The 66,690-nt window shown below is 46.3% G+C and overlaps 1 protein-coding gene across 1 annotated transcript; it reads left to right on the plus strand.

The window, feature by feature from the left end:
• The first annotated feature begins 412 nt into the window (after positions 1-412).
• pard6a (par-6 family cell polarity regulator alpha) lies at positions 413-42,991 on the plus strand. Its single transcript, XM_068739162.1, has 6 exons — positions 413-481; positions 11,711-11,933; positions 19,741-20,030; positions 20,292-20,417; positions 20,955-21,154; positions 42,673-42,991. The coding sequence occupies exons 1-6, from the start codon at positions 413-415 to the stop codon at positions 42,989-42,991; spliced, it is 1,227 nt and encodes a 408-aa protein (XP_068595263.1).
• Positions 42,992-66,690: the final 23,699 nt, after the last annotated feature.

Consider the following 66,690-nt stretch of genomic DNA (forward strand, 5'->3'; position numbering starts at 1 on the left):
ACGTTGAATTAAGGCGTCATTTTATAGTAATTTATTTTAATGGTTTTAGAATTATTTTTCTCCCCGTCCATCCGGTGTTGTGGTCTGGCTGCTCCGCCCCGCCCCTCCACCGTATCCTCCCATCTCATCAGGTTGGAGGAGGAGATGGAGGACCAGTTTCACAGGCGCCTCCACTCCCACACTCGATGCACCGGATTCCAGCTGTCGTGAGCCCGTGTGTGTGTGTGTGTGTGTGTGCGCTCCGACACAGAACGGCACTCGTCCCTGCTGTGTCGCAGGAATAAGAACTGAGAGTTGACCCCCCCTCCCCCGGTCTGCTTCGTGTGTGTTTTTTAAATAGCCTGTGGACAGTGGAGGAAACAACAAGCTTCATTCCGGTCGATGGTTTTATCTGCAGCCAAACGGGAGCACAATGTCATGGCAGCAGAACAACCGGACGCCCTTAAAACCCACCGACGTCGCGGTGGAGGTCAAGAGCAAAGTGAGTGCACGCTGTCCCCCCCCAGCCTAATGTGTAACCGTGTAATCTCATGAGCGCGACAACAAACGTTAGACCACCTGGGTTAGACCGCCTGTCTTAGACCGCCTGGGTTAGACCGCCTGGGTTAGACCGCCTGGGTTAGACCGCCTGTCTTAGACTTCCTGGGTTAGACCGCCTGATTTAGACTGCCTGTCTTAGACCGCCTGGGTTAGACCGCCTGGGTTAGACCGCCTGGTTTAGACCGCCTGTCTTAGACTTCCTGGGTTAGACCGCCTGGTTTAGACTGCCTGTCTTAGACCGCCTGTCTTAGACCGCCTGGTTTAGACCGCCTGGTTTAGACCGCCTGTCTTAGACTTCCTGGGTTAGACCGCCTGGTTTAGACCGCCTGTCTTAGACTGCCTGATTTAGACAGCCTGGCTTAGACCGCCTGTCTTAGACTTCCTGGGTTAGACCGCCTGTCTTAGACTGCCTGATTTAGACTGCCTGATTTAGACAGTCTGGCTTAGACCGCCTGTCTTAGACCGCCTGGTTTAGACCGCCTGTCTTAGACCGCCTGGGTTAGACCGCCTGGGTTAGACCGCCTGGTTTAGACCGCCTGGTTTAGACCGCCAGTCTTAGACCGCCTGTCTTAGACCGCCTGGTTTAGACCGCCTGGTTTCGACCGCCTGGTTTCGACCGCCTGGCTTAGACCGCCTGTCTTAGACCGCCTGGCTTAGCCCGCCAGTATTAGACCGCCTGGTTTTGACCGCCTGGTTTCGACCGCCTGTCTTAGACTGCCTGGCTTAGACCGCCTGACTTAGACTTCCTGATTTAGACCGCCTGGTTTAGACCGCCTGATTTAGACCGCCAGTCTTAGACCGCCTGGTTTAGACCACCTGGTTTCGACCCCCTGGCTTAGACCACCTGTCATAGACCGCCTGTCTTAGACTGCCTGGGTTAAACCGCCTGGTTTAGACCGCCTGTCTTAGACCACCTGGGTTAGACCGCCTGGGTTAGACCGCCTGGTTTAGACCGCCTGTCTTAGACTGCCTGGGTTAGACCGCCTGTCTTAGACCGCCTGGTTTAGACCGCCTGGTTTAGACCGCCTGTCTTAGACTTCCTAGGTTAGACCGCCTGGTTTAGACTGCCTGTCTTAGACCGCCGGGGTTTGACCGCCTGGTTTAGACCGCCTGGTTTAGACCGCCTGTCTTAGACTTCCTGGGTTAGACCGCCTGTCTTAGACTGCCTGGTTTAGACCACCTGTCTTAGACCGCCTGGTTTAGACCGCCTGTTTTAGACCGCCTGGCTTAGACCGCCTGGCTTAGACCGCCTGTCTTAGACCGCCTGGTTTAGACCGCCTGTTTTAGACCGCCTGGGTTAGACCGCCTGGTTTAGACTGCCTGGTTTAGACCACCTGTCTTAGACTTCCTGGGTTAGACCGCCTGTCTTAGACTGCCTGGTTTAGACCACCTGTCTTAGACCGCCTGGTTTAGACCACCTGTCTTAGACCGCCTGTTTTAGACCGCCTGTTTTAGACCGCCTGGCTTAGACCGCCTGGCTTAGACCGCCTGTCTTAGACCGCCTGGTTTAGACCGCCTGTTTTAGACCGCCTGGTTTAGACCACCTGGCTTAGACCGCCTGTCTTAGACTTCCTGATTTAGACCGCCTGGTTTAGACCGCCTGTCTTAGACCGCCTGGTTTAGACTGCCTGTCTTAGACCGCCTGGTTTAGACCGCCTGATTTAGACCGCCTGGTTTAGACTGCCAGTCTTAGACCGCCTGGTTTAGACCACCTGGTTTCGACCCCCTGGCTTAGACCACCTGTCATAGACCGCCTGTCTTAGACTGCCTGGGTTAGACCGCCTGGTTTAGACCGCCTGTCTTAGACCACCTGCGTTAGACCGCCTGGGTTAGACCGCCTGGTTTAGACCGCCTGTCTTAGACTGCCTGGGTTAGACCGCCTGGCTTAGACCGCCTGTCTTAGACCGCCTGGTTTAGACCGCCTGGTTTAGACCGCCTGTCTTAGACTTCCTAGGTTAGACCGCCTGGTTTAGACTGCCTGTCTTAGACCGCCGGGGTTTGACCGCCTGGTTTAGACCGCCTGTCTTAGACTTCCTGGGTTAGACCGCCTGTCTTAGACTGCCTGGTTTAGACCACCTGTCTTAGACCGCCTGGTTTAGACCACCTGTCTTAGACCGCCTGGTTTAGACCGCCTGTTATAGACCGCCTGGCTTAGACCGCCTGGCTTAGACCGCCTGTCTTAGACCGCCTGGTTTAGACCGCCTGTTTTAGACCGCCTGGGTTAGACCGCCTGGTTTAGACTGCCTGGTTTAGACCGCCTGTCTTAGACTTCCTGGGTTAGACCGCCTGTCTTAGACTGCCTGGTTTAGACCACCTGTCTTAGACCGCCTGGTTTAGACCACCTGTCTTAGACCGCCTGTTTTAGACCGCCTGTTTTAGACCGCCTGGCTTAGACCGCCTGTCTTAGACCGCCTGTCTTAGACCGCCTGGTTTAGACCGCCTGTTTTAGACCGCCTGGTTTAGACCACCTGGCTTAGACCGCCTGTCTTAGACTTCCTGGGTTAGACCGCCTGTCTTAGACTGCCTGGTTTAGACCACCTGTCTTAGACCGCCTGGTTTAGACCACCTGTCTTAGACCGCCTATTTTAGACCGCCTGGCTTAGACCGCCTGGCTTAGACCGCCTGTTTTAGACCGCCAGTCTTAGACCACCTGGTTTCGACCCCCTGGCTTAGACCGCCTGGTTTAGACCGCCAGTCTTAGACCGCCTGGTTTAGACCACCTGGTTTCGACCCCCTGGCTTAGACCATCAGTCTTAGACCGCCTGGTTTAGACCGCCAGTCTTAGACTGCCTGGTTTAGACCGCCTGGCTTAGACTTCCTGGGTTAGACCGCCTGTCTTAGACTGCCTGGTTTAGACCACCTGTCTTAGACCGCCTGGTTTAGACCGCCTGTTTTAGACCGCCTGGCTTAGACCGCCTGGCTTAGACCGCCTGTCTTAGACCGCCTGGTTTAGACCGCCTGTTTTAGACCGCCTGGGTTAGACCGCCTGGTTTAGACTGCCTGGTTTAGACCGCCTGTCTTAGACTTCCTGGGTTAGACCGCCTGTCTTAGACTGCCTGGTTTAGACCACCTGTCTTAGACCGCCTGGTTTAGACCACCTGTCTTAGACCGCCTGTTTTAGACCGCCTGTTTTAGACCGCCTGGCTTAGACCGCCTGGCTTAGACCGCCTGTCTTAGACCGCCTGGTTTAGACCGCCTGTTTTAGACCGCCTGGTTTAGACCACCTGGCTTAGACCGCCTGTCTTAGACTTCCTGATTTAGACCGCCTGGTTTAGACCGCCTGTCTTAGACCGCCTGGTTTAGACTGCCTGTCTTAGACCGCCTGGTTTAGACCGCCTGATTTAGACCGCCTGGTTTAGACTGCCAGTCTTAGACCGCCTGGTTTAGACCACCTGGTTTCGACCCCCTGGCTTAGACCACCTGTCATAGACCGCCTGTCTTAGACTGCCTGGGTTAGACCGCCTGGTTTAGACCGCCTGTCTTAGACCACCTGGGTTAGACCGCCTGGGTTAGACCGCCTGGTTTAGACCGCCTGTCTTAGACTGCCTGGGTTAGACCGCCTGGCTTAGACCGCCTGTCTTAGACCGCCTGGTTTAGACCGCCTGGTTTAGACCGCCTGTCTTAGACTTCCTAGGTTAGACCGCCTGGTTTAGACTGCCTGTCTTAGACCGCCGGGGTTTGACCGCCTGGTTTAGACCGCCTGTCTTAGACTTCCTGGGTTAGACCGCCTGTCTTAGACTGCCTGGTTTAGACCACCTGTCTTAGACCGCCTGGTTTAGACCATCTGTCTTAGACCGCCTGGTTTAGACCGCCTGTTTTAGACCGCCTGGCTTAGACCGCCTGGCTTAGACCGCCTGTCTTAGACCGCCTGGTTTAGACCGCCTGTTTTAGACCGTCTGGGTTAGACCGCCTGGTTTAGACTGCCTGGTTTAGACCGCCTGTCTTAGACTTCCTGGGTTAGACCGCCTGTCTTAGACCGCCTGGTTTAGACCACCTGTCTTAGACCGCCTGTTTTAGACCGCCTGGCTTAGACCGCCTGGCTTAGACCGCCTGTTTTAGACCGCCAGTCTTAGACCACCTGGTTTCGACCCCCTGGCTTAGACCGCCTGGTTTAGACCGCCAGTCTTAGACCGCCTGGTTTAGACCACCTGTCTTAGACCGCCTGTTTTAGACCGCCTGTTTTAGACCGCCTGGCTTAGACCGCCTGTCTTAGACCGCCTGTCTTAGACCGCCTGGTTTAGACCGCCTGTTTTAGACCGCCTGGTTTAGACCGCCTGGTTTAGACCACCTGGCTTAGACCGCCTGTCTTAGACTTCCTGGGTTAGACCGCCTGTCTTAGACTGCCTGGTTTAGACCACCTGTCTTAGACCGCCTGGTTTAGACCACCTGTCTTAGACCGCCTGTTTTAGACCGCCTGGCTTAGACCGCCTGGCTTAGACCGCCTGTTTTAGACCGCCAGTCTTAGACCACCTGGTTTCAACCCCCTGGCTTAGACCGCCTGGTTTAGACCGCCAGTCTTAGACCGCCTGGTTTAGACCACCTGGTTTCGACCCCCTGGCTTAGACCATCAGTCTTAGACCGCCTGGTTTAGACCGCCAGTCTTAGACTGCCTGGTTTAGACCGCCTGGCTTAGACCGCCTGTTTTAGACCGCCAGTCTTAGACCACCTGGTTTCGACCCCCTGGCTTAGACAATACAATACAATATTAATCTGTCCCTTGGAGGGCAATTTGGCTTACAGCAGTTTGAACTGCTGCCGGTTGCAGCGTGCGCATGCGCCCGGGCAATGCGGATGAAGTGTCTTGCCTAAGGACACAACGACAGTGTACATGCGCCTGAGCCGGGGATCGAACCGCCAACCTCTCGGTCGTAGGACAACCCTCTCAACCACCGCGCCACTGTCGCCCCTGACCGCCTGGTTTAGACCGCCAGTTTTAGACCGCCTGGTTTAGATCGCCTGTCGCCCCCCTCTCGGCTTTGTTTCCGGGCCCGTCTCCTGCGTGCATGTCATTCAGGTGTAAGGGTTAGGGTTAGGGTTAGCAGGCTGTGGGCGGCGGGGCTCAAGGCTGGGCTTAGGGTTTAAACACCAGGTAAGAGGAGGTCTAATTGTGGGAATTGTGCTCTGATTTAGAATCTGGATGACTTTGGACTCATTATTATTCTGATAGTTATTGTAGAAGAACGACGTTTCCCTGATGGAAGTTACCTTCAGGATGCAGATCAGAACTTGAGACAAATTTGACTCATAACTGAATCAGTTTTAGCCCCTATCCTGATCTCAGGTCAGTCTGGATCATTTTGATTTCTCATCTCATATTAGTGAATTGTCTGTGATCCTATAAATGTAATAATTGTGGATGATCAGATCCAGGATATGACTTATGCCCTAAATGATTTCAGTAATCCTACAAACTATCAGATAAATGAACCAACACATCAATTTATAAAATGGTTCAGAAATGGTCAACCCTAACCCTAACCCATTTTGCCCTTGGATACAAGCGGTTGCTGTTCCATCCCATCCAGAGGAGTCAGATGCTGATTGAGATACCTCCTGGACACCTGCAGTGGTGGCACATTAGTAGAGGTCAATGTGAATTAGATGGAATCTGGAAAAATAGTAAATTGACACATGGCCAGCTTCCAAACATTGTGGAACTGTGGAAAACATGCCGAAAGTCATCTGACCTTTGTGCCTTTGCTGTGCCTTTGTGTCTGAGACATGGCAAAGACTGTTTATTTCCCCCAGAACAATCGCATGCTCGTGTTTTATGGAGCAACTACAATGCGATAGCATAGCTTTACAGATTAATGCATGAACCGTGTACCACAGAAAGTACATGCAACCAGGAAACATTTCTCTGATCTGCTGTGAGCGATTGGGAATGTGTCATAGCATCCCATTGTCCAATACTGCTGTTATTTATTTATCTGCAAAACAGTGTGCAGCCTCATGGGTAGCACGGCTAGTGCAGTTAGCAGGAGCTAACGTAGCTGACGTAGCATTGGCAGTTTCTCCCTTGTGCCGGTCTCAAGCCCGGATAAATGCAGAGAGTTGCATCAGGAATTGCATCTGACGTAAAAATTTGCCAAATTGAACATGCAAATCAAAGTAAATAAGAAAGTGATACCGGATCGGTCGAGGCCGGGTTAACAATGACCGCCAGCAGCGTTGTTAACCCACGAGCCGCTGCTTGAAATTGGATTACGGTGGGTTGAAGACAGAGATGCTGAAGAGGAGGAAGACGAGTGCATCAGCAGCGAGAGAAGAGGGAATGGAAGAGTTTAGGACTGAGAGAAGGGACTTTGAATGTTGGGACGATGATGGGAAAAGCTAGAGAGCTGGTGGACATGATGATGAGGAGGAGGAAGGTGGATGTGTGTCCAGGAGACCAGGAGGAAAGGAAGCAAGGCTAGAAGCTGAGGAGCAGGATTCAAGTTGTTTATAACGGAGGAGAGGAAAGAGGAATGGAGGAGGAGTTATCTTGAAGGAGGAGTTGGTGCGGAGTGTTCTAGAGGAGAAGGAGAAGTTCTTACGCTCCACATGTAGGAGGTGAGTTAGAGGAGAAGAAGAAGTTCTTACGCTCCACAGGTAGGAGGTGAGTTAGAGGAGAAGGAGAAGTTCTTACGCTCCACAGGTAGGAGGTGAGTTAGAGGAGAAGGAGAAGTTCTTACGCTCCACAGGTAGGAGGTGAGTTAGAGGAGAAGGAGAAGTTCTTACGCTCCACAGGTAGGAGGTGAGTTAGAGGAGAAGGAGAAGTTCTTACGCTCCACAGGTAGGAGGTGAGTTAGAGGAGAAGGAGAAGTTCTTACGCTCCACAGGTAGGAGGTGAGTTAGAGGAGAAGGAGAAGTTCTTACACTCCACAGGTAGGAGGTGAGTTAGAGGAGAAGGAGAAGTTCTTACGCTCCACAGGTAGGAGGTGAGTTAGGAGAAGGAGAAGTTCTTACGCTCCACAGGTAGGAGGTGAGTTAGAGGAGAAGGAGAAGTTCTTACGCTCCACAGGTAGGAGGTGAGTTAGAGGAGAAGGAGAAGTTCTTACGCTCCACAGGTAGGAGGTGAGTTGGTGACTGTGAGGTCGTGGTAGGAGAGAGAGGAGCCAGCCAGCATAGGCTGGTGGTTTGTAAGATGACTCTAGTGGTGAAGAATCAAGAATCAAAAATCAAGAATCAGGAAATGTTTATTGTCACTGCAACTCTCGCATGAAAGAACAAAAAACCGCACTGAGGTCCCAGCTTGAGGCTCACAACAAACAGTCACTAAAACAGACACACATTCATTCAACGCAAAACTTTTCCTGGAATATATACACAATTATTAATTGCACAAATCCCCGAATAGCAGCATCCAATATTAACAAAAAGAAGAGGAAGAGGACGAAGGCAGAGCAGAGCAGAGGACAAAGTGTTGGAGGCGGAAGAACGAAGAGAGCTGTGTGGCTTTCAGGGAAGAGGTGAGATGGGATAACGACATTGTTCAGAAACCCCTATGTTCCAACAATTTGGCTGGTGACCTGCATGACCCTCGGCCAATTGTGATTGTCCTCCGTGAAACACTTTTTATCAATTTGCATTCTCGTCAAACAGTGTGTTTAGCTAAACCCCGGCAGACATTGATGAAGATAACTGGTTCTCTGAAGCCTTTAATAAAGCTCAGCCTTGAGAACGCTAGAGAACATTTCCTTCCTGGTGAATCTCCAGAAATACCGGAAGAGCTTGTTCTCGGGAAGGATGTTCAGCATGTTAGAGTGATGAAGAGGAGAGACAGGAAGGATGTTCAGCATGTTAGAGTGATGAAGAGGAGAGACAGGAAGGATGTTCAGCATGTTAGAGTGATGAAGAGGAGAGACAGGAAGGATGTTCAGCATGTTAGAGTGATGAAGAGGAGAGACAGGAAGGATGTTCAGCATGTTAGAGTGATGAAGAGTAGAGACAGGAAGGATGTTCAGCATGTTAGAGTGATGAAGAGGAGAGACAGGAAGGATGTTCAGCATGTTAGAGTGATGAAGAGGAGAGACAGGAATGATGTTCAGCATGTTAGAGTGATGAAGAGTAGAGACAGGAAGGATGTTCAGCATGTTAGTGATGAAGAGTAGAGACAGGAAGGATGTTCAGCATGTTAGAGTGATGAAGAGTAGAGACAGGAAGGATGTTCAGCATGTTAGTGATGAAGAGTAGAGACAGAAAGGATGTTCAGCATGTTAGAGTGATGAAGAGTAGAGACAGGAAGGATGTTCAGCATGTTAGTGATGAAGAGTAGAGACAGAAAGGATGTTCAGCATGTTAGAGTGATGAAGAGTAGAGACAGGAAGGATGTTCAGCATGTTAGTGATGAAGAGTAGAGACAGGAAGGATGTTCAGCATGTTAGAGTGATGAAGAGTAGAGACAGGAAGGATGTTCAGCATGTTAGAGTGATGAAGAGTAGAGACAGGAAGGATGTTCAGCATGTTAGAGTGATGAAGAGGAGAGACAGGAAGGATGTTCAGCATGTTAGAGTGATGAAGAGGAGAGACAGGAATGATGTTCAGCATGTTAGAGTGATGAAGAGTAGAGACAGGAAGGATGTTCAGCATGTTAGAGTGATGAAGAGGAGAGACAGGAAGGATGTTCAGCATGTTAGAGTGATGAAGAGGAGAGACAGGAAGGATGTTCAGCATGTTAGAGTGATGAAGAGGAGAGACAGGAAGGATGTTCAGCATGTTAGAGTGATGAAGAGGAGAGACAGGAATGATGTTCAGCATGTTAGAGTGATGAAGAGTAGAGACAGGAAGGATGTTCAGCATGTTAGTGATGAAGAGTAGAGACAGGAAGGATGTTCAGCATGTTAGAGTGATGAAGAGTAGAGACAGGAAGGATGTTCAGCATGTTAGAGTGATGAAGAGGAGAGACAGGAAGGATGTTCAGCATGTTAGAGTGATGAAGAGGAGAGACAGGAAGGATGTTCAGCATGTTAGAGTGATGAAGAGTAGAGACAGGAAGGATGTTCAGCATGTTAGAGTGATGAAGAGGAGAGACAGGAAGGATGTTCAGCATGTTAGAGTGATGAAGAGGAGAGACAGGAATGATGTTCAGCATGTTAGAGTGATGAAGAGTAGAGACAGGAAGGATGTTCAGCATGTTAGTGATGAAGAGTAGAGACAGGAAGGATGTTCAGCATGTTAGAGTGATGAAGAGTAGAGACAGGAAGGATGTTCAGCATGTTAGTGATGAAGAGTAGAGACAGAAAGGATGTTCAGCATGTTAGAGTGATGAAGAGTAGAGACAGGAAGGATGTTCAGCATGTTAGTGATGAAGAGTAGAGACAGAAAGGATGTTCAGCATGTTAGAGTGATGAAGAGTAGAGACAGGAAGGATGTTCAGCATGTTAGTGATGAAGAGTAGAGACAGGAAGGATGTTCAGCATGTTAGTGATGAAGAGTAGAGACAGGAAGGATGTTCAGCATGTTAGAGTGATGAAGAGGAGAGACAGGAAGGATGTCCAGCATGTTAGAGTGATGAAGAGTAGAGACAGGAAGGATGTTCAGCAGGTTAGAGTGATGAAGAGTAGAGACAGGAAGGATGTTCAGCATGTTAGAGTGATGAAGAGTAGAGACAGGAAGGATGTTCAGCATGTTAGAGTGATGAAGAGTAGAGACAGGAAGGATGTTCAGCATGTTAGAGTGATGAAGAGTAGAGACAGGAAGGATGTTCAGCATGTTAGAGTGATGAAGAGTAGAGACAGGAAGGATGTTCAGCAGGTTAGAGTGATGAAGAGTAGAGACAGGAAGGATGTTCAGCATGTTAGAGTGATGAAGAGTAGAGACAGGAAGGATGTTCAGCATGTTAGAGTGATGAAGAGTAGAGACAGGAAGGATGTTCAGCATGTTAGAGTGATGAAGAGTAGAGACAGGAAGGATGTTCAGCATGTTAGAGTGATGAAGAGTAGAGACAGGAAGGATGTTCAGCATGTTAGTGATGAAGAGTAGAGACAGAAAGGATGTTCAGCATGTTAGAGTGATGAAGAGTAGAGACAGGAAGGATGTTCAGCATGTTAGAGCGATGAAGAGTAGAGACAGGAAGGATGTTCAGCATGTTAGTGATAAAGAGTAGAGACAGGAAGGATGTTCAGCATGTTAGTGATGAAGAGTAGAGACAGGAAGGATGTTCAGCATGTTAGAGTGATGAAGAGTAGATACAGGAAGGATGTTCAGCAGGTTAGAGTGATGAAGAGTAGAGACAGGAAGGATGTTCAGCAGGTTAGAGTGATGAAGAGTAGAGACAGGAAAGATGTTCGGCAGGTTAGAGTGATGAAGAGTAGAGACAGGAAGGATGTTCAGCATGTTAGAGTGATGAAGAGTAGAGACAGGAAGGATGTTCAGCATGTTAGTGATGAAGAGTAGAGACAGGAAGGATGTTCAGCATGTTAGTGATGAAGAGTAGAGACAGGAAGGATGTTCAGCATGTTAGAGTGATGAAGAGTAGATACAGGAAGGATGTTCAGCAGGTTAGAGTGATGAAGAGTAGAGACAGGAAAGATGTTCGGCAGGTTAGAGTGATGAAGAGTAGAGATGAAGGTCTTTAGAGGACCGAGTGGATGCAGTAATGTCTACATTGTGCGTGATGGCCGGAGCTCCAGACTCTGTGAATGAGATGGCGTTTTGGTTTTCGTTTATGTTCCTCTGTGTGCCTTAAGCCGTGGGCCTTCACACTATTTTATTATGTTAGCATAATGACAATAAAGAATCTTGAATCTTGAAACGTAAGCAGCGGATGAGAACAGCTGAAACCTCATTGGCAGCCCCAGACAATGACAACAGGAAATGAAGACTGATCCATCGCTTCTGTCATACAGCTGTTGCACTGTTCTAAACTTGTTTGTTCAGATGTTGCTTTATCACAATATACAATAAAGAAATGTTGGTTAAACTTAATTAATTCTGGGCCAATAGAATACTCTTCAAATCCACTATCAACTAACACACTGAGCTTGGATGTGTCTCTCCCTTAAGTGCTAAAATGAAGAGAACACTATTTCCATCGGGTAGAAAGTAACATCCGGCTTGTACCAGCGCTGGTGTCACAAGTGAGTGGGGTGTCAGGTTTCTTTTGTTTTTAGGGAGCATAAGATTTCTCATGGTGAAGCAAATATCAGTGACATTTATTCACATCTTTGTTTTTGTTCCTTATCTTCAGTTCGAGGCAGAATATCGTCGCTTTGCTCTAAAGAAGAATGGCCCGGGTGGCTTCCCGGAGTTCTACCAACTCATCCAAACCATCCATCACATTCCTGGTGTTGACATGCTATTAGATTATGCCGATGTCCAAGGAGACCTCCTTCCAATCAACAATGATGACAACTTCCACAAAGCTGTCAAGTCAGCCAATCCACTGCTCCGCATTATCATAACCAAGAAAGGTAAGGGGGGGGGGGGGGGGGGCGCGCATTTGTTGTCTCCTAGCCATTGATAGCTCAGTGCTCAGTGCTGGATGCTCTACCTACCTGTGTGCTCTTCTCATCAGACACGTATTGACTGCTTTGCTGCCTGAACGGACATGTGCTAGTTGTTCTTTACACACTGGCGCTCTGTCATTTGAACAATAAACACACACAGTCCGTGTCTTTTTCTCTCAACAGAAAGATGAATGGGTTTGTTCTGAGCCGTGTGTGTGTGTGTGGCAGTGCTGTATGATAAATACAGTAGTACCTCAGCTTACGAATGTCCCTACATCCGAAAGTTTCAGGTTACGAAGTATCTGAATGGGAAAATATTGCCTCTCGTTACGGAGGCGTTTCAGGCTACGAAGTCAAAAATAGCTGCTCGTAGCTGCTCTGCCATTGGCTATCGCCTAAAATCTGCCTGGCAACCCGTTGCGTATGCGTGTATCCCAGCACGCTATTCGTGTCCCCCTCGTGTCACCCGGAAAAAGTGTTGACAAGTCGGGCTATTGCTCATTATGATGACGTCTGCCTCGCACATTTCCGACGGATTGTCAAAAGCCGGCAAAAGCAGACGTCATTGGATCGGTTTTTCAAGAAACGCGAGGCAGAAAACACCGCAAAGGACCAGTAAACAAAGAGGACAAAAAGTAACAGCTAACAGGTAGATTAATATTTAAAACAAATATCATAATGTAGCGTCCGTCGGACGCTGGAATAAGCACACGACGGGTAACTCTCTGTGTGTGTGGGTGCCGCGAGGAGGAGGAGGAGAACGGGAGAGCTGCGTCCCGCAGCTCTCCCGTTCTCCTCCTCCTCCTCGCGGCACCCCCACACACACACCGCCCCTCCTCCCTGGATGCCTTTGCGGACTCTCTGCAGCGTAGGAATAATGAACACTCCTAAAACATGAACCGTTACAATACTTTTGCGGGGCTTGGAACGGATTAGTGCATTTACATTCAAAATGCGTCTCTACTTACGAAGTTTTCACGTTACGAAGCTACTCCCAGAACGGATTAAATTCGTAAGCTGAGGTACCACTGTAGCTGCTTTCATGGTACACCCTGAAATGTTTGGTCTGTATGCTACGTGTTTGTGTCTTCCCTGTGACACACCTGTCGACTTGGCTGAGCCTTTATCTGTCCGCTGATGGCTTTATACAACAAACACTGCAGAAAGACTGCAGGTCAAGGTTGTATGACGAATGGCTGTGACTCCACTGCAGACTTCATGGAGACATAACAGACTGTGAAGCTGCTTGTTGTGTTTCTGATAAGTCAGAGTAATAAGATATAGCACTAGTTACAACTAAAATCTAAAAGTGACCAAGTATGAATGGGTATCATTCAGGGTTTTGCTGATGCTAATGCAAAATATACTGCAGTGCGCTGCCTTTTGCTGTGCATAATGCATGATGTAAGGATACTAATCTGCTTCTCAACAGGCCTCTATTGTTCCAAATCAAAGATGAATGCTAATATAATCAGATTAACATGGTGGTACTGGAGGAGATAAGGAAAGGAGTGCTCAAGAAAGCAAAGTGTAAGGCAGGGAGATGGATGGATGAGAGAACAAGAACAAATCAATACACACTTTGGTTACAATTAGGGCCACTAATTTTATGTTTTAAGTTCAATAGCCAAAAGATAAAATAATTCACAATAACAGACACCGGGAATCACAGCAGAGTTTAATCTCCGTCATTCATATATACCCGTAAAGTCACGTGTAAGGGTTAGTCCATGAGTTGCACGACTAAGATCATACTCACACAATCACTGCTGTAAAATATTGTTTACGTACTACATGTACTACAGTGGAGAGACTCCTCCAGAGAATTCATGCAGCAGTGTACAGCAACAGAGTCCATCTCCACCTCTTATCAGGCTACTTCTGACACACCAGGATAGGGGTTATAGCATTTCTAACAGTCCTTTGCCCCCCATCTGTTGAAGTCTCTGATGTTGCCAAGAATGTATGGTGGTCTATAATATAATATATTATATAATATCACCGTATAGTAGAGCCATATGGACAGACACCTACTACTAAACCACTGTCCAGAACAAAGGGTCATGCTGTCCCATTGTTAATCTGCTACGTGTGTGTGTGTGTGTGAGGGACAGCGTGCTAACAGCCCATCTGCTGTTGCCATTAGCCATTGAGTGGGATTATATTACTCTGAAATACTTCATCAGTCGTACCAGCTTCACTTACTGCCAGTGTGACTGTGTATGTGTGTGTTTGTGTAATGTGCACAATGTAAAAAGGTTTGGAAGTATTGCAGCAATGCATCAGTGCTGCAGTGGTTGTCTGGATAACAATCAGTCTATTGGCTAGTTGATATCTCAACAGGCAGAAGTCACCATGGTTACAACCACTGAGAGGGCTGTATGATGGGAGCAAATGCAAGCTCATACCCTGGAATGGTAAGTTGTTTTCAGTCCAGAAAATGACACATGGTATGGACATTTCTGGAGACAAATCCCAACCTGGTCTGGTCACCACCTGTGGAAGGTGATCCCTGCTCACAGCAATAAGGAGAATGCATGAAATGAAATGCTTTTATTAATCATCATCTGCTGACACACACAATGAAATTGAATTTTCACCCTAGAACAACAGGCCCCTTGAAACAACCACACACAATACGTGTATCAAAGGGCCCTAGCACACGGAGAGGGAGTAGGGTGAAGGCGCCGCCGTGGTCGGCGCACCTGGAGCCGTCCTCCTCCAGAGCACTCGGCAGTGCTCTGGAGGCAGACTGGCCCCTCTCCAGTCACCAGCCCACACACCACATCCCACCAGAGCTGGGTCTCGAACCGGGGAAGCAGTGGACTTCTCCTTCCCAGCCCAGGGCCCAACCCACTGAGCCACTGCCGCATCTCAATAACGTTAATGGTTGACCTTTTTGCTCCTTTTTATTATCTTCTACCTTATTTGAAAATGTTTCGTAGTGATACATGGACAGCGACCCATTGTACACACATGCGGCCCTACTTTGGACATGCCGTCCACATACAACAGCTATCCGGAGCTTTGAGCTGAAATGGATGCTATACTCAGTAATAATTCTTATGCTATGGTTATTGCTTAGACTCTATCCTTAACAAACTTACAAATATCTACATTTTTCTCTTAACAGAAAAACAGGATATCTTTACATATGATGAGTCAACACGTCCTGGGTTGCAGTCAGTGCAACCTTAGCTTAACTATATGTATTATAATAAAGGTCATCTAATCCTATATGTACTGTGTTAGAGTGTCATTTTGGTTGGTGGTGTGCCCCAGGATTTTGTAAATGTAAAAAATGTGCCGCGGCTCAAAAAAGGTCGAAAATCACTGCTTTAGATGAATAACTGATATTTGATGATGATTGTGATCTTATTTCGGTGGTGGTTTTAAACTTCCTGTGATGTTAGTGGTATGGTATAACAGCTAAATGGGTCTGCATTGACTGTTTGAGCACCAAGCACCACTGATGTGGACAGTCCTGAAGGAGCTCCGGTCTTTGACAAGAGCAGACGTTTTTTTCCTCTCTGCGCCTCTCATCCCTGCTTGCATTTTTTGTCTCGTCTCGTCCATCTGCTTTCCAGGACCCGCTGCGTGCTCAGCTCTGGTCTACTAAATCATGGAATTGATTAACTGGTCTCTTAGTGCGATTGCTCACATTTTTTCACCCAAACATGGGACTCCGGGGGAGCCCACCTGTCCAGACGGGACCCACGCAGCAGGCTAAACCATGGATCCCTGGGAGAAATGGAGAGTGGTCTGTCTCATGGTCCTATCTGTAGAGAACACGTTTGTCTTATTTGTGGGGGGGCATCTGCTAATTGGGACGGGAGTTTCCCTGGTGTACCGGAAAGTCTCCAAGTCGGTGGCTTTCAAAGTTCTGGATAAATTGACCATGGATCTAAATGTGCTCTTCGGTGCTTTGGGGGACAGTGTGATGGCTCGAATCCAGGACCTGGGCAACCAGCTCAGGGATCGAGGACCTGCAGAAACTGGATACCATCTTGCGCCAGCAGGTAGAACTGTATCGCAGATCACCGGACTGAGTCCTGGCTTGGAGGGACTGAAGTCTCGCCTTGGCACACGAATCGAGGAATAACTGAGGACCAGTTGTATATTTGGATTAAGCTAAGTTTAATTTCGGCTGAATATTGGATCTATTATGTCTTCAGTCCCCCCCCTCTCCCCCCTGAGAGAGTTCTATACGACGTCAGGTCCTATCTGTCTATCCAAACAATCCAAGGACATGTCTCTCTGACTTTTCACACACATGAACTCTCACACACACACACACACCCACACCCCTCATTGGCTCATCTGCTCCCGGAAACCTTCCTACTGCGCCCCCCCTCATCCCCGAAGGACAATTCTCCGGACTTGCCTGGTTCCTACTTTTCATTGAAAACATTCCTGCGCATTACCAGTGCACCGTGTCGTTCCTTTCACCTGCGTGTGCTGTCCCGTGTACCTGATGCTTTTTCTTCACCTTCTCGAAGAAGAGTTGTTGGCAGCGCGATTTATTTGCTGCAGCCGAAGCTCACTCATTGAATCTTGTTTCAATGTTGCACTGTACTTGTACTGTGTTGACAATGACAATAAAAGCTTTCCATTTCCTAAGCACGGGTTGTTTTGACACTCTAATAGAAGAGAACAAATCAAATCCAAGGTTTCTCTCTGACACCGTAGCTAGGCTAACACAAAGCTAGAGCAGCATATTACTCATCTCTAATAGAAGAGAACAAATCTAATCCAAGGTTTCTCTTTGACACCGTAGCTAGGCTAACACGAAGCTAGAGCAGCATATTACTCATCTAATAGAAGAGAACAAATCTAATCCAAGGTTTCTCTCTGACACCGTAGCTAGGCTAACACAAAGCTAGAGCAGCATATTACTCATCTCTAATAGAAGAGAACAAATCTAATCCAAGGTTTCTCTTTGACACCGTAGCTAGGCTAACACAAAGCTAGAGCAGCATATTACTCATCTCTAATAGAAGAGAACAAATCTAATCCAAGGTTTCTCTTTGACACCGTAGCTAGGCTAACACAAAGCTAGAACAGCATATTACTCATCTCTAATAGAAGAGAACAAATCTAATCCAAGGTTTCTCTTTGACACCGTAGCTAGGCTAACACGAAGCTAGAGCAGCATATTACTCATCTAATAGAAGAGAACAAATCTAATCCAAGGTTTCTCTTTGACACCGTAGCTAGGCTAACACAAAGCTAGAGCAGCATATTACTCATCTCTAATAGAAGAGAACAAATCTAATCCAAGGTTTCTCTTTGACACCGTAGCTAGGCTAACACAAAGCTAGAGCAGCATATTACTCATCTCTAATAGAAGAGAACAAATCTAATCCAAGGTTTCTCTCTGACACCGTAGCTAGGCTAACACAAAGCTAGAGCAGCATATTACTCATCTCTAATAGAAGAGAACAAATCTAATCCAAGGTTTCTCTTTGACACCGTAGCTAGGCTAACACAAAGCTAGAGCAGCATATTACTCATCTCTAATAGAAGAGAACACGTCTAATCCAAGGTTTCTCTTTGACACCGTAGCTAGGCTAACACAAAGCTAGAGCAGCATATTACTCATCTCTAATAGAAGAGAACAAATCTAATCCAAGGTTTCTCTTTGACACCGTAGCTAGGCTAACACAAAGCTCCAGCTCTGTTGACCCTTCTGTTCCGACAGGTCTCAGTAGTGAAGATTTCATGAACTACTTCTGTACCAAACTCGAATCTATCAGGGATGACATTCATCAACGTCTGCCCACTTGTGGCATTGGCCCCTCCATGGGCAATGGAAGTAGAGATATGACTGTTACTCTTGATAGTTATTTGGATAATTTCACCCCCCATTAACTTTCAGCAACCAAGTGTGGCTATTGCCTCATCTAAACCTTTTCTCTTAGACCCGGTCCAACTAGAATTCCATTGCTAAATATAATTACCGTATTTTCCGGATTATAAGTCGCGGTTTTCTTCATAGTTTGGTCGGGGGTGCGACTTATAAATCGGAGCGACTTATATATGCTTTTTTTTACAAAATCTGTGAGCGCAGAGACAGTAGCCTACACATTTCTATAACAGGTGTTACAGGGAACTCTGAACCTCCAGAAACCGCGACAGATTCTGACGGGTCACAGAGTTATCTGTCACACCTGTTATCTAAAAACACAAATTAGAAGGGCTGAATGAAAATGGCGCCGAAAAGAAAGTCATATTCCGCGGCTTACAAGCTTCAGATAGTGAAATATGGAGCCGGAAACGGCAATCGAGCAGCAGAAAGAAAGTTTGGAGTGAGCGAAAAACTTGTAAGGGACTGGCGAAAAGCGGAGGTTACGCTTACTGAAATGAAGAAAACAAAGAAAGCTAATCGCGGGCGACAAGCTAGGTGGCCGCAGTTGGAGGAACGAGTTCACGCATGGGTGCTTGAACAACGTGCTGCTGGGAGAGGTTTGTCAACGGTGCAGTTGCGTCTCCACGCCCAGGTGGTTGCCAAGGAGGTGAATATAAACGGCTTTGCGGGAGGACCTTCTTGGTGTTACCGCTTCATGCAACGCAAACGCCTCTCTATCAGAGCAAGGACGACACTGTCCCAAAAACTGCCAGCGGACTTCCAAGCCAAGGTTGACAGTTTCCGCGCGTTCATTGAAAAGCATGTAAGTGATCACAACGTGACACCGGATCATATTATTAACATGGACGAGGTCCCCCTCACTTTTGACATCCCCATGGGCCGAAGTGTTGCAGAGAAAGGGCAAAAAAGTGTGAATATCGTTACACTTCACAGTGGTGCTGGCATGTTGTGGAGACGGATCAAAACTGCCACCGATGGTCATTTTCGAATGAAAAACCATCCCAAAAATCCAATCCTCCTCAGTTGAAGTCGCCGTGAACGAGAAAGGGTGGATTGATCAAGAAATGATGAACTTGTGGCTTACAAAGTGCTACAATAAGCGACCGGATGGCTTCTTTAGAGCACGCAAAGCTCTGCTTGTGATGGATAGCATGAGAGCGCACATCACACCACAGTTAAAAAATAAATTAAAAGTTTTCAACTCCATACCTGCCATCATCCCTGGAGGCTTAACCAAAATACTCCAGCCACTTGATATCTCCGTGAATAGGAGCTTTAAGTCAGTTTTGCGTAACCTGTGGGAGCAGTGGATGACGGATGGAGAGCACAGCTTCACGGCAACCGGGAGAATGCGCCATGCAACTTTCCTGGAAGTCATTGAATGGATCGACAAAGCATGGGCTTCAGTGACAACCGTAACCATCCTGTCGGGATTCAGAAAGGCTGGAATAATTGGAACTGCAACTGACGACGAGTCTGATGTAAGCGACGTAGAAGAGGAAGCGGCGTCTTGTCTACCTGCCGAGTTGGGGGAGTTGTTCAAAAGTGACACCGAGGATGAAGATTTCCTTGGATTTCGTGATTCGGAGTAAAACCTGATATTTTGGTAAACTTGTTAGCATGTTCTTTGTGCTATATGTTGTTTGGTGTTGGATTTTATCAAATAAATTTTCCCCAAAAATGCGACTTATCCTCCAGTGCGACCTATATATGTTTTTTTCTTCTTAATTATGCATTTTTTGGCTGGTGCGACCTACAATCCGGAGCGACGTATAATCCAAAAAATACGGTAATCTATCCTTACTTACAGGCTATGTATCCCAGTCTTTAAAAAGAATTAAAACCCATATAAGTATGAATGTTTTAACTCTTCTCTTCATCCTTCTTTGTGTCTGTTTTAAGAGGATGAACCTACAGTCTTTGGTACCAACTCTCTCCAGAGGAGTAAGAAGGGGCTTGGCTTAACTGGACTGCGCACCACCAGCTCAGGCTCCACCCACTCAAAAAACAAACCAGGTATTCTGATTGGCCTGCCACAGAACTTCAGACAGATCTCTTCCATCATTGATGTGGACATCCTGCCTGAGACTCACCGACGTGTTCGACTCCACAAGCATGGTACCCACAAACCTCTGGGTTTCTACATCCGTGATGGGGTGAGCATGCGAGTCGCACCACAGGGTGTTGAGAAGGTAAGTTCAATTCATATTAACAGTCAGTATTGAACGTTACACTTTAAATTGAAAATGTTTTTGAAAACCACACAAGTTGTTAGAGGAATAGACTGCTCAGCTCTTCAGCCGATACACAGGACAGGTTGAATAAACCCAAATTTCATGATGTAATCCTAAATGTTTGAACATTTGATGGCCCTGTGTCACATGCTTGTATGAAAGCTTCCTACGTTATAGTCAGATCTTACGTTTGTCTTTTTTTCCTGATCTGTGTTACAGGTTCCAGGGGTGTTCATATCTCGTTTGGTACGTGGTGGACTCGCAGAAAGCACCGGGCTACTGGGAGTTAATGACGAGATCCTTGAGGTCAATGGTATCGATGTAGCAGGAAAATCATTGGATCAGGTAATTATTAATATTTGCCTTCTGAAAGAGTAGTTCGGCTAGGTCGCTGTAATAGTTTGTGTTTGAATGAGGTGAGTTGGGGACCGAGAGAACTTAACAGCCACAGTGTAGCAAATGAAGTACCTCTGTTGCATGACCTTTAGAGCCAGTAGAGTGGACCTTGTCTAGATGTACAGTCGGTTCCTCTTGAGATTGATCAGTTGCTTGTTTCTGTTGACCTGCATGTTTATATTCAATGAAATACTGACCATCTGAATATTTGAATCTGAATTTGTTTATGCTAAAAAATACAATAACATATCTTAATGATTCCAGAGGTAAATGAAAAATGCAGGTGCATACTTTCGATATATACACATACATGCATACAAATATGTATGAAGAAGCTAATTCATAGACCCTGCACATTTGTAGCTACTTGGATAAAAGGGCTCTTGTCACGGTCTCGGATGATGTTAGCTCAGCTTTTCTATTGGTGTGTACGACTCTCTGCTTGAACACAGGTTTTTAAGGAGTGATTCTCTGACTAAATTTCAGGTTACATACATGATGGTAGCCAACAGTCACAATCTCATCGTGACTGTCAAACCAGCTAACCAGAGAAACAATGTAATACATCGTGGGAGTAAAGGCTCAATGGGTAACTCTGGTTCCGTGGGCTCAGCTGGATCATCTGGCTCTGCTCCATCACATGACTCGCCAAGCCCAGCCTCTCAGAGCAACCCCATTACTGCAAGGTATGACATGGACAGCCTACCTCTGAAGATACAGACAAAAATACTGTATGGTGTGAGTCTTTAAAACAGCATTCTGAACTACAATTTCAATACAGCAACCAAAAACAGCAGCAGATAAGGACATGGAGAAAGTTTTATGAATGCTTTAAAAATATATCTATATGTTTTTTTAAAGACTTTACTTTCATGAAGGCCTACCCAGAATAATATAAATAATCTTGCATCTTAACTTTTCTACCTTTTCATTAACTGTCTGATCTTTCACAACACTTATGTTTTCTTGAAAAGCAGGGACAACAGTCAGGAGTGTCAGAAATGAGAATTGCTCCTTCTTTGGTCATATAGATCCTACAATAAGCGGCGTCAAAGGCCCTTGCGGGCCGACGGGCCGATGAGCTGACCCGCCGACGCATGCCGCTTTTGTCCTGATTGCTTCATAAGTGTTTATATCTGAGCTGCATTAGTTGCTCACCCATCGCCATGGCAACAGCGTAAAAAAAATGCAGCCTGGGTGTCATTTACTTTTTCGACTGGCATGTGTGTGAGAATGTACGTGGCAAATTAGGTTTCCATGCTAATATGTCATTTTCATATCATGGGAGAAATTCTTATTGTCCGTAATAGAATAACATGGGGAACTTCGGCCATTCAGCGCTGTAAGGCCGACACTTTTAAAGTGTCCAGGTGGGAAGGATCAATAAGTGTTTAAAATTTGGTTGTGATTGGAGTGTGTATACAGGAGCAATTTTTGGTGTACAGAAAATATAAAAATTCTACCTCAAGCTTGACGGAAACCGTAAAATGTATAAAAACAATTTGGATACATTTTGATGTGTGTGTGCTGTTGAGTGTCGGTGTGTGTTAGTCGTCGTCAACTGCATTGTGAAGTTGAATGCCGATGGTTGACGAGCTGCGCTCATCAACTTGTTCTCTTCTGCGTTGCAAAAGCAAAAGCCCCGCTCCTTACGCCTAGATAGGCGCTCGGGCCTAATAATTTTTTTTTTTTTAATGTTTCAACTCAAAAACAGTATAGTGTGGCAGGATGAGGAATGACTCAGAGAAGAAGGTGGATTAGCTCTTTACTCTTCATATGCCAACGACAGACTGACTGCAATCTGAGCGCCAAAACCTTATGGGTGCAAAACCACGCCCATTACCCATAAACCTCTTGGGTGAGAGACCTATCCTAAGTGGTCACCACACAGCCCCCCACCCCACGAACACCCAGAGGGAAACATCTGGATAAACAGTCAATATCTGACAGGGGGCCTGATCAGCCTGCCATAACGGCTGCGCCGTCCGGCTGTAGGAACCTGTAGCTCCAGGCGTCCACGCGGACCACCGTTAGGTGTCACAACATCCGCAGAAGGCCTCCTTTCAGGACCTTCCACCCGCTGGGACACATCAGCGCGTCTGGAAGGGGGACGACCCCGGCGGGGAACCTGGGCCGGACACACCTCTTTGTCAACCAGCACATGCGCTGGCTTAAGCCTATCTAATGTGACGCGCTCTCTACGTCCCCCCATGTCTATGACAAAAAATTTCTCGAGCACCCTAAATGGGCCATCATAAGGAGGCAGGAGAGGCGAGCGGTAAGCGTCATGTCGCAGGAAAACAAAACGAGCTTTTGCAAGCTCCATCGGCTCGAACAACCGTGGAAAACAGTGATGAACAGGCACTGGAGACAGAGCAGCGTCTGACGAAAAATGATGTGACTGCGGGGCAGAACTCTCCGGCAAAAACTCACCCGGAACGCGAAGCGGTTGCACAAACACCAACTCTGCAGGTGAAGCATCTAGGTCCTCCTTAGGAGCTGAACGCAACCCCAGCATCACCCAAGGCAAACGATCCACCCAGTTACCATCCGAGAGCGCCGCACGCAAAGCAGCCTTGAGCGAGCGGTGACAACGTTCACATAAGCCGTTAGCCTGAGGATGGTACGCGGTAGTGCGGTGAACCTGTGTGCCCAGGGAACTCGCTGTTGCTGACCAGAGCGCTGAAACAAACTGAGGGCCTCTGTCAGAAGTGATGTCAGACGGGGCACCGAAACGTGCAACCCAAGACGAAATAAATGCACACGCCACGGCTGCAGAAGTCGTTGAGGATAGCGGAACCGCCTCTGGCCACCTGGTGGTATGGTCCACCATCGTCAGCAGGTGCATAAAACCCTGAGAGGGAGGCGAGGGGCCCACCAGGTCCACATGCACATTGTCGAACCGCCGTCCCAGAATCGAGAGCGGTTCGAGTGGAGTCTTGGTGTGCTGGTGAACCGTCCCCCGCTGACACGCCACACATGCAGCAGCCCACTCCTTTACCTCTATGCGAAGACCGGGCCACACAAACTTACAACTGACCAGCCTCACGGAAGCACGGACGCCTGGATGCGAGAGAGAGTGAACAGTCAAAAACCCGACGGCGCCAGGCGACTGGGCGGGGACGGCCCATGGAGACGTCGCAGAGGAGGCTAGGACTGCCTGCTTGCACCACAACATCTTCAAGCCTGAGGCCTGTATCAGCAGATTTAAGGTTGAGGATGTCCCGATCACCTGGCTGGTCAGCAGCCATGGCAGAAAAATCCATCCCCAGATGCACAGGACAGATCAGCACTCGTGACAGGCAATCAGCAACAGTGTTGGATTTCCTAGCCACATGCTGAATGTCCGTCGTGAACTCCGAAATTGCTGCCAAGTGGCGTTGCTGGCGAGCAGACCATGGCTCGGTCACCTTGGACATAGCAAAAGTGAGCGGTTTATGATCCACATAGGCCGTGAATGCTCGGCCCTCCAGGAGGAAACGGAAATGGCGTGTTTCCAGGTACAACGCCAGCAATTCACGATCAAAAATGCTGTACTTGCGCTCATTGTCTCGCAGCTTACGGCTGAAAAATGCCAAGGGTTGCCATGCGCCAGCCACGTGCTGCTCAACCATGTGCTGCTCAACCACGGCGCCCACAGCCACGTCCGAGGCGTCGGTCATCAGAGCAATGGGTGATGTGGCTGAAGGGTGTGCAAGTAATGCCGCGTTAGCCAGGGCAGATTTAGCCCCATCAAAGGCCTTGCACCGTTCTGGAGTCCAGTTTACCTGGTCCTTAGCCTTCTTTAACCTCAAAACCTCGTACAGTGGCTGCAGGAGATGAGCTGCACGAGGGAGGAAACGGTTGTAAAAATTCACTATGCCCAGAAACTCCTGTAAGCCTTTAACCGAGACTGGGCACGGAAAATCTGCTACCACCTGCACCTTAGAAGGCAACGGAACTGCGCCCTGCGATGAAATGCGGTGGCCCAAGAAATCCATCACCGGCAGTCCGAACTGGCACTGAGCCGGGTTTACTATCAGGCCATGATCGTCAAGGCACTGAAAAACCTGTCTCAGATGCAACAGGTGCTCCTCCGCTGAATTGCTGGCCACCAAATGTCATCAAGGTAAACAAAAACAAATGGCAGGTCACGCAACACCGAGTCCATAAGTCTTTGAAACGTCTGTGCCGCCCCCTTCAGGCCAACAGGCATGCGCATGAACTCAAAAAGCCCGAATGGAGTAATGACAGCGGTCTTGGGCACATCCTCTGCACGCACCGGAACCTGGTGATAACCGCGCACCAGGTCTACCTTTGAGAAAACTGTTGTTCCCGCCAGGTGAACTGAAAAATCCTGGATATGCGGAATGGGATAGCGGTTATGCGTGGTAATATTGTTTAAGTGGCGAAAATTGCCGCACGGCCACCACGACCCATCCGCTTTGGGTACCATGTGGAGCGGCGAAGCCCAAGGACTGTTCGAACGCCTCACTATGCCAAGACGCTCCATAGTAGCAAACCCTTGAAAGCTCTACCCCATGCTTAGCAACCGCGGTAGAAAAGGCCGGCGTGGTCAATGACGGAAAATCTGCCAGTAACCGCAGAAACGCATCGCCCGACGTTGAAAAACTCGCATGCATCAACGGCCCAGATCCCCCTGTTGCAAAAGACAAGTTGCAAAAGACACAGCATCAATCAGTCTATTAGCAACATCAACCAGTAAACCATTTGCACATAGAAAATCTGCACCGATGATAGGAACAGTCGTGGAGGCTATAACGAAGTCCCACTCAAAACTACGGCCATGGAAACAGACAGATGCAGACCTGGTCCCAAATGTCCCAATAGTGGATCCGTTGGCAGCACTCAATTGCGGCCCGCTGCCGCGGCCTGACAGGTCTGAGTCAGCTGGAGGGAGGATGCCCCTTCTGAGAGCCGGAGTCCACCAGAAAACGGCATCCTGATGTCCTTCACGAACAGCAGCTCTTCCTGTTCACCAGCGCGCACAGCTGCTACTGAGCGCTGGCGCTGGCGTTTCCCGGCGCCTCAAACGTGCACGGTGGAACACAACGCAGAGCCTTGCAGCCAAAACGCTGGTGGAAAAAACACAGGTCACCTCTGCGCTGTTTACGCGTGGCGACTCCAGCCACCCCGCGTCCTCCGCTGTTGGCTGCAGGAAAGTTGACGCCACGCACTGCCCGGTAGGACGTCTGGACGCCAGCAGGACCCGATCCGCTTCTTCAGCCACACCCCGGAGATTGTTAGCGGCCAGGCACGGGGAATTGGCCGGAGGTGGAAGCTGGTGCAGGAAAATTTGCGGGAAAATGAAGCCGCCTTCATCCGAGCCCAACAGCGACAGCATATTGTCCATAAGGTCGACCGCTGAACCGTCGCCCAATCCGGGCAGAGACAGTAGTTGATCCGCTCTCTCCGCGGCGGACGTGCTGCACATGCTGCGGAGGCGCGCGTAACAGCTGCATTACGCGGCGTGTGGACTGCTGGTCCAGGGCCGCGACCACTAGGTAGTACCTCGAGTCGTCCTTGGTGATCCCTCGAAGGTGGAAAAGCGCCTCGACGTGCTGGAACCACGGAGCCGGGTCGTTGTGCCAGAACTCCGGGAGTTTCACAGACGCGGTGAAACCGGACGGTTGTGCGAGTCGGGGCGACATGGCCGACGAGGAAACGCTGCCATCTGCTTCTTCAAACATGTTCAATTCGGGGTCACCAATGTGGCAGGATGAGGAATGACTCAGAGACAAAGGTGGATTAGCTCTTTACTCTTCATATGCCAACGACAGACTGACTGCAATCTGAGCGCCAAAACCTTCTGGGCGCAACACCACGCCCATTACCCATAAACCTCTTGGGTGAGAGACCTATCCTAAGTGGTCACCACACAAGCTTTTTTTCTGAGTATGTGATTACTACAAATGCACCGACAAAGTTGACTTCGGACCCGTCCCCATAGGCGCAATGCATTTTGATTTTTGTAGGTGGCGCTGTCGCATGGACAACTTTTTCTGCATCTTCTGGGGTTAATATATGCCTGATTTGGAAATATTGCGAAGGTGAAAGAACGCAGTCCTTGGAATGTACTTTATCTGGGACTGAAAGGACAGGTCCTGATCAAAGGTAACCCCCAGATTCTTGGCAGTGGTGCTGGTGGACACTGAGGCCATGTCCAGGTAGCTCCAAAAACGAAGATATTTTTATGTGATTTGGCCTATCATCCATACGAAACCGCATATTTCTGTCACTAAAAACCAATGTTTTTGAAAACTCCGGACTTTTGAAAAGTACGGTTACGGGTCTGCGTGTGAATGCCTGTAAACAGAGTTTTAAGGCAGTTCTGTCACTTTGTCAGTCCACACGAACAAGCCAGACGTCATTCATGTTTTGCAAAGGGGACGACGAGAGACGGAGCATTCTGATTGGATAGGATTTGTGAAACTACACCGCCGATTGGTTTGGCATGCTTATAAATGAACAAACAAGGTGCTTATGCGGCTAGGTGTGGATGGAGTTTTTTTTTTTTTTTAAACAGAGGAGGATGGATATTCGGTTTAAAAAAAAACCCCAGCTATATTTGTACATGGCCTGAGATGCCATCTGTTTCAACTACGACACGAGTTGAACCATCAGGATGCAATGTTGGTTTCTCGAGAAGCGGTTTAATGACTGCTGTTTTAAAAGACTTGGGTACATAGTCTGTAAGTAAGGATAGATTAATTCTATTTAGTAAAGCAATTCTAATTGAGGGGAAGACTTCTTTAAGTAGCTTAGTTGGGACTGGGTCTAAGAGACAGGTGCACGGTTTAGATGAGGCAACAGCCACACTCATTTGCTGCAGGTTATTGGGGGTGAACTATCCAAAGTAACTATCAAGAGTAACAGTCGTATCTCTACTTCCATTGCTCAGGGAGGTGTAGGGAATTTCCGTATTCGATGGGATTCCACAACGTAATTACATGCCGACACCATGAGGAACGCACCACATTTAGTTTGGTGTTGTAATGACTGATTTCAATTGAACGCATCACAACAGTGACGTCACACACAATGCAGATAAACATGGGCTTAGATTGGCTGGCCTTCAGGGGAAGGCCTGACTCGAGGACGAAGCAGGAAATGTCTTTATTCCGCCATGACGCATTCACGAGACACATGGTGGAATCCAGCGCTGATATCCGAACCAACTGTACGGATCTGTTAATTATATAAATGTCTTAATCTTGACCCAAATCCTCCTTATTGACTACGCACCCACAACGGAGAACAAAGAACCGGGAGAGGGTTAGGAAAACCCTAACAGAGGGGTCAATGCCACACAAAGACAGACACTTATGAATGTCATCCATAATAGACTCGATTTTGGTACTGAAAAAGTTCATGAAATCTTCGCTACTGACACCTGTCGGACCAGAAGGGTCAATAGAGCTGGTGCTTTGTGTTAGCCTAGCTACGGTGTCAAAGAGAAACCTTGGATTAGATTTGTTCTCTTCTATTAGAGATGAGTAATATGCTGCTCTAGCTTTGTGTTAGCCTAGCTACGGTGTCAAAGAGAAACCTTGGATTAGATTTGTTCTTTTCTATCAGAGATGAGTAATATGCTGCTCTAGCTTTGTGTTAGCCTAGCTACGGTGTCAAAGAGAAACCTTGGATTAGATTTGTTCTCTTCTATTAGAGATGAGTAATATGCAGCTCTAGCTTTGTGTTAGCCTAGCTACGGTGTCAAAGAGAAACCTTGGATTAGATTTGTTCTCTTCTATTAGAGATGAGTAATATGCTGCTCTAGCTTTGTGTTAGCCTAGCTACGGTGTCAAAGAGAAACCTTGGATTAGATTTGTTCTCTTCTATTAGAGATGAGTAATATGCTGCTCTAGCTTTGTGTTAGCCTAGCTACGGTGTCAGAGAGAAACCTTGGATTAGATGTGTTCTCTTCTATTAGAGATGAGTAATATGCTGCTCTAGCTTTGTGTTAGCCTAGCTACGGTGTCAAAGAGAAACCTTGGATTAGATTTGTTCTTTTCTATTAGAGATGAGTAATATGCTGCTCTAGCTTTGTGTTAGCCTAGCTACGGTGTCAGAGAGAAACCTTGGATTAGATTTGTTCTCTTCTATTAGAGATGAGTAATATGCTGCTCTAGCTTTGTGTTAGCCTAGCTACGATGTCAAAGAGAAACCTTGGATTAGATTTGTTCTCTTCTATTAGAGATGAGTATGCTGCTCTAGCTTTGTGTTAGCCTAGCTACGGTGTCAAAGAGAAACCTTGGATTAGATTTGTTCTCTTCTATTAGAGATGAGTAATATGCTGCTCTAGCTTTGTGTTAGCCTAGCTACGGTGTCAGAGAGAAACCTTGGATTAGATTTGTTCTCTTCTATTAGAGATGAGTAATATGCTGCTCTAGCTTTGTGTTAGCCTAGCTACGGTGTCAGAGAGAAACCTTGGATTAGATTTGTTCTCTTCTATTAGAGATGAGTAATATGCTGCTCTAGCTTTGTGTTAGCCTAGCTACGGTGTCAGAGAGAAACCTTGGATTAGATTTCCATCCATTCATTATCTTCCGCTTATCCGGGGCCGGGTCGCGGGGGCAGCAGCCTAAGCAGGGAAGCCCAGACTTCCCTCTCCCCGGCCACTTCCTCTAGCTCTTCCGGGGGGATCCCGAGGCGTTCCCAGGCCAGCCGAGAGACATAGTCTCTCCAGCGTGTCCTGGGTCTTCCCCGTGGTCTCCTCCCGGTGGGACGTGCCCTGAACACCTCACCAGGGAGGCGTTCAGGAGGCATCCTAAATAGGTGTCCGAGCCACCTCATCTGGCCCCTCTCAACGCGGAGGAGCAGCGGCTCTATTCCGAGCTCCTCCCGGATGACTGAGCTTCTCACCCTATCTCTAAGGGAGAGCCCAGCCACCCTACGGAGGAAGCTCATTTCAGCCGCTTGTACCCGGGATCTCGTTCTTTTGGTCACTACCCAAAGCTTGTGACCATAGGTGAGGGTAGGAACGAAGATCGACCGGTAAATCGAGAGCTTCGCCTTTCGACTCAGCTCTCTCTTCACCATGACGGATCTGTGCAGAGTCCGCATCACTGCAGACGCTGCACCGATCCGTCTGTCGATCTCTCGCTCCATTCTTCCCTCACTCGTGAACAAAACCCCGAGGTACTTGAACTCCTCCACTTGGGGGAGGATCTCCTCCCCGACCTGGAGGGTGCACTCCTCCCTTTTCCGACTGAGAACCATGGCCTCGGATTTGGAGGTGCTGATTCTCATCCCGGCCGCTTCACATGCGGCTGCGAACCGATCCAGTGAGAGCTGGAGGGCACGGCCTGATGAAGCCAACAGGATCACATCGTCTGCAAAAAGCAGCGATCCAATCCTGAGGTCACCAAACCAAACCCCCTCAACGCCCTGGCTGCACCTAGAAATTCTGTCCATAAAAGTTATGAACAGAATCGGTGACAAAGGGCAGCCCTGGCGGAGTCCAACCCGCACTGGAAATAGGTCCGACTTATTGCCAGCAATGCGGACCAAGCTCTGGCACCGGTCATATAGGGAGCGGACACCCCGTATGAGGGGGTCCGACACCCCATACTCCCGGAGCACCCCCCACAGGACTCCCCAAGGGACACGGTCGAATGCCTTCTCCAAATCCACAAAACACATGTGGATTGGTTGGGCAAACTCCCATGCACCCTCAAGGACCCTGCCGAGGGTGTAGAGCTGGTCCACAGTTCCACGGCCAGGACGGAAACCACATTGCTCCTCCTGAATCCGAGGTTCGACTATCCGGCGGACCCTCCTCTCCAGTACCCCTGAATAGACCTTACCGGGGAGGCAGAGGAGTGTGATCCCTCTGTAGTTGGAACACACCCTCCGGTCCCCCTTCTTATAAAGAGGGACCACCACCCCGGTCTGCCAATCCAGAGGCACTGCCCCCGATGTCCATGCAATGTTGCAGAGTCGTGTCAACCATGACAGTCCTACAACATCCAGAGCCTTAAGGGACTCCGGGCGGATCTCATCCACCCCTGGGGCCTTGCCACCGAGGAGCTTTTTAACTACCTCGGCAACCTCGGCCCCAGAGATAGAGGAGCTCACCCCCGAGTCCCCAGGCCCTGCTTCCTCACTGGAAGGCATGTCGGTGGGATTGAGGAGGTCTTCAAAGTAGTCCCTCCACCGATCTACAACGTCTCGAGTCGAGGTCAGCAGCGCACCATCCCCACCATACACAGTGTTGACCGTGCACTGCTTCCCCCTCCTGAGATGCCGGATGGTGGCCCAGAACCTCTTCGAAGACGTCCGGAAGTCGTTTTCCATGGCCTCACCGAACTCCTCCCATGACCGGGTTTTTGCCTCAGCAACCGCGGTAGCTGCACTCCGCTTGGTCTGTCGGTACCTGTCAGCTGCCTCCGGAGTCCCACAGGCCAAAAGGGCCTGATAGGACTCCTTCTTCAGCTTGACGGCATCCCTCACCACCGGTGTCCACCAAGAGGTCTTGGGATTGCCGCCACGACAGGCACCGACCACCTTACGGCCACAGCACCGATCGGCCGCTTCAACAATAGAGGCACGAAACATGGTCCACTCTGACTCAATGTCCCCTGCCTCCCCCGGTACATGGTCGAAGCTCTCCCAGAGGTGGGAGTTAAAACTCCTTCTGACAGGAGATTCTGCCAGACGTTCCCAACAGACTCTCACAATACGTTTGGGCCTGCCGGGTCTGTCCGGCATCCTCCCCCACCATCGGAGTTGGCTCACCACCAGGTGATGGTCGGTTGACAGCTCCGCCCCTCTCTTCACCCGAGTGTCCAAGACATGCAGCCGCAAGTCCGGTGAGACGACTGCAAAGTCGATCATCGAACTGCGGCCTAGGGTGTCCTGGTGCCAAGTGCACATATGGACACCCTTATGCTTGAACATGGTGTTTGTTATGGACAATCTGTGACGAGCACAAAAGTCCAATAACAAAACACCACTCTGATTCCGATCAGGGGGGCCATTCCTCCCAATCACACCCCTCCAGGTCTCACTGTCATTGCCAACATGGGCGTTGAAGTCCCCCAACAGAACGAGGGAATCCCCAGAAGGAGCACTCTCCAGTACCCCCTCCAAGGACTCCCAAAAAGGGTGGATACTCTGAACTGCTGTTTGGACCATAGGCACAAACAACAGTCAGGATCCGTCCCCCCACCCGAAGGCGGAGGGAAGCTGCCCTCTCATTTATTGGAGTAAACTCCAACATACAGGCACTAAGCCGGGGGGCAATAAGTATTGCCACCCCTGCCCGGCGCCTCTCACCAGTGGCAACTCCAGAGTGGAAGAGAGTCCAACCCCTCTCAAGAAGGGTGGTTCCGGAGCCCTTGCTGTGTGTCGAGGTGAGGCCAACTATATCCAGTCAGAACTTCTCAACCTCGCACACCAGCTCAGGCTCCTTCCCCGCCAGAGAGGTGACGTTCCACGTCCCTAGAGCTAGTTTCTGGAGCCGAGGGTCGGACCGCCAAGGTCCCCGCCTTCGGCTGCCGCCCAGCTCACATCGCACCCGATGCCTCTGGTCCCTCCTATGGGTGGTGAGCCCACGGGAGGAAGGTCCCACGTAGCTTCTTTGGGCTATGCCCGACCGGGCTCCATGGGTGAAGACCCGGCCACCAGGCGCTCGCCATCGTGCCCCACCCCCAGGCCGGGCTCCAGGAGGGGGCCCCGGTGACCCGCGTCCGGGCAAGGGAAGCCCAGGACCAATTATTTTACTTGTCATTGGGGTTTTCTGAGCCACCCTTTGTCTGGTCCCTCCCCTAGGACCTGTTTGCCATGGGTGACCCTACCAGGGGCATATAGCCCCGGACAACTGAGCTCCTAGGATCATCGGGACACGCAAACCCCTCCACCACGATAAGGTGGCAGCTCAGGGAGGGGTGGATTAGATTTGTTCTCTTCTATTAGAGATGAGTAATATGCTGCTCTAGCTTTGTGTTAGCCTAGCTACGGTGTCAGAGAGAAACCTTGGATTAGATTTGTTCTCTTCTATTAGAGATGCCCCTCTTGCCTTGTGGAGCGTCATCCTGTACATTTTGAGGCTGTTTTTCCAGATTAAACAGGACTCCTCCAATTTAGTTGAGCGCCATATTCTCTCCAGTCTTTGGGTTGTTCGCTTTAACAGTGTAATTTCAGAATTGAACCACAGAGCTTTCCTTTTTGTGTTTTAATTCTTCGGGGGGGGAGTAACGGCGTCAAGCGTTGTGCGCATCAAGTCCCCGGCACCACCTATAAGATGATCTATGTGGGAGGGGCTAAAGTTACCACACGACTCCTCAGTAATGTTAAGGCTCGATAAAGAGCTTAATGCTGATGGGACCACTTCTTTGAATTTAGCAATAGCACCATCAGACAGAACTTGTGGTCTGATAAAAAAGGGTTCAGTGGAAATACAATTAATTGATCAATATCAATACCATACGTGAGAACCAGATCCAAGGTGTGATTAAAGCTGTGGGTGGGTTCTTTCTCTCTCTGGGAGGAGCCAATTGAGTCCAGTAATGAGAGGAAGGCAGTAGCAAGGCAGTCGTCACTGACATCTACGTGAATGTTAAAATCTCCCACAACAAGTACCTGTTCTGTTTTCAGAACTAAGCTTGTTAAAAATTCTGAAAATTCTGACATGAAATCAGAGTATGGGCCTGGAGGGCGGTGAACTATAACAATCAGGACTGGCTGGCTTGATTTCCATGTTGGAAGTGACAGACTAAGAATATGACTCTCAAAGGAGGTATAGTTTAATTGAGGTTTAGGGTTCATTTGGAGCTCCGAGTTATAGATGGCTCCAACTCCACCTCCTCGGCCGGCGTCTCCAGAAATGTGAGAGTTAACATAACAGGGAGCAATGTTCCCTCAAATCTTTCATGTGTTTGAGCAAATACACAAACTCCCTGAGCACACCCTCAGACAAATGTGAGCAACATCATAACAATACAATTTATGTTGAATGCACTTTATATTTGAAAGCAAACCTCAAAGTGCACAATAGTATAAAAAAACAAATAAAACATAAAATTAACACGCAAAGGAGGCACAACATTTTTTTACGGAAGAGGAAAGGTGTCTCGAGAAATGTGAGAGTGAACGTGGCTTCATATAAGATAAAATCATCATACATTTGTTAAAATACATGTATCTGGGGCCCATGACCCACCTTCTTCCTGGACATTTTGCTAGCCTAAAATGGCTCAGGGTAGAAGACAGGGTTAAACAGCTCAAAATGGGATTGGCATTTAAAATAGTCAATACAGCTCTGCCCTCAGTCCCCTCAATCCCTGCATACCTGACGGAACACCTCCACAGATTTAGTGACACCCACAGCCACAACACTAGAGGGAGCTCAAACAACAACCTGATTACCCCCTCCTATAGGACTAACATGGGTAAATCATCTTTTTACAATACTGCCACCCAAGGGTGGAACGGTTTGACTCCTGCCCTCAAAACATGCACCTCTTTGGCCTCCTTCAAAACGGCCCTAAAAATACACCTTTTAGGGGGACAGAAACGGAGATAGTCATCACGACTCTCCGGACCAAAACCCCCCCTCCTTTTTTTGTCCACCTACGTTGCACATATTAATTGCCTTAGTAATTTATTGTAATTTATGTAAGTTATTTATTGTCATTCATTGTCATTTTGCATCAGTGGTGTAATTTATTTTAGATTAATTGTTAGTTTGCACTGGCGGTGTAAAATCATTTTATTTCTGTTTTTCTAATGTTACGTTGCATCAATTGTGTAATTTAATATTGGTTTTATTTTTATTTGTATTGTTAAATTTGTATTGTTAATTGTGGATGATTTATGTACGAAGGACTTTCAACGGAAACAAGACCGCAAGGGCTTTTTAGAAATGCTCCTCTTAGACAGGATGTTTGACTTTATTTGTACTGTAATACATGCTACTGTGTGACTGTACTTGTACTCTAACATTCTATCTAATAAATATATTCATCATCATCATCATCATCATCATCATCGTAGACAGTTTAGCTCAAATTCAAATAATATTTAAAATAAATTCTGGTACTGGCCAAAAATACTAATGGTTTTATTTATATATATATATATGTATATGTATTTATATATACAGACAAACCATGAGACAGCTCTAGGACAATTGTATGGCTCTTATCATGTGTCGGGCCAGAGATCCACTGTGTGAGATTAAAAGAGTCAATGAGTGATGAGAAGTCTTGAACCAGAGGACTGGTTTTACAGCACACATGAATGTTCACGTCACCAGAAATTAAAAAGTGATCAAAATCCACCCTGGTTTCAGGCAGATTTGAGAAGCGCTTTGCGATCATAAACAACCCGTAACATCCAAAAAGTAGTGACATAAGAACAGAACAATAAACATTTTGACATAAATTACAATACATCTCTCATATTATAATTATATGGCTCCAATTCCTCTTTCTTCGATGTGTTGTTGGGCTCTGCACATTACTCTGCCCACGGTTTTGCTGTGGTTTTAATTTGTTCTTTGAATGGTTTTTGCCACTTTTTGTACTTATATTATTTAGTTTTGGAGGTAACTCTTTGGGGGTATGTTTTTGTACATACCTTTTGTTATTAGGAAGTATTTGTATTTTGGAGTTTTGGATCGCTCTCTGTCTCTCTCACTTGTGCTGTCGCTCTTGCCGCAGTACCATTTGTTCCAGTAACCTTTGTCCAGCCGTTGCTTAGCGTCTCCAGCGCCTCAGGTCTCGATGGCTTCCTGTATTTCTTGGGCAGTTGTTTCTTCAGATTCACACTCAGCTCTGTTAGGAGACTAACTCTTCTCCGTGCTGCCATGATCTTTACCTCTATCCTTCTTTTCCATCTCCTTGCGGCTGTTCATCTTGTAGCCAAGCGTCTCTAGGATGACTGATGCTGCTGCATCTATCAGCTGATTGGTCTCGGTGATGTTGGCGGTAGGAATACTTAGCAGCACTGTGTTCACATCCTCCAGTAGAGATTCTGATGGTACTTTGTTACTTTGCCTTGGGCAGCAGGAGGACTTCATGATCTTCTTGCTCAGGTCAGCTGCTCTGTTCTTGGAGCTTGGTACCCAGTCTCAACATTTGGGTACCAAGCTCCACTTGCTGTAGCATAACTGTGATAGCAACTTCTTACTGCAGATATTTGAGTATTGCGCTAGTACCGTATATTATGGACTATACGCTCTGGAGTATAAGTCGCATTAGTCAATTAAGGCCTCATAAAGAAGAAGAAAACATAATATGGGTGCTTTCCCACTGCGCCAAGAGGTCAAGAGGACTCGGTTCCTTTGGGCGCAAATTCCTGCATTTATAATTCGTTGAAAGGTCTGCGTTCCCACTGTGATTTCTTCACGAAACGAACTTTCGGAGCAGCGTCGCGTGGCTGAAAGGGGTGCACGTGGATTGGACAAAGTAGAAGGGGAAGTCCCGCCCTCTCCCATGTTTTTTTTTTTTTGAGTGCGCAGTTGCGGCTGAGAAGTTCATTTTGTTTTGGCCTAAATCATAAATGTTACACAACGCTAGTCGTTTTTAACAAAGACAAAGTCGCTGGATCAGTTCAGAACAACGGAATGAAAAACTATCGTGGAGCTGCGGGGAGAAGTCGTGTCAGATACCGGTGATAAGTAGCTGGTTCTGAACAAAAGATTGAAGTACGCATATTTAGTTAATGAAATCTACACACAGCGTTACATATTTTTTTTGGTAACTGAGCTTCCCCTGCAGAGCAGCTTGGAGTACTCGCTGTACTTCATCTACCGGAGATGTACCGTGTAGCATCACTACGTACAGCTGATCCTGCCTTTGCTCCGCTGAAAGGAACCGAGACCCTCCTTTTCAGGCGGGCTTTTTTGATCCTCTCCAGAGTCCGGATGCGCGTTCACACTGGCCCAAACGGAGCGGATTATCCGTGGAAAGGAACTCTGGTCAGTTTAAAAGGGAGCAAACGGCGGCAGTGGGAAAGCACCCGAAGTCACACCGGACTATAAGTCACACTTGGGAAATGTATTTTGCAAAACAAGCAAAAACGAAACACGTTAAAAATTACCGGTATGCAGCTAAATATACTACACACACCAACCGAAAACAAAACATACCGGACACTCATTTAGCCTGCCGTGCATGCTACGTGCAGCACGCACATATTTTGTGTGCACGCTGCGCGCACCCTATCTCTAAGGATGCACCCAGCTACCCTGCGGAGGAAATGTATTTTGACAGTAAGGCAGTGGTTCTCAAATGGTGGGGCAGTGGTGCCCCGATTGTCCGAGTGCGCGCAGGGAGTATTATCTCTATGGTGTTTTTGCAGAAGAAGAGCAGTTGTAAACAAACCCTCAAGAGACAGCACGGAGAAATATTTAACAGAGACGGAGACTGTCTTGATATGTAATGGTGATATGCTATGTGACCAGTAAGGGGCACGGCAGGATCACAGATAGGGGCACGGGGGTTGTTTATTAGAGACGGGGACATTAAAGTTTGAGCGCAAGCTCATATGTTCATTAATAAGTCTCCTGATGATTTAAGATAAACAACACATGGTACCAGGAGTGAAAACCAACTCGAGCAAGGTTCTTTATTCAAGATGGAGACTTTGAGGCCACCGGAGGGACTGAAACTTGCGGGTAATGTGGACAGCAACTGGCGATCTTTTAAGCAGCAATTTGAACTGTACCTTGCCGCTTTGGGATTGGAATCAAAGTCCGACGCCAGGAAAATTGCGTTACTACTTACCGTAGCTGGTCCCCAAGCCATAGAAGTCTTCAATACGTTTGAATTTGAACATGCTGATGATAAACAAAAGTACGATAAAGTGATTGAAAAGTTCGACGCGCATTGTTCACCACAGAAGAACACTGTATATGAGCGATGCGTGTTTCGGTTGCGTGTGCAGCTACCGGAAGAGACTTTTGATAGCTTTATCATGGATTTGAAGCTAAAGGCTCAGTCATGCAAGTTTGGAACACTGAAGGACTCTATGATCCGTGACCAGGTTGTGTATGGCATTCATGATAAACGGACGAGGGAGAGGCTGCTGAGAGAGGCGGAGCTGACGTTAGAGGAGGCGGAGAGAATGTGCCATGCTACAGAGCTAGCCCAGCAGCACGCGAAGACGTTCAACGAGTCAAATGTGTCTGTCGTTCAGGAAAGTGCAAATGTGTCTGTCGTCAAAAACAAGATGAAAAGAAATGTGACACAGAACAGAAACCTAGAAATGGTGGCATACAACTGCAAGCGCTGTGGTAGCAAGCATGAGCCCAGGCAGTGCCCTGCTTATGGAAAAACATGTGCAAAATGCAATGGAAAAAATCACTTTGCAAAGCAGTGCTTAACAAAGAGCAAGTCCAAATCAGTTCGGCTCATTGAAGAAACCGACCTGAGTGAAACCTTCTTTGTGGGTATGGTGTTATGGGATGCTGAAGATTCCAATAAAAAAGAGGAAAATGACAAATGCCCAGACAGTGAAGACACGTGGATTGTGTCACTCCCAGTAAATGGAGCATTAGTAGCACTAAGGATTGATACGGGGGAACAAGTAAACTTAATATGCTTGACAGAAATTCGTGCCATGAAAGAAAAGCCCAGAATAATCAACAAAAGAGTGTTTCTAAAGGACTATAATGGAAAAGCCATTGAAAGCAAAGGTCAATGCAGACTCAAGGTGACGGTGAAGAACAAAGAATATCATGTACTGTTCACCACCGTACCTGAGGGCCGTGAGTCGCTGCTTAGTGGAGCTACTTCTAAGAAGCTAAAGCTAGTGAAGAGGGTCTGCCACACCAGCGTCTCACCAGGCACACAAACAGCTGGCTCTATTGTACAGCAGTATCAGGCTTGGGATGTCTACCATACACGTACAAAATCCAGCTGAAAGAGGATGCAGCACCAGTGATTCATGCACCAAGGAGAGTTCCAGCACCACTTCAGGACCGCCTCAAAAAGGAACTGGAGGGAATGTGTCAGTTACAGGTCATAACAAAAGGGGAGGAGCCAACAGAGGGGGTGAACTCTGTGGTGGGTGTGGACAAAAACAACAGAAACAAGGAACTGAGAATTTGCATGGACCCTGGTGACTTAAACCAAAACATCAAACGTGAGCATTATCAGATTCCAAAACGTGAGGAGATTGCAAGTGAGATGGCAGGAGCCAAATATTTCTCAAAGCTGGATGCAGCTCAAGGATTCTGGCAAATAAAGCGGGACGAGAAAAGCTCCAAATACTGCACCTTCAACACTCCTTTTGGGAGGAACGGGTTTTTGATTCCATCGGGAATAATCTCTGCATCTGAGATCTTTCATCGTGCAATGGACAATATAATAGAAGGACTTGAGGGAGTTCGCTGTTATGTAGATGATGTGGTCATTTGGGGCTCCACTCTACAAGAACTTAATGAAAGGCTGTTAAAAGTACTTCAAAGGATACGTGAAAATGGTTTGAAACTGAATCGTGTCAAATGTCAATTTGGTGGACAGGAAATAACATTTCTTGGGGACAAGCTGTCTGCTCGGGGCATTGAGCCAGATGAGAGAAAGATTAAAGCTATTCTCAGCATGCCACGCCCCACAGACAAGAAAGGTGTTCTAAGGATCATGGGGATGATCAACTTCATTGGAAAGTTTATTCCCAATCTGTCAGTTAGACATCAGCCTTGAGAGAGCTACTTCATGACTCTACAGAGTTCAAGTGGACAAGCAGACATGAGCGCAAGTGGAAAACATGAGGAACAACTCTCACAACTGCTCCAGGGCTAGCTTATTACGATCCAACAAAGAGACTCAAGATCTCGACAGATGCATCAAAAGATGGACTCGGAGCCGTCTTGTTGCAAGCAGAAGAAGAACACTGGAAGCCAGTGGCATACGCTTCCAGGTCCAAGACTAAGACCGAGACCAGTGGCATACGCTTCCAGGTCCAAGACTAAGACCGAGACCAGTGGCATACGCTTCCAGGTCCAAGACTAAGACCAAGACCAGATATGCTCAGATCGAGAAGGAGTGTCTTGGGTTGGCTTATGTAGATGGACTGGAAATATTTCACTGTTATGTTTATGGCTTTCCTACCTTCACAGTTGAGACAGACCATCGCCCCCTGGTGTCCATCATCAAAAAGAACTTGAATGACATGTTGCCAAGGATTCAGCGCCTCATCATGAAACTACAGAGGTATGATTTTGATTTGATGTATACACCTGGCAAACATTTAGTGTTAGCAGATGCACTATCAAGAGCGCCAGAGCTGAGTGTCACGAGTTCGACTGAAAAAGAGGTTGAGGAGCATGTACGCATGATCGTTGAGTCTGCCAGTGTCTGATTCTAAGTCTAAACAAATAAGTGAAGAGACAGTGAAAGACAGAGAACTACAGACAGTGAAGTCACACATGCAGACTGGCTGGCCAAGAGGGTCGTGTCCAAAGTATTATCACATCAGATCAGAGCTCAGTGTAGCAAATGGACTATTGCTGAGAGACAAAAGGATCCTGATTCCTCATAGCATGAGAAAAGACATTCTGCAGAGGATACATGAAGGACATTTGGGAGTCGAAAAGTGCAAAAGACGAGCCAGGGACGCAGTATCCTGGCCGGGCATCAACAAAGACATTGAAATCATGATTGGAAAATGTGAAACTTGTCAAAAGCATCAGAGTAAGCAGGCAAGGGAGCCTATGCTAATTCCAGATCTTCCTACTGCCCCTTGGAAGAAAGTGGGAACAGATTTGTTCCATTACAATGGCAAAGACTATTTGTTGGTGATTGATTACTACTCCAACTACCCTGAAATCGCTTTGCTCACAAGCACAACCGCAACCGACGTCACAACGCATGTCAAATCCATCTTCGCCAGACATGGGATACCGGAGACTGTAGTCAGTGACAATGGTCCTTGTTATAACTGCAGAGAATGGCAGCAGTTCTCAATCCACTATGGCTTTCAGCAGGTGACTTCCAGTCCTCAGCACGCACAAGCCAATGGGAAAGCAGAAAAGGGAGTGCATATCGTCAAGCAGCTTCTGAAGAAGGCCACAGACAGCAAATCAGATCCATATCTAGCTCTATTGAGCTACAGGTCTGGTCCCCTTGAGTGTGGTCTATCTCCAGCAGAACTGTTGATGAATCGTAAGTTACGTACAACCTTACCCTGCCATGCAGAAATCAAACAGAGCAGAGAGATACGAGCAAAACAGGACGATTTGAAAAGGAAACAGAAGCATTATTATGACAGAGCAACCAAATCGCTCTCACCACTTACAAAAGATGATGTTGTGAGGATTCAAGATCAGGATGCATGGAACAGAAAGGCAACTGTTCTCCAGGAAGTTGGACCGAGGTCATATGAAGTGAGAACTGAGGATGGAAACATTCTTAGGAGAAATCGGCGGCACCTTCTGAAAACAAAAGAACTTTTCCCAGAGACTGGTTCTGATGATGTACGAGGTACAGACGCCTCTACTTCAGGCACAGTGACTGACCTGCCATCAGGTGGAGGCGAACAATCAAATGATCTCACCTTAGCAGTACCTGCTTTACAAAGATCTGTTAAGAAACCTGTTAAACTGGATTTGTAAGTCTATAGACTAGAATTTGTTACCATGTTATAGGTCTATAGAATGCAATGTGGATCTTTTTGATATTATATGCACTTGTTAAATTGTGTGTCAAAATAATAGTAATGTTCCAGTTGCTAGAAGAACTGTAAATATGTTGATGCTTCTTTAAAGGAAAGGGGATGTCTTGATATGTAATGGTGATATGCTATGTGACCAGTAGGGGGCACGGCAGGATCACAGATAGGGGCACGGGGGTTGTTTATTAGAGACGGGGACATTAAAGTTTGAGCGCGAGCTCATATGTTCATTAATAAGTCTCCTGAAGATGAACAACACAGAGACGATAAGACAAAGGAACGTCAGTTGAAAGCCAAGACGAGGAAATATGAAGTAGCGTACATAGCGCTTGGCTTCACCGTGACTACGGTGGGAGATGAGGAAACACCTGACTTCCTTATTTTGCACAATTGTTTGTGTTTTATATTTTGTGCTCCTGAGTTATTGTTGCTGATCAATTTTAATTTATTATTATTTATTGATGTTATTTAATTTAATTTATTATTTAATTGTAAAAATTGTAGTTTAAGGACTAAAAAAAAGCACTTCGAATATTTTCTGTTGCAGACAAAAAAAATGGTAATAAAGTTATTCTTTGTTAATTGAGAAGCACTGCTGTAAGGGATGGGTGCAATGTGGGTGGGCCGCAGTCCACGGCAGAGGGCTCGATGACCCGATGCCCAGATACAGAATAGCTCTTGGGACATGGAATGTCACCTTGTTGGAGGGAAAGGAGCCGGAGCTTGTTGAAAAGTAAAGTTTTTTTCTATTATGCATAGACCTTAGTGAGAGCACATTGTCTCATTCAGCATGTGACATGGTCGTAGTTAACACTAAGTACAGACTGTTATGTATTACCAATGTTTTGCTGTTTTCACTCATCTCTGTCTTCCAGAGCTGGGCTGATGGGCTGCTACCTGTTTGATTGTGTACACCTGTATAAGGCTGTGGGCTCAGCCTATATAAACCCCTCCCCTGCTGCCCGTTCTCTTCTCTTCGCTTTCCTCAGCTCCCTGGCAGCAGATCACAAGATCCTCCCCTTGCTTCTTTTTTTCCTGTTTTCTTTTGTTATGAATAAATAACCTTTTTTGCTGCAATTCAATCTGGGTTTTGTTCCTCATTGTGTTGCGACTGAGCCGGTTGTAACAATACAAAAGAGAAAAATGAATCTGAAAGGACCAGCGATCTCAGGAAAACAGAGCAAAGATTCCAAAGTAATGATTACTTCATTCACAGGTTAAGAGCGTCATGCTAGACACACAAAAAAGACGGCACAATACGAGCTGTGAGCCCGCAGCAGAGGCAAGAACAGCACTCAATCAAATGGCACATAACAGGGCAGATAAAGATTGCTCCTGCTGTATTACTTCCTATGTGAAACATCACACCAGACACTAATTGTGTAGAGAAGGGTCACTGGTGTGATGAGGCTGTGCAATGTGTGTATCAAAGGAGCGACGGGTTGTAAAATATGAGAAAGTCCAAAGTATAAACAAGCACAAGGATATAATAAGACAGGAAATCACAAACTAAACCCAGAATCATGTGAACGTCTGTCAATTCGAGATTTATTGTGTTTTCATTGTTTACCATGTGTTAACACAGCAGCAGCATTGCAGAGGGTGACAGTGATGATGAAGATGACGACGGTGACCTCATTCTGGAGAATGACTGCCTTCCACCTTTTGACTCCCAACGGTTTACCAACGGCAACAATGCCAACCTCTACAGAGACTCGCCGAGCAACAGGCTGCAGAACTCTGCTGGGAGTAGGCCCCTCCCACAGAGTGTCTCATTACCCAATACTGTTGGCGCAACCCTTAGTGACAGCGCCATGATGATGATGTCAAATTACAATGGAAACTCCACCCACAGTAGCAGTCAGGAACGCATGAGAGAGGACAGCAACTTCATAACACTGTAACCAAGTGCTGTAACCACTACGACTATGGATGGCTGTACTGTGGCCAAGTGACAGCTTACTATGGATCGACTTGGATTTCATCTATTTAAAGTGGATAGAGGCGGTCAGAATCCCACTACAGTCCATGCGCATAACAACATGTTCCATATGTCTCCAACACATGATCGCTGCCATGTGTCGAGCCATCAGGTTGTTGTGCAAATAATGTTTTAAATGCCACTATTAAAGAAATAGTCCATGTGGATTTATAAAGACAACTGGATGGAGAAGCAATTGCTTCTGTAAAAGCCATATGTCACTTTTATGTAAACATACTGAAGAAATCATGTTTGCCCTGAAATCACTTGTGTACCAGAAGCTTTTAATTGCCAGATAGCTGACTCGAAAAAAAGAATAGTGGACCGTCAAGTTTAAAAGTGGCTCCATTTCCTTGGTATCACAACATCCAATACAAACAGCGCAAACATTTTATCACTTTAACATCTGCCTTTGCCCATCTGTGTTGTATTTTGGTGGGAGGTTCATTCAAAATATGCAGCACAAAGTGAAGAGTTAGTGACATAATGCTGCTGGCGGTCTGGCAATTCACTATCTTACAAATTGAATGTGTTTAAACCAGGCGTGTTGTTAATTGTTTAAATCTATGAATTAAAATAGAATATTTTTGCAATTTCTGCTTCCTTGCGTACCCTGCTGCCTCCGTATGGCTCCAGAGACTAACATCATTCTAAGCTATAAATCAGTGACGCCATTGGTTGTGAGTATCTTTTTAATTGTTTTAATTCCTACGTCCCCTCACCTGTACGGACCTTCAGCCAACCAGTTTTCACTTTGCCCTGCTGATTAGGGGCCTGTGAGACAGGAGGAAGTATGCACAGACCTTGCACTGCAGTGGATGGAGCACCTGCAATGTTGGAATAGTTCCCTAATTGTAAAAATATAAATATACACTCAGTGCTGCTGGTCTAGGAGTGTCATACCTCTGGGGCTCGTCTGGGGGAGTCGACGCTCACAGTGCTATTGTCAGTGTTGCTAGAAGTAACACCATGTGCTTCAGCCTTCATCAAGACAGGTACAAAATGATCATTCATGTGATACAGGCTGTTGTCATGACCTGTCCTTCCTGATCATGTGACACCATATCACCACCATTGTAATATCTATGTGGACCGATACCTTACATCCTAAGACCTTGAACATATAGAACATATTTTGATTTGTTTGTTGCTTGGGTCACCATTGTGACCATGTGACTACTTCTAGGCCATGTGACTTTTTGTCATCATATATATGAAGTAGCCCAGTGAAAACCAGTAGAAGCTTTACCTGGCATGTTATTGGAATAGTAGTTATGTAGCACGAAAGTGAGTGCCTCAGACTGCTTCAAATAAAAAGGATTCAATGATATTTGCAATACTATGACTGTACTGTTTTCTTGTCCTGTGAGGAGTCCCCACAGCAAATCAACGTTCTCCACTTCACCCTGTCCTTTGCATCGTCCTCCCCAACACCAGCCACTCATGTCCTCCCTCACTACGTCCATGTATCTTCTCTTGGGTCGTCCTCTAGCCCTGTCCTTTGCATCGTCCTCCCCAACACCAGCCACTCTCATGTCCTCCCTCACTACGTCCATGTATCTTCTCCTGGGTCGTCCTCTAGCCCTGTCCTTTGCATCGTCCTCCCCAACACCAGCCACTCTCATGTCCTCCCTCACTACGTCCATGTCTCTTCTCCCGGATCGTCCTCTAGCCCTGTCCTTTGCATCGTCCTCCCCAACACCAGCCACTCTCATGTCCTCCCTTACTACGTCCATGGATCTTCTCCTGGGTCGTCCTCTAGTCCTGTTCCCTGGCACTTCCATCCTTCTACCGATATCATATAGTCCCTATCTCTCCTCTGGACATGTCCAAACCATCTGACCATGTCTCCAAAATGTCTAACCTTCACTGTCCCTATTGTCTCATTTTGAATCCTATCCAACCTGGTCACTCCCAGCATCTTCATCTCCTCCACTTCTAGCTCCGCCTCCTGTCTTTTCCTCAGCGGAGGACAGCCATGATGGGCGGCTTAGAGCACAGAGGGCACAGAGCACACCTGATACTTTCCTCCACCCGTTCCAGCCTGCCTGCACACAATTCTTCACCTCCTTTCCACATGCTCTCCATCACTCTGCACTGTTGACCCGAGGTACTTGAAGTCCTCTACTTTCTTTGCATCTAATGATATTACAGCCTCATGGGTAGTAGGGTAGTGCGGTTAGCAGAGCTATCGTAGCATTGTAAGAAAAGATCTGCTCCAACTTTTTGCCATGGTCTCTAAAGGCTTCACTGGATTGGCACGTTCTTTAATACATATGCTGTATTTTTTCACAAGGTCGTTGATTTGGCTACTCACACCAGGCCACCACACAGTCTCTCGAGCTCTCTCTCTCTGCATCTAGACATTCCCTGATGTCCCTCGTGTAGGGCTATGAGGGCGGAGTTGCGCAAAGTGGTAGGAATGGTGCCTTTCAGTAACAGTCCATCATGAACAGTTAACATGTCTCTGTGTGGCAAATATGCTTTGATTGGGCCTGTGAGACGGCTGTAATCTGGCCAATTTCTCTTACAAAATGACATGACTTCTGAACATATGCTGTCTGTTTTTAGCTGTTCTTTTAGTTGAGTGATATACGTTGAGCTTGCAGGTAGGCTCTTAATCATTTCATCCACATAGATGTTCGTGTCTTCCAGTAGTTCTGCTGTAGCTTTAGAATCTGGGTCTTGATTAAGAGGTGCACGTGGCAGTGTGTCTGCCGTGACGAGTGCTTTTCCTGGAGTGTGTGAGATAGAGTAACTGTACCTTGTTAGGGTTTTCCTTAACCCTCCCCGGTTCTTGTTCTCCGTGTGGGTGCGTGGTCAATAAAGAGGATTTGGGTCATGATTAAGATATGTATATAATATGCAGATCAATACAAGTTGGTTCAGATATCAGCGCTGAGGTTCGATCCTGCTCCGTGTGTCTGTCTCAGGTCTGAACAAAGGGGCGCTCTCTGCGTCCGCGTCTTCCTATATCCATGAGTCCGGCCCCCTCCAGGTGGGGGTCCCGCCCCAGCCAATCTAAGCCCATGTTTATCTGTGTTGTGTGACGTCACTGTTGTGATGCGTTCAATTGAAATCAGTCATTACAATAACAAACTAAATGTGGTGCGTCCCTGTTCTGTCGGCATGTAAACACGTTGTGGAGTCCCATCTAATATGGAAATTCCCTACAACTTCCCCTGATGGTGTGACCCAACTGGGTCACTCCATAAACCAATGTATGGTGCAACCTATATGAGGACCCCGCAACCGATCTATGAGTGTCCCCGTCCAGCGGATGGAAAAGCAGCGGGTTGTCACAGCCTGGAAGCCTCCCCCCCCCCCCTGGGAGCTTGACGTTACTTCCAGGACACGTGAACGTCCATCCCAGGGAACTCAGCTCGAACTCACAAACCGACGCAAAGGCGTGTCGTGCAACAAAGTGGAAAAATCTAAACATTCACCGTGTCTATAGTGTGAGCTAGCCTCACCTACGACGTCCATGAGGGACACTAAAGACAGAGATCCAAAGATCCCCACAAGAAAACTAAACACAATTATCATTACCTCTCCCTGCGAACAGTCACCATGTGTTAGCCTTAGCAACAGTGTGTCATGTAGCATGCAAACCCGACTATAGATGGTGTTCTTCTTCGTCATCCTCAGAATAAGCCACGGTATAATGGCGTTCTACCGTCGTATGGAGAGGGAAACTGTTCCAGCTTTGACGCTGCACACGGAGATGACGCATTCAAAGGCGTCGGAGAACCATGGTGTGTTCACGAACATGGGACATGTGACAACTCACGTCAGAACAAACAATTATCGGCTGAAAACGCGTCTGAGCCGTGCAACGCCAAACTAATAGTATGGGCTTCCTAACATACGTTAATTAGTTTATTGTTTTCCTTTTTTTTATATATATATATATTTTTTGAGGCTTGGAGTGGCGCCCCCTCCAGCAGGTGGCGCCCTAGGCGATCGCCTAGCTCGCCTATGCCTAGAGCCGGCTCTGCAGCTAGTCATGAATCTCTAAATGTTAGTAGTTTAATATGTATTATGAGCGGTGCCTGCAACTAGTGATGAACTGCCATAACCCCTGGTAGGATTAGTAAGCATTGATCATTTTATTGCACACAACTGATCCGATCACTTTTATTGGACGCTCTCTAAACAGTGTTATCCCCCATTCAGGTTAGTTGGTCAGTTGGTTACATGCATTCAGGACGTCCCGTGGAATTCCCATGTCGTTGACGGGACTGGATTTCCTTTGCACAGGTCTGGATCTCTGGACCTGAATGGGTGAAAGAAAAGAGAGAGACAGACACGCCTCCCCGCCTGTTCTGTACAGGTGTCTTTGTCATGTGGTCTTCACCACACCTCCCGCCTTCGGCTCTGGCCAAAGCTAACTTTGCAGCCAGTCGATGTTCCAGCCCTCACTGAGCTATGAAATGAATCATTCTCTAGCTATTCCTGCGATGATGTCACCGGACGATGTTCATCGTCACTACCGGGGGAATCGACATCGTCTCCATCAGAATCAGAAGTGGTTTATTGCCATTGTCAGTGAGGGTTCACAGACTAGGAACATTTCTCGGTGAAGTCGTGCTACATCTAACATTAATGACAAAATACAAAGACCATACTGACCTGTCCTATCCACACAATAATCCTAAATGATCCTCCCCTGAATATCTGATCATTCCTCAAACCAACCTGATTCCTGTCTACTCTCACATGCTCACGGATTCTAAATGTAAACCTGCTTCTCACTGGGATGCTGTCAGGAGCACCGGGCTGATGGCCCGCGTCTCTGTTATATGTCCCCTCTTCAAAGAGAAAGTCCTCCTCTGTAAGATTCCTGTGGTCCTCCTCTCAACAAAAGCAAAAACACAATTTTAATCAGTCCATCTACTATTACTCACAACAAAATATACTACTACTTCTTACTTCTTGTCCTGTTCTAGTCTAGCTGCACACGTTTCTTCTCTTCCGCTCCACATTCTCCATCATTCCGCTCTGATGACGCTGCACACCTGAAGTCATTCACAGCCCATCCATCTACTCCGTTTGACTTCTGTCTCCCTGAGACCTTCTCATTCACACACGCTACTCTATCGTACTCCTGCTCTCCTTCACCGCTGTCCTGCGCTACTCTACTACTGAACTAATATATAACTCCAGTTTATTATTATTCAACGCATCCTCCCTAACTATTCTACATCTTAAAAACTATACGGTCATTATTAGAACACAATGCCAGCCTAACATAACTATCTATCCCGTGTTCCACACGGGGCTCCTCTCATTCTTATACTCACCTTCACCTGTCTTCTCCTCTTCCTCCGTCTCACTCAGGTGTTTTCCGGTCTCACCGAGTCCTCTCTCCGTTTCCGTTGGTGGGCCAGTTCCGATGTTGAGGGACTCGTGCCACCAATCACTGACCTTCTGGATGTGTCCCTTCATCTCCAGGCTGCACTGTGCTTCTGTACAGCCTGAGGGGATCCCAGGTTGTGGTCACAATGTTCTCTCAGAACCCTCTCTCTGGGTTCAGTCTCCTGGTGTGTCGTCTGGGTCCTGCAGAAGATTTTCTTGCACATGGGGAAAAAAGCTGTGCTGTCCGTCGCCGTCCGTCATCTCCTGCTCTCGGCCTGACATCACAGGCCAGATTGTCCATCCGTCTCTTCCTTCTTTTCTGCTCGGACCAGCAGAAGTCCGTCTCGTCGTTTCCGTCTAGTCTTACAGTCTCCAATTCACATCTGAATTGAGTCATGTCCTTGTCTTAAAGTAGTCCCAATATCCATGTCAAACAAACGTCACATGTACTTACTAGATTTCTAGAAATTTGCTCATGTAATTACAAGATAATTACAACTTCAGCCCTAGTGTTTACAAGATAATTTACATTTCAGCTCAGGGGAGGATGCCACATGTTCAGATGAGTAGAATTTTGTTTCTCACCTTCTGGACGCTCAGTGGACCGCAGAGCTTCGCCGACTGGGCTGTGTGGTGGTGCCATTCTCTCCGGTGGGGCCTAAGAAGGGCCTTCCCCTTTCTTGACATCTCAGTCATTTAATAATGTGTTTTAAGTGAGAGTGTGTAACTCTTTCTACTACAGGATCTCCCTCTCATGAGAGCCGTGTTCTTAAAACACACCCCTCACTACATGAGGCTCATCTATATGCGTGTGTGTGTCTTTAACAAAGTGTGACTTGCCCCCACCACACAGCACCGGGGTCAGGTTCCTCTGGTCCCCTGCTGATCCCAGGCATCTGTATTCCCAGACGAAGCAAACCATTTTATTGACCCACAGTATAAACTGTCCTTGTAGTGTCCCCTTCCCCCAGGTCTGGAATTCGGCCCCCCTCCCCTTTGGGGCAGTAAGGGTGGATTAGGTGTGTGATAACCAAGTGGGAACCCCCCTGCTGACTAGAAAAACAATCCAAGTTACATTTTTAACGATACAACTGAGGCCTCACTGGGCCATAAAAGGCCTATTATTATTCAGACTACACGTTTATCCTCCTGTGCTCGTCATGTTTGTGTGTGTGTGCGTTTTACCTGTTCTCGTCTGTCGCTGGTTCATCATCAATAGTCTTCACCATCTTCCAACCCCCTACTCCTGTCCCCCTTAGCATGTGCGTTTGTTCTTAAGACTCCCTGTGGCTACTGTTTCCTTTGTTTCCCCTTCCAGAGCAGTCATGAAAATTGGGGGATGGTCTAGCACATCCCCATTCCTGTACTTCTCCAAGCAAAATGGTGGGGGTCGAATGGCTTCAAACGTGTCCCAAGACCGAGCGGAAGTGAGAGGGCCCTTCTCACTCCACAGCTCCATCAAAAGACAGCCATCCAGCCATTCGTCCTATCTGAACCCACCATTTTGTGATCTGAAGTTTTCTTAAATTGTCTCCTCTCTAATCCTGTGTAGACCTGCCTCCAATGCTCCGGTCTGGAGGTCGTCGCTTCGGCTGTTGTCCTGCTCGCCATCTTGTGTCCGTGTGATGCAGCTCTGTCTGCACCTGGAAGATATTCTTAAACTCTTTAAGCATCATTTTTCCTTATTACATGTGTCCTTCTCTCATACTTACCCGTTCTCCATTGTCTTCCAGTTCTCCCTTCTTTCTTAAACGACTTTTTCCTTCACTTACCGAAACACATGACTTCTTCCTTCTTCTTCTTCTTAGAAGTCATACATCATCAGTTGTTTCTTCAACCAGTATTTTATTACTGCTTTGCAATTCTACATATGTTTCTATGTTTAGGAGTTTATTCTCAGGTGGGGGTTTTGTCTCCCTCGAATGGATAGGACAGGGCTGCAGTTCCCCCCCCCATCCATTCTTCTTTTAATTATACCAACCTTAGATCTCCATGCTCCCCCACGCTAGCTGTGTGTGTGTTCCATTCACAGCAAGTTTGCATATCATCTCCCCCCCCCCCCTGGTCCCGCCGGTGAGCCAGCAGCAGCCATTTTGTGACCCAGCGTCTCACTATTTGCTTCCATTCAAACAGACAATCGATTTTCCCTATCTAAACTAGTTATTAGACGTCTTTTCGAACCCTGCCTTATTTTAACTTTATTCCTATACCCAGAGAGTAGGGCTCGAAACCTCTACACGGCAGCTTTTGTTCTCTCTGGGTCTAATCCTATTCCCCAGGGAGTGGGGCTTCAAACCCATAAATTAGTGTTGCTTTTAGCTCTCCTGGGTTTACTCCTATTTCTCGAGAGTGGGACTTCAAACCTCTAAACGTTGCTTTTAGCTCTCTAAGTTTACCTATTTCCAGAGAGTAGGGCTCGAAACCTCTACACGGCAGCTTTTGTTCTCTATGGGCCTATTCCTATATCCTGAGAAAAGGGCTTCAAACCTCTAAATTAGTGTTGCTTTTACTTCTGCAGGTTTACAAATTAGTACAGTACGTGAACTGGGACCTCCAACCCGTTTCCGCCTCTTTTAGTTCAAACGTGTCCACAAGGGTGGTCGCAACCCGCAGTTTTCAGAAGCTTCTTCTGCAGAGAACGACCGCGCATTCAAACGCCTTCTTTTATGTGGACAGCGGGGTCCATTGTTGACAGTTTCAGATCTTTGTTCGGGTCATAGAGTGTGAGCACAGGTGTTAACGTCAGATCACTTTTCAGCTGATCAAATGCTTTTTGTTGTGCGTAGCTCCAAACCCACTGTTTTTTCTTTGAGTGCAGGTCTCTGAGGGGCTTATCTCTCTCCGCCAGTCCTGGGATGAATTTGCCCAACTGGTTGACCATCCAGAGAAAGCTGCGCACTTTGCTGATGTTTGACGGCTCTTTCATTTTCAAATCAGCTCTGATTTTGTCCGGGTCTGGTTAAACTCCATCTGCAGACAAAATGTGTCCGAGGAACTTTACCTCGTGTTTGGTCAGTTCACATTTTTCCATGTTTAATGTAACACCTGCCTCTTGTAGGTTGGTAAGCACTGTGTGAAGTCTGCCATTGTGCTCGTGCTGGTCCTGTCCCCAAATAAGGATGTCGTCCATATGACAAACTACACCTGGCAGCCCATTGAGGATCACTGACATTTTCCGCTGAAAATGCTCTGGCGCAGAGTCCCGCTCCCGCGTCTGTTGAAGAGTCCAGCACTGTATTTCCTTACCAGCTTTATAATTACTGAAAACCTTCAGTAAACTTCATTCGTTTTATAATCCTGCTGAGTCATTATTGAATAAACACCTCCAACACGAGATATAATAAAAGAACCGAGGAAAAGGACAATCTAACATCTGGTGCCGTGACCCGGATCTTAACGGAGGTGGCAGCTCCCGTGCCCCGTGCTTGGCCAGGCAACATCTGTAAATGGTAAATGGACTGCACTTATATGGCGCTTTTCCACCGCTTCGTGGTGCTCAAAGCACTTTACATGAGGCCACCTCACATTCATCCATTCACACTCCACTGGGCGCTGCCAGACCCACTGGGAGGTTCGGTGTCTTGCCCAAGGACACTTTGACTTCGAGCTGGGATTCGAACCACCGACTCTCTAATCACTGGACGACCCACTCTACCAACTTAGCCACAGCCGCCCGAACCCTGGTGCATATGAATATACATATATATATATATACATATATATATAATAGATAGAATGTTAACGTACAAGTACAGTCACACAGTAGAATGTATTACAGTACAAGTACAAAAGGGGCTGAACGAGGGCTCCAGCGAGAGTCCGGAGAGCACTTTTGTTGACATAAGCAGACATTCTGCCCAAAAATCTTTTTCTCTGATTGACTTTTTTGATCACCTTAGTTGCCATACTATCGCCAGACAGGTATTTGTCAAGAACACAGCCCAAACAGGTAATCTCTTCTTTGCTCGAGATTACTGTATTATTGACTGTGACCTTGAAATCATTAACATTTATCTCACTTAGAGAGTGTCTTGACCCAAAAAGAATAGATTCTGTTTTACCAAGGTGTAGTGACAGTTTGTATCGGTAAGCCAAGTACGGATTCTGGTGACCTCAGAGCTGAGATCCTCCTCAACCTGCACTTTGTCCTCTCCCGAAATCAGGAGTGCCGAGTCATCAGCAAACAGGAACAATTTGCAGTTACAGGCAGCATTCATGTCGTTAATGTATAGGAGGAACAGTAACGGCCCTAGAATGCTGCCTTGAGGAACCCCACAGCTCACCGGGAGGGACGAGGACAAGGTTCCGTTTATGTCCACCATTTGTTCTCGTCCCTCAAGGTACGATTTCATCCAGTTTGTTGATGTGCTATCAAAACCAATCGCCCCTAGTTTATTCAATAGGATTGAACGGTTAACGGTGTCAAAGGCCTTCTGGAGGTCCAGCATGACCATGCCGCAGTATTTGCCCGAGTCTACTTCACGCTTGATGTAGTCGGTCAGATATATGAGGCACGTGTCAGTGGAGTGGGATGTTCTGAAGCCTGATTGGAATTCAAAGAGCAGGCTATGCCGGCGAGGTAGCGGTTGATTTGCTCCTGGATTATTCTCTTCATAACCTTTGAGATGGAGCAAAGGATGGAAACAGGGCGGTAGTTGCCAGGTTCTAATTTGTTTCCTTTTTTATACAGAGGGATAACCCGCGCCGTCTTGAATTCCTGTGGGACGTGGCACTGATTAATGGATACATTTATCAGATGGGTTACCACGGGGGTGATAGAGACAGCTGCGTCTCTGAGGAACCGGGTTGTCGAGGCCTGTGGCCTTGTTAGGTTGAAGGGCGATTCGTTCTTTTAGGTCCCCTCGACAGAGGCGGAGTTTAAAGCATCAGACCAATCAGTTTCCTCCAGCGCTGTTGTTAGAGCTTCTGGGGAGTAATGCTTCATAGTTCTGCAGTTTATTGTGGATCAATAAGCTGCAGGTCTATGAATTTTACGAGTGCAGAAGATCATGTTGTGATCACTTAAATTGCACTCGATGACACCACTGTTTTTGATTCTAGATTTGTCCGATGCCAGGATTAGATCTATGATGGTTCTGTTGTGCTTACCCTTGTAAATTGCTGAATCAGCTGGGTAAAGTTATGTAAATTACAGAAGCTGCTGAAGGATTTGAAAGTGGGAGTGTCTCTCCGAAGGATATTGCTGTTACAATCTCCTATCAGAATGACCTCCGAGCTTCCCAAGCCGATCACATGCTTCTCCAATAAATCATAGAATGAATTTTGGTCTGGGGGTCTGTACACTGCGCCAATGACCAGAGGTTTAGCTCTGGGATAAATGATCTTTACCCAGACAGACTCTGTGTCTGTTCCTAGTTCTGGTAGAACGGTGAAGTTGAGGTCTGATCTGACGTAGATGCAGACCCCGCCCCCATGACGGTCCCTGTCCATCCTGATGACAGTGTATCCCTTAATCTCAATCTCAGTGTCTTTACAAGAATCATCCAGTTTGGTTTCAGAAAAGGAGAGAATTCCCACCTTACCGCTGCCAAACATCGATGTTAACTCGGACATCTTGGACTTGCATGTCAAGCTGTTCACGTTGAGATGAATAATGTGAAGACCTCTCCCCGAGAAAATGTTATTCGTATCTTCCGTGGAGTAGAAGCCTTTGTCATTCACTGTCTCTGGGGGGACGCTGGGGGAGGAGGGGGTATCAATGAGGGGTTATTGTCCACCGGTACTCCAGTTAGGTCCTTTACTGGAGGGGGCATCGATGAGGGGGTATTGTCCTCCGGTACTCCAATTAGTGGGGCCGGTGAATGGGGTGGGGAGGAGGGGGGTGCGGGGTGGCAGTATCGGTCGTAAACAAAGGGAATGGCCAACCGGAGCGAAATGCCGGAAGTCAAAACAGAGAGAAAGCTTGCTCTGCTCCTTCTCCGTCTTGCTGCTGGGGGGGTACGGTGGCGGGCGATGTGGCGTTTGGCTGGGTTGTCCTCGGGAGGTTTGTCGTGAAGTCCTCGGGGCGCGACCTCCACGTGTCGCTGCTCCAGATTTTGTGAGCGGCGACGAAGGCTGAGTCAAACTGCGTCTCCGTGAACGTAGAATTCGCGTCTCCGGGTCCCGGGTTTGGGTGTATATTTCCGGACAGAAGTAGACTCATACAGATGATTTTCCTTACTGTCCTGCCGTCCAGATGGTGCGCATTTCTCCTCCTGGATTGAAACCGCTTCAGATCGCCCAGAGTCTTAAAATGCGCTGAAGAAGCGGCGCACGGGAACGATCCATTTCTTTCCGATATCCTCGGTAAAAGTACTTCCTGGGACTCGATGAAAATTAATCCCAGTAATGTTACCGCATAGATCAGCACAAAATAGTTCAATATTTTTAGGATGGATTTCAGAAGATGTTGTTTCCTCTTGTAGAGCAGTGATCGCGGTGGAATGCACGAGCTCACCGGAAGCTCACCCGCGGTGCGACCGCTCTCACCGACCATCCTCACCTGCACATGTGGTGGAACCTATGAAGCCTTATCGGACCTATGAAGCGCATATTCTCGTGTTGCCCTGTAATCCAAGTTGATATGTCTTTTTGTAGATATTTGGGCAGGTCCTCAGTGAACTGGAGCCTCTGTGTCTCGCAGAACAAGACTTCATCAGCAAGTTCTTTAAGCTGCTGCAGCAGCAGCACTCAACAATAGCACCCTTTCTTGCTCAGGTATGTCTGTAATCATCCACAACATTGATCCATTAAGGGGCGGCCGACCTGTGTGCTGTAAGCATTGATCCGTTAAGGGGCGGACGACTTGTGTGCTGTAAGCATTGATCCGTTAAGGGCCGGACGACTTGTGTGCTGTAAGGGGGAAAAAAAGGAAAAAAAAAAAAAAAGAAAAGTATATGTATATACATGTACACACATGCATACCTACACCTACATACATACACTCAGACATGGACACTTGTGAGGGTACTATGATTCACATTCCACACCTTAGTTCCATAATTTCAGGGCTTAATTGGCAGTCTTATAAGCGGTCCATTTCCTCCACCGCTGTCCGTGAGTCCTTGCTTTGGTCTTCAGATAAAACGTCAACTTCTCCATGGAGTACATTAGAGTACAATTTTTCCATCCAAATTCCCTCCATCTTCTGGAGCTGGTGGACGATTGCTGTACTTTACACATGGAGTGCCAATCACCCTCTGTCAGCGTGACATTTAATTCCATCTTCCATTTAACTTTTACATATAGGGTGGTTGCCTCATTTAATTTTTGTAGCCCCTTATACAATTTAGAAACTACCTTTAAGGGTGGTCGTCTGTATGCATTAGTGTTAGGGATAAAGTCTCTAACATTGTGATATTAATTTACAAACGCATCAAAATGAATCAGGCATAGTCAAGGATTCTTTTTCTCTGACGCAGCCAAGACCGAATGGTCTGGCGCGCTGGTCAAAACCAACTCTGTTCCGCCTTCCGGAACACCGTTTATTTATCACCTTCGTAGCTCCACCTCTTGACCCAGTGACATCACAATACTTTTAGGGCGCAAACATCGCTGCCCACCAGATGGGACTGTTCTGCACCTAACAGTTACATTAAACAATTGAAAATAAGCAAATTAACTCTAACATTCCCTCCTGTATTTTCATTGTAAAACTGTAACATTCTTCTGGTTTCTACAAAACATTCAGTGTTAACTAAACATGCTTGAACTAAACTACCAGAAAACAATCACAAAACAAAATCAGTACAATCAAAATCAATACCTGAGTTATTACATTCATAATCTGACCTGAATCAGGGAGGAAGGCGAAAAACCCGTATTTTGCATAATTCTTCTTCAAATCCAAACTTCTTTCAGACGGGAAAATTCCTTCCAGATCCAGCCAGCAGCTGCGATCATCTTACAGACCCCCAATTCAGGCATTTTAACAATCTTCCTAATACAATATCAAACATCTCATTCATCATCAACAAGGAAAACAAACATGAAAAAAACAAAATCAAATCAGTACAAAAACAATCAACATTCATTTCCACAATCCAAGATGTTACCGTCTCAAACCCTTTATTCACAATTCCTACGTTAGCGCATTACGGATGTTTCTCCTAGTTTGAATTACTTTAATATTTTACCAGCATTATCTTCTCTACACTGAAATTTGAAAACAGTGACATGATTATTTTATCTTTATTGCTCCAAAGTTTTAACACATCTGGAACATTCTGAACTCTAAATTAAATTATTACAATGTCTATCTATATTATGGATGGATAATCATAACGATCTTTTACTGCCTTATTAACTCAACTTGTCACTATAATTTAGCTACTTTTACTTACTCTAATGTTATCAAAAGTCATATGCTTATACACTTTTACGTTGTTGTAGACTTATTACTTCTATTTTAGTATAATTGCTAACCTATCTTTCTATTAATTTTATGCCTATTGGAATATCAACAAACAGCAATTGTTTAGTTAAATTTAGTTTATGAATTTAAATCTACATCCTGCTCATTAGTGTTATTTGATCTATTTTAGGATTCTAATTGCATCGTACGGTTCTCCACTTAATCATAAATTACTGACAGTTGCAATTAATACAGTATAACGATACCAGGTGTTGGTTAACTACTCCTATGAAACTCTCCTAATCTGCATAGATTACTTTATGACGTTCTTCTAGTCACACATCTCTAGACAAACATTCAAACAGATTACACTTTGGAAAATGCAAACTGTTCTCGGTGTTAAGTCAGTCTGGTTGTTGTCGTTCCTTGTCCATCAGCAAATCTTCTTGAAGAGTGATTCAGCTTCACTGTCAGTGTTCTTGTCCTGCGTTACACTGTGAGGGTCTCTTCCTCACGGATCTTAAAATGAGTGTGATTCAATCTCTCACCACCTCTCTCTGATCAGACTTCCTGTCTGCATCTCTGGATCAGTTTGGCAAGAGCCGTTTCCTCCTGCAGTGCAACGGATGGATTCAGGAGGAACTCTGGATGTTCACGTCTCGTTGGTGTCGTCAGCATGACCCTGAGTGGTCCTCCGTTCCTCGGTCCGGACCGTCTGCTGCTTCCTGATGGTTTCCATGAAGACGCCAACACCAAACACGCTCTGTAGATTTGCCCTCCTGTCGGGACAAAGAAAAACTTCGGCAGATCATTTGCTCTCTGGACATCGTTCAGAAAGAGTGTGCTTCATCTATTCACTCAACGCTTCCTCTTCACTTCTTCTCTTCACCAAATCGATGTACTGCATCCATGGCTTTTGGTTTCTTCCGTGCATTGGCCAAACCTCATCCTAGCCTTCTCTACACTAGCCCAGCGCTCTGATATACAGTGACATCTGATCTGCGTGTTGTTTCACATCTTACCACCTGATTCACAACTTATTATGGCTACTGGAACAGCATTTAGTGATTCTACACATATATACAGCAAACAATTTTTTTTAGTATTATTTTTATTCTTCCAGAGTAATTATTGATTTAATTACTGCTGTGCAATCCCTCCTGTTTGAACTATGAAAGTTTTCCATGGTTCAAACTTGCTTCCATTAGTAAATCTAGTCTACTCTATTAGCATTAGTCTAACTTGGTTTCTACAATGTCTCAAAATAATTCCTACTCTTACATCACATTCACAACATATTATATACATCACTCAATTTGGGATGAAATAAGTTCAAAAGAGTTTCCATGTGCCTCTCACCCTATGCTTGTCTGAGATGCTCCCATTGAGGGCGCCATGTTTTGGCTGGAAGGTTCATCGTCTTCAGTCCGTCAGGCATCTCCTCTGCTGTTACTTGTCTGAGATGTTCCTTCGACCATACAGCGCTTCCGTTGGCTGTCGTTTCTGCATCACAGCTTAGCAGTCTCTCCTGGTGTTCCTGGAGCTGTTATCGGCATTTGCAACTCAGAACAAAACACATTCCTTTATTGACACACGATAAAATCTTTGAACCTCTTCCTTCCTTCATTTCACGTTTCACTATTGAGAACCCGTATGTTGACTGAGAGATTATCTGCTCCCAGTCCAGTCCGGGATCCCTCCTGTTAGGGTAGAAAAAGCATTAAATTTACATGTTATATTTACAAATGTCAAGTCCCCAATTCACGTCTGAATCGATTCATGTCTGTCTCTAGTCGTCTCATCTTCCTTCAGTCTGAAGTCAGTCTTTAACCTCCGTCAATAGTTGTGAAGTTCCTTTTACCGTCAAAAGTCTTTTTAGGTTTGTGTGTGTGTTCTTTACCTGTCAGTCGTTGAATCAGCATCAATTCTTTTAGATTTTATTTAGATCCTGAGATTACCTTAGTTTTTAATCTATCTACAAACTAAACTCTAAACTCCTGCTACATGTCTTCATGGATTCAGCCTTTGTTTCAGAAGACCTTTTGTGGCTATGCATTCCACAAACCATGGACATGGGTCTGCAACCAGCCGGTCTCTCTCAAACAAAAGGTGTCTCCAGAAAGATTTGCATATCAATGACTGTGCCGTAGAGTTAGCTACGCTCTCGCAGCACAGACATGGCTGCCGAGACGTGGTTCTGTCATGCTAATTTGGAATTCACAAAGACTTTTTCTGCTTAAGTCTCCATTTTGTTGTTGTCCTGGTCTCCATCTTGGAGCTGCCATGTGGTCTCAGCATGCCGTTTCTCCATGCTGCTACTTTGTCTCTTCTGAAACGCTCAAAACAATCTTTACACATCATATTTCTTACATGTTACATTTCCAACACACACCACACTCTGGTTTCTTTTCCTCAACTTAGCTGTTCTTCCACACATTCTCAATACTTTCCGTATACTCACCGGTTCCTGCTTCTTCCTTCTGGCGTTCTTCTCCACTTCATCCGAGCGACCTTCTCAATCCTTCTTAAATCTCCTCCATCATTAAACATCCTCTCGTACTTTAATTACCAAAACATCACCTTTTCCTTCTTCTCTGCTAGAAATAATCTATTTACAAACAATCTACCTTCCTAGATGTTTATCTTCAACTGGGAAAGTTATCCCCCCTTGCACGAATGTCCAGTCGAGGCCTGCAGAACTCACTGACATTCTGCAACCCAAGCTATCCTGTTGCTCACAATTTTTATTTTAATAGTTTTTTAGCATGCTGTTTTATGTTACAGTTCCCCATGTGCTCCTCTGCTTAGGCACCATTCAAGCATCCATACATACACACGTTACTTGTCGTTACATTCAATGGCCCTATATTCAATCCGCTCTCCGGATCAGTTTTAGAAATCTGGGATTTCAAGACAATCACAAATAAAATGAGTCCTATATACAGTCTGCTCCTCAGACCAGTTTTAAGAATCACTAGGATTCCTTAGGCAAACACAAACAAAATGAGTCCTATATACAGTCTGCTCCTCAGACCAGTTTTAAGAATCACTAGGATTCCTTAGGCAATCACAAACAAAATGAGTCCTATTTTACATTCGGTCTGCTACGCCAAACCAGTTTTAGAAATCTCACAGGGATTTCAAGGCAAACATAAATAACATGAGTCCCGTTTTAGTTTTCTTCCCCAGATAACGTTTAAGACGAAACCCGTATACGTAATCGACAAGCACGCGCCGCGCGCGCGACCTCCATTCTCACTCATTCACACACAGAAACATCTTAAATCCTTACTTACCTTCGTCCATCGATGCGTATTTCCCGTTGTTCCTCCGTCACACGGATCTCCCGTCGGACCGAAACGTGAATGGGGCCTTTTCCGAGGACCCGCTGCGCTTCCGTCTGTCCATTGCCATGCCAGCGCAAAAACCGCGTGCGTCCGCGCTCCTGCCGCACGTTCAGGTCCGTGGATTTACGTGATATTGGATTCGCGGCTCGAGGACCAATAAATGTTAGGGATAAAGTCTCTAACATTGTGATATTAATTTACAAACGCATCGAAATGAATCAGGCATAGTCAAGGATTCTTTTTCTCTGACGCAGCCAAGACCGAATGGTCTGGCGCGCTGGTCAAAACCAACTCTGTTCCGCCTTCCGGAACACCGTTTATTTATCACCTTCGTAGCTCCACCTCTTGACCCAGTGACATCACAATACTTTTAGGGCGCAAACATCGCTGCCCACCAGATGGGACTGTTCTGCACCTAACAGTTACATTAAACAATTGAAAATAAGCAAATTAACTCTAACAATTAGTCATCACTTCGATCACTTTGTTTCCTTCTGCAGAAATAGCTTTCCTGACTTCTGTGTCGTAGAAATGTCTTAGTTGCAAATATCACCGTAATCTTTATCCAGTTGAAGTGTCTTAAATCTAACCCTGCGTCTGGCTCCTGGCCAGATAAACCGTGAGATCTGCTTATCCCAAGTTGTGAATTGGGAGTCTGGGATTCTAACTGGCAGGGATAGAAAAAAATACAGCAATCGGGGCAGCACATTCATTTTCACCACCTCTATTCTTGAGCTAAAGTCAAGTATTAATGGTTGCCATTTTGTCACATCCCTCTGTATTTTTTTATTTATTGTTTTGTAGTTCATGTCGTATATTTTTTCCAAATCCCCCGTGATGAATACTCCAAGATATTTTAATATTTTTTCTTCCCATTCCAGTTTATATTCTTGCCTAATTGCTGTGCTCGGGGTATAGTTAAGAGTGAGTACCTGTGTCTTTGCAATATTCAATTTATAGCCCGACATCTGACCATAGTCGTCGGGTATTTCTATAAGTCTAGGGAATGTATCATTTGGGTTCTGGAGATAGGTGATAATATCATCTGCAAAGAGGCTTATCCTGTGATCCTCCCCCACGACCATGACTCCCTTCAGATCTTTGTTTTGTCTGATTGCTTGGGCCAGAGGCTCTATGAATATTGCAAAGAGGGAGGGGCTAAGACAGCATCCCTGTCGTGTACCTCTAAACAGTTTAAAGCTGCTTGTCAGATGACCATTGATCTTAATTCTCGCTGTGGGATCTTTATATAATGACTGTATACATTTTATGATTTGATTATTAAAGCCCAGCCGTTCCAACACTTTATACAGAAAAGGCCAACTGGCCCGGTCGAAAGCCTTTTCGGCGTCCAAGCTGAACAAGACTGCACTCAAATGTTGTCTGTTAACCTGTTCTATGATGTGTGGGGTTCGTCTGATATTGTCTTGTTTGTCGTCCTTTTATAAACCCCGTCTGGTCCTCATTTATTAAATCAGGTAGAAAATTTTCCATTCTTCTAGTGATTATAGATGTAAATAATTTATAATCTACATTTAATATTGAGATTGGACGGTAGGATTCACAATATTCCTTGTTTTTACCCTCTTTTGGAATAACTGTTATCACCGCCTCTTTCCATGATGGTGGGGTGATGGCATTTTTGAGAGTCCAGTTGAAGGAGTTTAACATGACAGGGACAAGGTCCTCTTTAAATATTTTGTACCATTCATTCGGATATCCATCGCTGCCTGGGCTTTTATTTGTTTTCAATTTGCCTATCGCTGTGTCTAATTCATTTTTCGTGATGGGGGCAGTTAATTTGTTATTTTGATATTTACCTATAGAGGGTAGATCTAGTGTCTGTAAATATAGATCAATATAGCCTTCAACCATGCTTTCAGGCTCAGAATATAGTTTTTCATAATATTCTTTAAAGGTTTTATGTATTTCCTCCGGCTCGTGAGTTATTGTATTATTTTATGGATCTCTAATTTTATTCACCGAATTTATAATTTGTTGAGTCCTGAGGCGTCTTGGAAGAATCTTTGTTGCTTTTGGACCATATTCATAAAAGGTCTGTTTTGTAAATCTCATTTTCTTTTCTAGTTCCTCATTTAAAGTTTCATCTAATTGTCTTCGAAGTTCCTTCATCTGAGTATGATTAGACTTTGTATCGTCTTTATTGTTTTGTTTTTCTAATTCTCTCAATGATTTTTGTAATTCGATGTATTTTGCCATATTCATCTTCTTTAGATATGCTGTTTTAGAAATCAATCTTCCCCTCATTATTGCTTTAATAGTGTCCCACACAATCGTTGGTCCGACTTGGCTGTCATTGTTATCTTTTATACTGTCACGTAGTTCTTTCTTAATCTCCTTTATCACAGATTCATTATTCAGGATACCAATATTTAACCTCCATAATGTGCTTTTAGGTTTGTTATTCAGATGTATATTTAAATAGACTATGTTGTGATCTGAGATATCGGCCGTTCCAATAGAGCACTCCTTCACCCTATATCTATCTGTCGTGTTCATTAAGGAATAATCCAGCCTGGAATATACGCGATTAGTAGCTGAATAATGCGGGTATGTATCTAGTGCGTGGATATCCCTCCAAACATCAAACAACCCTGTCTCTTTGATTAGCGTATTAAGATCTTTCGATCTGTAAGATTTATTTATTCTTGTACTAGAAGAGTCTAAGGAGTAATTCAGAATCGTGTTCCAGTCTCCTGCACAAACTAAAATACCCTCGCTCTCTGAGATAATTGTATCAAATAGAAATTTAAAAAAAGTCCTATCACTCTCAGGAGGAACATATACATCAGCAAATGTGACTAGCAATTTGTCTATCCTTCCCTTAATTATTACATATCTGCCCTCTTTGTCTCTGTTTTCTTTAATTAATTCAAAGTTAACACAGTTAGAAATCAGGGTGGCTACGCCTCTCTTTCGACTATTTTTACAGGAGATAAAAAAGGAATTCTGATATCCAAGTTTTTTAAACTTGTCATGCTCTTGTTTTGACATGTGTCTCTTATAGAAATATAACTTGTGCCTTATCCCTTTTCATCTTCACCAGTACTCTGCTCCTCTTGACTGCATTACTCAAACCATTTACATTTAAAGATGAGATTTTAAAGTTATGTGGCCCTGTCATACACATTCCACATTCCACGATAAGCCCTGCACCTGACCAGAATACAAAAAAAAACAGACCAAGCCCTCACATAAACAGAAATAAACTGAATATTCACTGAACATGTGAAACAAACCATCAAAGCTATACACACATAACAAACATAAACAGACCTCCAAACGTGGGGAGGGTAACACCTCTCCACTGGGTGTGGCCCTGCTGGTGGGCCGTGGGTTAGGTCTCCCATAAAGAGAAGGCCCACAGACAAGTAGCGTAAAGGAGTAAATACACAATTTACCCATACTTCTTAGTCCAACAAATCTATCAATTTAGCATAAAGCAGGCTCCCCCAGTCATCCAATAATCCAAGAGTAAGGGTTAGGGAGCTGAGATAGTTTTTAGAAGAAATGCCAAGAAATGCCAACCTTGTGATGCAGTGGGGGACATCTTTCATGAAGTGTTCGCTGGTTCCCTCCGAAACCCCCGGAGTCTTTCCTTCACGCTTTGAGTTGCCGCCGCCATTTGCTCACTGCGGCCAGCAGCCTTTTTCCATGACCCCAGCTTCTCACGGATCCGTTCCACCGGGTCACTTTCACCTTCTGCTGGCTCCTGGTCGTCCACCTGAATGCCTCGCCTCCTCAGCTCGCTCCAGGCTTCCCTCGGGTTGGAGTAGGTGCGGGCTCCTGAATCCCAGTGAATCCTGATGCTCGTCAGTGGTGTTTGGAACCGGATCCGATTTTCTTTCAGGGCTCTCTTTATCGTGTTGTACTCCTTACGTCGTTTAACCACCTCAGCAGCGTAGTCGTGATCGAAATAAACAATTCGGTTTTTCTGCTGAATTTTGCCCTTCTTCCACGCTTCTTTGAGAACCAGCTCCTTCGTCCTGAACTCTTGAAAGTTAATGATGATAGCTCTTGGCGTAGCTTCAGGACTCAGTTTTGGAGCCAGGCTCCGGTGGGCGCGCTGTACGCCGAGGTCCAGCTCCTGAGGTAATGGCAACTCTCCTCTCAAAAACCCCTCAATAAACTGTGGCACCGAGCTCCCCTCCTCGCCTTCTACCACCCCAAAGATGCGGATATTGTTTCTCCGAGAGCGGCTCTCGAGGTCCACCACCTTGCGCTGTAAAGATTTTTGCTGTCGCTGAAGCTCCTAAAGCACGTCAACGACATCCAGGGCGTTGCTCTCCAGGCCGGCTACTCGGGTCTCAGCTGCTTCCACTCGCCCGGACAGGCGCTGCATCCCCACGGTCAGGTTGTCGAGCTTGCTATTAATTTCCTGAAGACCTGTCCCGAGCTCGGACTTGAGCTCAGCCTTCACCCCCATTATTGCTTCAATAATGTCCGCTTTATCATCGTGAGCTCCGGTAGCATCTGCTTCATTCTCGTCCGAGCTAGCGTTAGCATAGCTAGCCGTACTGCTACTAGCTTTCGGCATTGAAATTCCTTTTGCCTGCGACTTTGGCATATTCCTTCCCTTACCGGTACCTAGCTACGTTAATTCCACTTAATAGTCGAGTTCAATGTAAGTTTTGTGTTCTTTAGTGGGTAGAATATAACCTGACGAGGGAGAGCTGCTCTTGCTTGCATTCATACGTCTACATATCCAAACCGAAAGTCCAGGAAGCTGGCTTTTTTCAAGATTGATCGAACTATCATGAAAATGTTTCATCACTCCTTTATTGAAAGTGTTGTGTCCTTTTCTTTGGTGTCATGGTTTGGCCAGGCTACTCTGAAACAGAAAAAGGGATTGGATGTAATTGTTAAATGGTCAGGTTGTCTGCTTGGTGAAGCTCAGCGCAGCCCGGCGGGGGCAGAGGATCGCCTCTTCCGTGTTACGGGGTGACCTGCAGCCCCCTGTACGGTCATTTTGTCTCTCTGGCCTTTGGGCTGAGGTTTTTAGTGCCAAGGTGCCGAACTCGGAGGTTCAAAAATAGCTTTGTCCCGACTGCGGTGAGTCTGCTGAATAAGTCTATTCTGCTGAAAAAGCAGACTCACAGCAGTTCCTTCTTTTTTTTTATCGGGTTTAATTTTAATCATAATCTTAGTCTTGTGTTGTTATTTATTATTATTGTGGTTAGCAAACCTTTTGGTTACTGGGGCTGATGAAATGTTCTTTGAGCACTTTTAACGGTTGTACAAGTTTTATATGAAGATGGCGGCGTGTGGGTGAGGAGGCTAGGATCTAAACGTGAGGGTTTTTTTGGCCATTAAACGGTTCCTATGGTCCCACATATGAACAGTAGTCGAACGAGTATCAATTTCCACAACGGCCCTAAATGTACACCTTTTCGGGGGACAGAAATGGAGATAGTCATCACGACTCTCTCCGGATCAATCCCCCCCCCCCCCCCCTTTTTATGTTGTCCACCAACGTTGCACATAGTAAGTGTCTTTGTAATTTATTGTAATTTATTGTAATTTATGTAATTTATTGTCATTTTGCATCGGTGGCGTAAAATCATTTTATTTTTCTCATGTTACTTTGCATCAATTGAGTAACTGAATATTGGTTTTATTTGTATTTGTATTGTGAAATTTGTATTGTTAAATGTCGATGATTTATGTACGAAGGACTTTCAACGGAAACAAGACCGCAAGGGCTTTTTTGAAATGCTCCTCTGAGACAGGATGTTTGACTTTATTTGTACTGTAATACATGCTACTGTGTGACTGTACTTGTACTCTAACATTCTTTCTAATAAATATATTCATCATCATCATATGCATGTTTGCTGGTTCGAATGGAAATAGGATGTTTTCTCATCTCACAGCAAATGGGTACAAACAAAGCGACCTTGAACCTTGAACCTTGAAGCTTCTTCTGGCAGAGCCTGACAACAGGACATGTTACTACCGTTTTCAGACTGAAATCAGTAAAATGACCTGTAAACAAGTTGAAACTGTCAGAACAAGCTTCTTCTGGCAGATGCTGACAAAAGGACATGCGACTGCATTTTTCAGACTGAAAGAAGAAAAATGACCTCAAAACAAGTTGAAACTGTCAGAACAAGCTTCTTCTGGCAGAGCCTGACAAAAAGACATGTTACTGCAGTTTTCAGACTGAAATCAGTAAAATGACCTCAAAACAAGTTGAAACTGTCAGAACAAGCTTCTTCTGGCAGATGCTGACTAAAGGACATGCTTCTGTAGTTTTCAGACTTAAATCAATAAAATGACCTGTAAACAAGTTGAAACTGTCTGTTGCGGCTTCCTTCCCTGTTTTAGCCGCTGAGGGGTGCGTTGGGTGCTGCGTAGTTGTCCGACGCGCTCAAATGTTTGTACAGAGACGCGGAATCCAGGATGCGTTCACGGGTGCATTTATTGAGGCCCAAGTACGGCGGTACTGGCGATAGACAAAGTCCGAAAAGTATATTGCCTGGATGAATGATGGATGGATGAAAATAAAGCCAAAGTGTACAAACGCGTGTAAAAGCGGTCAAC

This window comes from Brachionichthys hirsutus, chromosome 5, assembly GCF_040956055.1.
Source record: "Brachionichthys hirsutus isolate HB-005 chromosome 5, CSIRO-AGI_Bhir_v1, whole genome shotgun sequence".
NCBI classification, from domain to species: Eukaryota; Metazoa; Chordata; class Actinopteri; order Lophiiformes; family Brachionichthyidae; genus Brachionichthys; species Brachionichthys hirsutus.

Excerpts from the sequence above, each read along its gene's own strand:
- pard6a (XM_068739162.1), top strand. The coding sequence starts at position 413 with ATGTCATGGCAGCAGAACAACCGGACGCCCTTAAAACCCACCGACGTC. Across the intron at positions 20,031-20,291 it reads CACCACAGGGTGTTGAGAAG|GTTCCAGGGGTGTTCATATC; the intron begins GTAAGTTCAATT and ends TCTGTGTTACAG. Across the intron at positions 21,155-42,672 it reads AGCAACCCCATTACTGCAAG|CAGCAGCATTGCAGAGGGTG; the intron begins GTATGACATGGA and ends GTGTTAACACAG.